The sequence below is a fragment of the Spermophilus citellus genome, assembly GCF_964194105.1.
Source record: "Spermophilus citellus genome assembly, chromosome: 5".
Classification (NCBI taxonomy): Eukaryota; Metazoa; Chordata; class Mammalia; order Rodentia; family Sciuridae; genus Spermophilus; species Spermophilus citellus.
The window spans coordinates 172,583,862-172,654,094 of record NC_138186.1 but is presented as its reverse complement, the minus strand read 5'-3'; the positions used below and the strand labels follow the sequence as shown (position 1 = coordinate 172,654,094).

The 70,233-nt window shown below is 56.6% G+C and overlaps 2 protein-coding genes across 3 annotated transcripts; one reads left to right on the top strand and one right to left on the bottom strand.

The window, feature by feature from the left end:
- Positions 1-33,037: 33,037 nt before the first annotated feature.
- GPR31 (G protein-coupled receptor 31) lies at positions 33,038-33,992 on the top strand (the record flags this gene model as incomplete). Its single annotated transcript, XM_081295072.1, is given in 3 exon segments — positions 33,038-33,395; positions 33,398-33,739; positions 33,742-33,992. Coding segments are annotated over 3 exon segments (951 nt in total).
- A 12,524-nt stretch (positions 33,993-46,516) lies between these two features.
- Positions 46,517-60,393, bottom strand: CCR6 (C-C motif chemokine receptor 6). Of its 2 annotated transcripts, XM_081296497.1 has the most exons (4): positions 60,123-60,393; positions 53,030-53,118; positions 48,780-48,896; positions 46,517-48,703 (listed from the first exon to the last, which is right to left on the bottom strand). In XM_081296497.1, exons 3-4 carry the CDS (start codon positions 48,786-48,788, stop codon positions 47,609-47,611), a joined length of 1,104 nt encoding a protein of 367 aa, XP_081152623.1. In that variant the 5' UTR covers positions 48,789-48,896; positions 53,030-53,118; positions 60,123-60,393; the 3' UTR covers positions 46,517-47,608. The 2 variants fall into 2 exon arrangements, with proteins under 2 accessions (XP_081152623.1, XP_081152624.1); XM_081296498.1 differs by lacking the exon at positions 53,030-53,118.
- Positions 60,394-70,233: the final 9,840 nt, after the last annotated feature.

Sequence of the window (70,233 nt, the reverse complement as noted above, 5' to 3'; positions counted from 1 at the left end):
GTTTAGCCTCAGGGCACACACATGAAAGTGGTGAGACGGAAAAAGGTCTGCTAGGAAAATGGCAGCCATGAGCAGGACTGGCATCTCGGCTTGTTCTCTGTTGCTGTAACAGAATACCTGAGACTGAGTAATTCACAGAGAAAAGAGGCTTGTTTGGGCTCATGGTTTTGGAGGCTGGGAAGTCCAAGAGCATGGAACTCGCACCTCCTCAACTCTCTGGTGGGGGTCCCATGCTGCTTTCCAACCACAGTAGAAAGTGGAGGGCAGAGAGAAACACAGGAAAGGAGAGGGGTGGTCCCTGCAGCAGAGCCCCTGCGCCACGGGGATGCTCTTCCCACACATGAACACCCGCTGGGCCACCCAACGCCTCCCGCAGGCCCCTCCCACGTGGGGAGGTCACAGTGCTCCTGAACAACAGAGGGCCACAGCAAAACTCAGAGGGGACAGTTAACAATGTCTCCAGACAATGACAACAGAGACCGTGCACCAAGACTTAGAGGAACAGCAGAGGAGGTCCCCAGGAAGACACCCAGGAGAAGAGTCCAGAGAGCTCTACCCCCAGGGAGCAGAAGAGCCCCCAGCCAAGGCCAGAGGAGGGGACGCCCCTCTCGCTGTCCCAGGCGGAAAGGGCTCTCCACTCTGCGGACTCTCCTCGCCTTCCTGACTGCTCCTGTGCTGCAAGGAGCTTTGCAGCTGCCACCATCCCATTTACTGATTCTTGGTTTTACTTCTTGCACTTTAGGAGTCTTGTGGAGGGAGTCGGTTCCTAAGCCAACCTGATGGGGAGCTGGGCCTGCATTTTCTTCTAGTAGGTGCAGGGTCTCTGGTCTAATTCCTAGGTCCTCAATCCACTTTGAGTGGAGTTTGGGGCAGGGTAAGAGGTAGGGGTTCAGTTTCATTCTGCTACGTATGAATTTCCGGTTTTCCCAGCACCTTGTTGAAGAGGCTGACCTCAAGTGTGGAGATGACCTTGTCCTTTCCCAGGCCAGACGTGGTCCAAAGTCTCACAACGCTGGCAGGACATGAGCCATGCTCTCATCAGCCACTTGATCCTGGGGGCACACCCAGTCCCTGGAGTGTGCTCAGGGGTTAGGTATTGAGAGCCATCATGGACTGTGTGTGGGCCAAACCGGCGCTGTAGCCGGTGCACAGGAGAATCGGGTATCTGGGAACTTCCAGCAGCAATCCAGCTGGTCAGACTGCCCAGATGCATGTGACTCCTCTTTGGCTCTGCGAGGTCCCACACAGCACTGGAGATGGGGTGCCTGCTGTAGCCACACACACCAGCCTCTCAGAGATGGGTGTACCCTGTCAAGATGCCAATCAACCGGCTGACTGCAAGACCACCCCTGAAACGGAATCCCTGCCTTTGATGCTCTCCCTTCAATAAAGAATAGGAGCCATTTTTTAACTGTTCTGTTCCAGGTTCACTAGGAAGCATCTACCAGGTGCTCCCTTAAACTACAATTCTGACTTTGTCTTTCATTTCTTCACTAATTACTTCAGACTTTATTTTCTCAGGTGGCTTATCCTTTCCCACAATATGAGGGAAGATATGAGGTGTGCAAATGTACTTCTTACTGTGCTGTTTTCAGTTTATGAAGGCTTTGGGGGATGGACCCCATCAGTGGAGGAGAATCCATAATAGCGTCTACAGTTGATTTCAATCTCTACTCACCTGGTTCCAAATGTGTATCTCATTCCTCACCTCTAGAAGGTAATTATTAAAATCAAAAGCTGCCTTCTAGATAAATAACCTACCATACACCTGTTTTAAGGGTGCTCAGTGGCCAGTAAAACTCAGGTGAGCATCACGGTGCCAGCCAGGAATGATTAGGAAAACCTGGGCTCCAGCACAGAACCTGAAAGCCTCTTCTCCAAGACTATAAAAATCATGGTGGTTATTGTATTAGGGTTCTCTAAGGAACAGAATCGGTAGGGAGTATATTTATAAAAAGGGGATTTATTATGTGACCGGAGGCTGGACAGTCCACAATGGCCGTCTGCAGTCTGGACAGCTGGGAGAACCAGAAGCTGCGCAGTCCAAGAGGCTGAGGCCTCAGAACAAGCGGAATCAACGGTGCTGCCCTCCTCTGGGACCGAAGGCTTCTGGAGAATCACGGGCAGAGCCGCTTTGGAAGAGTGAAGAGGCCAGAGTCCCATGTCCTCAGACGATGGCAGCAGCAATCAAGAACCCATTCAAGAAGAATGGAGCTGGCTTCTGCTGATGCCTCCTTGTTCTTCCAACTGCTCCTCCATCCAAGCCATCATCCTATTGGACGGTGCTGCCCCCTCTTGGGAGGGTCTCCATTTCAGGTGGCTGACCCACATGCCCATCCTTCCTAGACACAACCGTAAGCCTCTTAATCATCAGCTTCTATTAACCAATCAAACTGGCAATTCAAATTGACCACTATAGTTATAAAAACTGTCTTTCACTTTTGCAGAGAACTTACCCTGACCCTAATGATTTAAAACATATTTGCTAGAATCCTACTTTTCCTTACGTGTTGAAGGGTCAAAAATTTCAGAGTTATGATAGTTTAGCCAAATATGCATACGGAAGAAAATCAATGACAGCATTCCACATCAAGTATTCCATGTGTCATATTCCATGTGTTCCAGGTTTGAAGGCAAATTCCAAACCCTACATGGTAAGGAAGGATCTGTGCAATTAGGGGAGATGAGGTTGAGAGGATCATGGAAATGGGAAGAGGAGACGTGAGGAGAAACGTGATGGGGGTTCGGAGATGTTGAGTGACACTGAGGTCCAGGCAGGGGCCAGCCACGTTAAGAAGCAAACAAAATGAAAACAGGTCAGAGGAGACCATGAAAGCAGGTGCTAGTCTGGACTTTCCCTTCTTCAGTTAGGCCTGTCGGTCAGCTGTCACCGTGACACAATGCCTGAGAACAACATTTTAAAAGGAGGAAAGATTAGTTTGACTCCTGGTGTCAGAGGGCTCAGTCCACGGTCACTTGTTACGTTGCTTTGGGCTGAGGCAGAACATGATGGTGAAGGGCACGAGGTGAAGCTGAGCTTCTCCCCCATGGTGACCAGAAAGCAGGGGGGCAAGGGACACGCCCCAGTGACCTACGTCTTCCAAAAGGGCCCCACCTCCCGAAGTGTCTGCCACTCCCACTAGAACCCAGCTGGGGACAAAGTCTTTGACACAGGAGCCCTTGGTGATGTTCCAGGCCGTGACACTAAGCCGTGATTTTGGAAATCAGTTTCTTTTGCCTGGTGGACACTTAGCGCTGGAAGCTGGAATTCACACTCAAATCACAGAAATGGGCAGCCAGCCCTCCCTTCAACGCTCGTCAGGAGTGCCACACGTCTCAGCTGCCCTGTGGAACACCCCGACTTTCTGGCTCAGTGGCAGGGCCGTTTTGGGTGGCTTACACCAGTTTCTACTTGAATCTTTGCGATATTTACATGGTATTTAGGAAAGTACGAAGCTGTGCCAGTTTTTTAAAGGTGCGAGTTACATTTACCTTCCCCCGGCAGAATGATCACGTGTGGAAACAATGCCGGAGGTCCTGTCTCCACTGGGGACAGCATGTCCTGGCCACACTGCAGCCTGCAGGGCCGTTGAGCTGAGGCTTCCCTCTGATTCCCCAGTGCTATGCCAGTTCAACGTGGCCACTCGGCCCAGAGCCCTCCTGCTGGGAACATGGTCGTGACCCACGGCACAGCAGGAGAAGAGAGCTCAGGGGAAGCATAGGACAGATGGGATCCCCAGAGAGGCCCAGCCCACTGCCAGGAAGGGCCCAGCCTGCTCAGCAGGAAGATGGTCTCCCCCTCCCCCACGCAGCAGGGGACCTCCCAGGGACCCTCGCTCAGGGAGGGTGTTGCTGAGCACACTCTTCCATCCTGGTGCCGCAGCAGCCAGAAAACACCCCCACGGGATGCCCAAGGCGTGGTCCCCGGCCCAGTGGCCATGTCCCCTTACATGGCAAAGGGACACTGCAGCAATGGCTGAGGACTGGAAATGGGCAGAGTCCTGGATCATCCAGGTGGAGTCGGGATCTTATAAGAGGGAAGCCAGGGAAAGCGAGAAGGGACCTGGGGACAGAGTGGAGGGGACTGTCACCGGCCAAGGTACCCAGGAGGCCTCTGAGCTGGGAAGGAAGAGCCCCTGAAGGGACACAGCCCGCCCAGCCTGGAAGTCCTGCCTCAGAGGCGCAGGTGGTAAAGGCGTGTTCCCTGGGCTGTGCTGGCAGGTCACACCAGCGAGCGAGTGCGCCTCCTCAGGGCAAGTGGGACAAGAGCCAAGCCAGGCCACGTGGGGGGCTCTGCTCCCCTGCTAGACCCCCTCCTGGTCACCAAGCACTGCACCCTGGGAGACACTCCTGATGTGACACGGCCACGCAGACATCAGTGCTGAGGGCAGGTGGGGGGAAGGTACAGGCTGCCCGCCCCACGCTACCACGTCCACGGCCAGCAGGGCTCTCTTAGGAGGCCCAGTGGGCCAGGGGCTGGGTGAGAGAGCACAGCAGCACAGTCCACCTGCATCCACACGTCCTCAGAGCCGGGGTGGAGCTCTGTTGTCACAGCAGCAGGAGGGGCCACCCCCTGTCCTGCCCACCACGCTCCTGTACAAACGAGTTTCCTCTGGGAACCCCTTCCCCAACTCCAGGGTCCCTGGAGGGCAGCGGTGCCATCTCCTCAGGCCAGTGAGTCAGGGTGGGTCTCTGCCCCTCTAATTCATGTCCACCAGAACTGGCAAAGGGGACCTTATGTGGGAAAAGGGTCTTTGCAGAAGTCACCAGCCAAGACGAGACACACTGTGTTAGGGCGCGCCCTAACTCCAATGGCTGGTGTCCTACAAAGAGAGGGACGTCTGGACACAGACCCAGAGGGAAGAGAGACCTGTGAAGATGGGCGGGGGTTGGGATGGTGCAGCCACCCGCCAGGATCCCGAGTGCCCCAGGTTCACAGGAGACGGACGCAGGCTACCAGGGCTATGTGCTCCCAGACCTCAAGGCTCCTCCTGTGAGTGCTGGGGAGTGGGAAGGGTCGGAAGAGCCAGCGCAGAGGGTCTCCTGGCCATGTGTCTGCAGCTCAAGGATCAACTCGTCGTGAAGTAAGTAATAAAATGTGGCTAGTTGAAGTAAACAGCCATACACTTACAGTGATATTTAAAAAATTACACCGACAGTTTTGATACTAAAAGGTTGTTTGGCTTAAGTCCTTTCATGCCCAGGGAAGGTGCTTCCCCTCCCCCTCTGCTGCGATGTCTGTGAAGTCTAGACATAGCTCCTGTCTGCTGCAGAAGCCGGTCAGAACCCCAGAGAACCAGGCAGAAGCCACCCAGACAGGGCCACGCCAGCACTGAGCCAAGAGCAGAGACAGCGGCCACACAGAGGCCACACAGGGCACTGCTGGACTGGATGAGGCCACAGAGGGCTGTGGCAGCAGGACCCACATCCCTGGGGAGCTGCCCTGCAGGCCTGACCCACCCAGGCAGGCTGTAGGAGGACTGTCCATCAGGAAGGCTGGCAGCAGGCTCTGCAGAGGGTCCTATTTCCAACCATGGAACCACCCAGTGGCTGCAGCGGCCCATCCTTCAGCAGCCGCCCCAGGGAGAAGGGGCCCAGGGCCCTGGCTGGCCTCTGCTCTCCTCAACCCACCACACAGAGTGAAGGGTCACACGCTCAGGGAATGGAGCAGGGGCAGTGCAGTGGCTTTTCCACGCCCATCAGGGACAGCCGGCCTCTGGCTCCCCACTGCCTGTGCTCTGCAGTGGGCCTGACTCCCTCCCCTCCCGGCCTCCCTCTGTTCTCACCGATCCTCGATCCCCTTAAGGCCCCCTTCTGACCCCGCGTGCACTCAGGTGCTGTCTGCCCCTCAAGGTGAGTTTTATATGTACACCAGCCCTCAGGTTCTGTGGGTTCTGCAGCTGAGGTTGAACCAACTGCAGAGTGGAAATAATTTTAGAAATTGCATCTGTTCTGAAAAAATATAGACCTTTTCCTTTCCGTTTCCTAAGTAACATAGCGCCTGTGATGTAATTCATATTGTAAACAACCCAGAGATGATTTAAAGCACATGGAGGGTTGTGTGTAGGTCACCTGCAAACGCTGTGCCCTTTTATTGAAGGGACTTGAGCATCTGTGGTTTGTTTGGTCTTCAAGGGGGTCCTGGGCCCATCCCCTGTGGGTCTGAGTTGGTTGGGTTTTCATCACTATGGCAAACCCTGAGGCCTATCTGCTCACAGTTCACAGGCGTTGGCCTGTGGTCTGCTGGCTCCGTGCTTTTGGGCCTGTGGCCAGGCAGCCCCCGCATGTAGCAGCACTTGGCAGACCACTCGCCACCTGCTCAGGAGGTGGAAGAGGAAGAGCACACCCCAGGACCAGGCCCTCCCGGAGGCCCACTCCCAGGTTCTACCCCCCACCCAGGGCATCACCCGGCCTTCAACACAAACACGGAGAGACAACTGAGTGCTCAGAGTGTACATCCTGTGTGTGCAGAGTTCAAAGGTAGACCTGGCTTTTTGCAAACCAGTAGGAAATGTTGTTTTCATAAGCTAATTTCTAAGGGACCAGCATGGCTACCCCACATGGAGCGCACACTGACTCCAGAACTCACCCACCTGTCAAACAGCTGGAAGGCACTTTGTTCTGCAGAGCAGTGTTTTGTCTTGTTGGCTTTAATGATAATTCCTAGTATAAGCTGATTTTTTTAAAAAGTCCAGTTTTTTCAGCCAAACCTAAAGTGGGTTTCCAACCATGGGTCTGTTTGGACAGTTGTGTGACAAATGTCCTGGTCTTGGCTTGACATTTATTTGAAAAGAACAGGCCTCCGTCCAGGGAAATTGCAGTAGAATTTTTTCCCCTTGAAAACTCAAGATAGCACATTATTTTTGAGTTATTTTAAATGGCATTACCAAAGTTCTGAAGATTATAATCATGTATGCCCCAGGCATTTTAGGGTCAAAATAATTGCTGGCACCAAAACATTATATTTCATGTCCTCCTTCACATAAAAACACGTGTATGTGCTGAAAAAAATGAATAAGCATATATCTTATGATGAGATTTTCAAGAAATTATTTCTTTCTTGTTTTGGGGTGGGATTCTACATGTTAGGGTAAAAATTGGTTGAATAGCAATTGCTTTTGTGTCTTCCAGGCATCCTGCAAAACAATAGAAAAGGTGACTGGACTTTGTTCTTAAACCAGGATGAAGAGTGGAGAGTCTCAAGAGGTGGCCCACTTCCCAGGCAGCCTGGGGCCAGGATGACAGCACTGCTCCAGCCCTGAGCAGCCTCCCAGGGGCCCCCTGACTGTGGCCATGTGGCCTGACAAGGGCACAGAACTGAGGGGAACGGGGCAGGCTGAGTGTGCTGGCTCGGGGCATCGGCAAGGCTGGAGTTGGTAGCAGAGCTGGAGGGACTGGGCAGGAAGCTGCCTGGCCTGCCGTCTCTACCCGCTATCCCCAGGCCCAGTACATGGTGGAACTGCTTCCTGGTGGCAGAGGGTGCCATGGGGGCGGGGGTGCCTGAAGTGGTTTGTGAGCCCCATCTGACTAGCACAGTTCTGACCACTGTCCCTAAGCAGGGACTAGAATGTTTTTCCCTTTACAAGTTCTAGGGTACTCCTAAAGTCCTGGGGCTCTCCGGGGTCATCTGGGGCAGCTAACATGACATTAGCTTCTGTCTCTGTTTTAGCCAACACTGTCACCGGGTTTCACGCACAGCGGTGGGTCTGTGGGTGGCTCCACTTCCCATCCAGGATGACGCTCCCAGTCTCATCCTTGACCTTGACCCTCCCCGTGGCGTACTTGGTTTCCTGGCAGCCATTGCAGTACAGGGTCTTGACGGTGCCATCGGGGAACTCCCTCCTCTTGAACTGGGCCGTGTGGATTTCTTTCTGCCCGTTGCTGAACAGGATGGTTTTGTCGCCGTTCCTGGTAGAGGAGAAACACCCAGGTAAGCTGGGCGGTGGCCACAAGTGTGGTGCCCGCAGGAGAGTGGCGGCAGACAGGGACTGGACTCCTGGCTTTCTCCTCCAGGCCCTGGAGGCCAGGACACAGAGGCACAGGAAGATGCCAGGGGCTTGGGGCACTGACAGGAAGGTGGGGAGTGACGGGATGGGCCATGATGCAGGGGGCAGATCTGTAGGCAGAGAGTCTGAGACCTGGGCTGACAGCTGAGAGGGAGGTGAGAGGTGTTCACCCAGGGAGTGTGGTGAGCACCAAGAAAAGTGCCCCAGGTGATGGGAGATGTCCACTGCAGCAGACCAAGAGAGCCAACAGGAGAACAGCAGGACTCCTGCAGCCTCGTGGATGCCAGGTGGAGGACAGGGAAGAGTTAGGCCACTGGGTGGACAGGCCTCGTCTCTGCTCTGTGCATACACCAGCACCCAGAGAGCAGACCCCAGCTGCACGGCCTCGGTACCCCAACTGCTCATTTCCACGTGCTCTACACTAGACCTGGGCTGGGCAACAGGGTCTGATGGACAGTTGCACCCGGGACCGGAACTGTCCTGTGATTGCAATTCAAGCATGGCAGCTTCAGTGAATTAAATACCGTCCTGTGTCACTAACAATGGAGACATGTTCTGAGCAGTGTGTTGCTAGGAGGTTTAGACACCAACACACAAAGCTAGGGCATCCCTGGGCTCTACAGTCTCATGAGACCATTGCAGACAGCATCATTATGTGGCACGGGACTGACCCTGAGAATCCATGTTCAAACATTTATTCAAGGGATTTAATCAAGGTCACAGGCAATTTCTAGGGCCAAGGACATGATTTTTCTACTGTTGCATTTAAATAAACACTTAAATTTTGCAAAAACCCTAAACTAACATGAAGACACTGTTGAATACATAAATCAAAGATTGGGGATGCTTTGGATTCACATGGCCTGACTCAATCCTGACCTTTTCACGATGACCACTGTCCCATCTGGAAACACAATCTCCTCACGCCCACCCTTGAGCTGCGTCACTGTCCCGTCGGGAAACACAGTTTCTTTGGAGCCATCAGGGTGGAATTTTTCTGCAGAACACATTTTTTAAAAATGCATGTTACATTGAATGTGTTTAGAAACCATGTTACATGTAAATGATCTTTATACAAGGTATTGTTGAGGTTCAGAGAAAAGATACTATTTCCTAATTATAGGTGTTGATGACTAGGGTTGGCAGATATACTACAAAATGCCCAATTAAACTTGAGTTTTAGATAATTGAATAACTTTTAGCATAAGTACAATGGCTTGAGCTATCTTTTTTGATTTTATGGTGATGTGGAAGTGATCCTCCTTCAAGTACAAGCTGCGTGTGAAGTCTGAGTCTTGCTCTTTCTGCAGGCCAGCTGTGCACAGCACGACCCTCTCCCTATGCCGGGCAGAGGCAGGGGCTGCAGTTGCCAGTCAGCCTGGCCCCCAGGCTACATCTGGTGCCCCTACTTATGAAAACAGTTCAAGGACTTAAATATCATATGGGGATAATCAAGACCCTTCCCCTGACACCCCCGAGATGGGAGCGTGCTTGTCAAGCTTTCCGTTGCAGCCGGGGTGTAAACAACGGGCACACGTATGCTGGCCCTTCAGCACAGTATCTTCTTAAACCAGGACCTTCCAGGGTCACTTGGCGGCTCAAATATATTTGACAGTGACCCATTTGCCATGGTCTGGATGTTTGGGTCTCCTCAAAATCCATGTGTTGCAACCCTCCCCCTCAGTGACAGTGTAGGAGGTGGGGTCTTTGGGGAGGACTTGATCTTAAGGGAGGAGTCCTCAGGAAGGATCAAGGCCTTTAGAAGAGGGACCACAGGGTGACCTCCCCTCCACGGGAAGCATGACACCAGCCCCTGAACCTGTGGGCTGTGGTCACACACTCGCAGCCTCCAGAACCTTGAGCAATGCATTTCCTGGCTTGCTAGCCTCCTGGTTAGGGTTGCAACCACCCAAGGGCACCAAGACACATCCATGCAGGACTAGTTTCCAGACCGGCTCTGCGGACCACTCCAGCACTTTCTATGCATGTTGGAGCATCGTGCTTCAGGCACAGCGATCGCCCCAATCTCACCCCAACACAAAATTCAGATCATCCCAACTGTGCGCAGGTAAGCCTCGTTTACACACATGCACCAGGGGAAAGAAAGACCAAGGAATGTGGCAAAATGTTAGAACCAGTGACTCCCAGCATGGGACACGCAGGAGATCTCCGTGCCTTCCTGGAAACTTTCTGTAACTTTGAAATTACATTAAAGTGAACAGATAAAAAGTTAAAAAAAAAATCTAAAACAAGCCTAAAGCAAAGAAGTGGAACCATAGAGAGTTGGACCTTGTACTAGAGTGCCGGGTGCCAAAGGCCACGCCCCTCTCAGCATGCCTGTGTTTGAAATAGTGCAATCCAGAGGAAATGGTATTGTGTGACCATGTTTCCGAATACAGCATATGCACCAATTACCAATAGGAAAAAATTAAATTAACAAAATTAAAATATTATGGGAGATTACATAAAGATTAACTTCCAGTATCACCAATTGTGGCATAAATATTGTGTCCTTCTGACCCACACTCTCTGAAATGTTGAGCCCCAGAGGTTTCTCTGCCCACCCACTCAGTATTTCTACAGAACACTAGCTGGGCTCTACAGACCCAATCTGGTTTGGTTATCCATGTGTTCCTAGAGAGAAAAAAAGCAACATCAATTGTAAGGAAACTAGACCAGGAATGAGCTGGAGCCCAGTGCAGGCTATTTTTTTTTTTAACCAAATGCAAAATGCTTTTGTGGCTTAAAGTCATGCAAGCAGAACAACATGCCTTGTCTTTTTTTTTTTTTTCAATTTTTTATGAGCTCTAATCAGTTATACATGACAGTGGGAAGTTCTTCGATTCACTGTACACAAATAAAGCAGAAAACAACCCAATCAGTAAATGGGCCAAGGAGCTGAACAGACTCTTCTCAGAAGAGGATCTACAATCAATCAACAAATATATAAAAAAATGTTCAACATCTCTAGTAATAGAGAAATGCAAATCAAAACTTATCTAAGAGTTCATCTCACTCCAGTCAGAATGGCAATCATCAAGAATACAAGCACCAATAAGTGTTGGTGAGGATGTGGGGAAAGGGCACACTCATACACTGCTGGTGGGGCTGCAGACTGGTGCAACCAATATGGACAGCAGGATGGAGAGTCCTTAGAACACTTGGAATGGAACAATGCGCCTTCCTAAACAAACACATTGGTGCACGGTCACCTGGTGGCTGCTCCAGCCCCACCCTGGTGGGCTGCTGCTGAGGACCTGTCTCCACAGCCCCTTCCCTGGGGACTGGAAACTGGCTCTGAAAGCAGTTTCAGGGCCATCTGCAGAGCCTGGAAGGGTGTTTGGTGGGACTGAGTAGGCAGGATCATGCACCCACAGATCAGCACAGCGCAGGACGATTTTCAAACCAACCTTGAAGCAGGAAGTTTTGCTTTTCCTGAGCCAAGAGCCTATTCAGCCATTCCTGTTACTGCAAATCAGGAAGAAAAGTGAAGCCAGATTTAAAGTTAGGTAGTCAGTGTAGTTAGGTAAATCGGGTCTAATACCATATCCAGTGAAATCTAAAATGGAGGCCATGCTGACAATGATTCCGGAAACGCAGGACAACCCATGGAATGTTAATGAAGTCCAAAAAGGCCCTAGGCCAAAGTCCACCTCAAAGAAATGTTAATGGAACCCAGGAAACAGCCCCCAACAGATTTGGAGATAGCCCATCCCGGAGAAGTGATAAGCCCATCCCAAAAAGTGATAATGAAGTCCTTCCTGCCCAGATTACCTGTGTCCCAACCCTTCCCTACATTCCATCACCACAACTATAAAAAGGGGAGACAACCGCACTTCCACGGATTCCACCTCTTGGGTCCCCTTCTTCCTCCGGGAGAAGTCTTTTCTGCTGTCCTTTAATAAACTTCTAATTTCCACTCTGACCTTGCCTCGGTGTGCTTTTCTGGTGTTATTCTTCAACATCAGGGAAGCAAGGACTCGTCACTGGTCAATAGCGGTAACAAAAGTACACACATACAGAGTCCAGAGGGTTAGGACATTTGTCACACAGAATTCTGGCAGCTGGGCAGAGAACGTCAGAGGGAGGCTGCAGAGAGTGACCCTAGGTCACTACCAAGTTCATATGGCATTAGCTGCAAAGCATTTTCCCCCAGCGTGTTGGGCTGCAAGCTTCCTGGGCTTCCTTGTCATTACAAGTGACAAAACTCACTGAAAATGCAAACCCCAGCCGCTGTAGAGGGTGGGAAAGAAGGCAGCGCTCACAGTGAGGGTCTGGCAGGCAGGAAGCCGGCCTTGCCACCCCAGACCTGGGAGGAGAACACGGGAACAGTGCTCAGGTCAGCTTGGACGTGGGCAGTAAGAATGACCCAAAGAGAGAGAATGACTGTTAACACACAGTCCCTGGGAAGAGGCGCCCTGGGAGGTTCAGCAAGTAAGGGGCAACATGACAGTGCCTTGCGTCCCTCACCAAGAGGTGCTGACCCACAGACTATTAAAGACCCTAAGAACCTAGGAAGACCAGCCTCACATGATCCATCACTTCCCAGATAAATTTGTCAGGCCACAGAACACATGTGCTGTTGCTGTCCACAGACTCTGAGAATGGTTTGGGGAAATATGGATGTAGATTACCCATCGCTGTCACGGCCACCACCTGGGGACCAGTACACGGCCCCTTGTAGAGTCCTGTGCTGTCAGACCATCACCACCAATAACACCTTACCTGTCTGCAGCAGGTGGTGTGTCAGACACTGCTGAGCACCTGCAGAACCCCCAGGAGCCCTGGGGTGCCCTGAGTGAACCCCCATGGAGCCCTGGGGTATCTGAGTGAACCCCCAAGAGCCCTGGGGTGTCCCACGAGAACGCCCAGAGAGCCCTGGGGTGCCCTGAGTGAACCCCCATGGAGCCCTGGGGTATCTGAGTGAACCCCCAAGAACCCTGGGGTGTCCCACGAGAACGCCCAGAGAGCCCTGGGGTGCCCTGAGTGAACCCCCAGAGAGCCCTGGGGTGCCCTGAGTGAACCCCCATGGAGCCCTGGGGTATCTGAGTGAATCCCCAAGAACCCTGGGGTGTCCCACGAGAACGCCCAGAGAGCCCTGAGGTGCCCTGAGTGAACCCCCATGGAGCCCTGGGGTATCTGAGTGAACCCCCATGGAGCCCTGGGGTACCCCAAGGAAACCCACCACAGAGCCCTGGGGTGCCCCGAGTGAACTGGCTCATGGGGGCCTCAGCAATGGCCCATGGACTGGTCCTCTGACTCACTCGCTCTCCAGGATGAAATGGAGGGCGAGGCGGCGACCTTCCCTGGGTCACCCAGAGAGGCTCACGGTGGTCCTAACGGCAGAGCCGTGGGTCGGCTCTCTGAATCTATTTCCCTCGCGGTGCTGCCCTGTCGGATCAACTGTCCCCACCAAGGCTGCTACAGCAAAAAGAGCCGCGTGATCTTGTGTGCAAAGTCTGATGTTAGGTTTCTGTTTTTATTTTGCTTTACAATTATATGGCTAGACTTCTTAAAATAGAATAAGAAAACTAAGGAATGAAATCCAGACCAAAATATTTATTTTCCAGACACCGCGCCACCTGCTTGATTAAGGAGACTTCATAGGAACAGCCTAAAGGACTCCACCTCCTGGTCAGAATGTGTCTGACCCCAGCCCTCCTGGCCGCCCTGAGGACGAGCTACTCCGCCTGTGGGTTTCCCACAGTGGGGCCGAGTGCCGTGGCTTTCTGTGTTAAAAGGGGCCCAGCAGCTTCCTCTCAGGGAAATGCCCACTGAAGGGCCTGCCCCGCCTCCTGATCTAAACGCCGGCCTTTGTTTTGGGATCTGGGCACGCCCTACTGCCCCTGCTTGCTGGCATGGGCTGGCAGAGGTCAGTGTGGGGAAAGGGACTGCTGGCTGGGCCCTTCCACCGCTTGGCCACTTGGGGAGACACCTGGTCTGTCACCAGGAGGCCACTCACTGCCCATATGACTCCCTGGACACTACCTTTCAGCCCACTCAGCACTCAGCGTCAACACGGAGGCGCCACCGAGGAAGACGGTGACACCTGGGACTCTCCCGCGTGGTGACAACCACAGGCACACGAAGAGGTCAGGAAGCAACCCATCTTTATTAAGCCTCTCAGAGAGGGCAAACCCCCAGCCAGGTCCTGGAGGGTGGCGGCGAGTTGATGGTGATGTTAGCACTGAGTGTCCTCTGGGAGGGAGACTATCGGCCAGTTTGCACCCCCAGAGAGCTGAGTTCTGTGAGAGGACATCCACACCACTATTTTTAAACATAGAGATTCAAATGAGAGTGGAATTAAACTACAAGGAGGCAAAGCAATCTCACAGAGCCAGAAAACGAGCCCCCGAGGACGGGTTTCAGAGTCCAGGTGCTTCCACGGAGAGCTTGGCAGCTCCAGGCGCACCCCACCCTGCGGCCCCCTGGCGTCACAGCCCCTCGTACTCAGCCAGGTGGCAGACCCCACCTCAGTGCATCTCCTCACTGCTCACAGGAAACTGCAGTTGAAACCTGTCCACAGGTGGCCCCTGTGAAGCCACCCAGGACAGGACAGGCACACCTGTGTGCGCACACTGCAGCAGCAGCCCGGAGCCCTCGGGGAGTCCAGGGAAATGCATGCTGGGTTTTAATGAAGAAGCTTAAACTTCAGATCACCTGCCTGATGGTGGCATGAGAAGCCACCTGGGCCTCGGGGCGGGGGGGGGGGGCGGGGGCAACGCCACTCACCTGTCTGCTTGTTGGGAAACTGCACAACTTCCACACCGTGGGGGTAGGTCGTGTGTGTCGTCTGAGCTTCCGCGTAGTAATAGATCTGTAAGCACCAGAGAGACCTGCGTTGGGAGGAAGTGTGCTCTCACTGCGCCCCTGGATTTCAGCGGGAGGGTGGCCGAGGTTGCCTCCCCACAGGTGTAAGGGCCCAGCCCCAGGCACAGATTCACACAGCCACGAGTAGAAAGAGGAGCTGTCACCAAGGCCCCAGAAATGGCGACAGTGTCCCAGGTCATGGGATGGGGGTAGCTCTCACTCCTGCCCCTCAGAGCTGAAGCCTGTGGGTGACAGGAGCCACGAGCCACAGGCCCCGCGTGGTGAGCTCCCCAGCTCAGGCCGGAGCTGACGCAGCTGGAGGGGCAGATTCGCCCCTGTGTGTTGGATGTCCCCACCCTGTGCCCTGAACTGCCACAGATGGCAAGGTGGTTCCAGAGGAGGAGGCAGAGCAGAGGGAGCGGGAAGGGCCGTTACAGGAGCGGGGTGGAAGTGCCTCCGACCCCAAAGCAGGGGCCCTAAGCCTTAGAGACATGGAGCGCCAGAGGCAAACAGCAGCCAGCTCGGTCACCGGCCTTCACAGCCAGGAGGCAGGAGGAGGACATTTCCCTGCTGGCCTGAGAGTGCAGCAGCCACCTCACCTTGGTCACCTGCGGTGGCAGAGGGGGCACAGGACAGGGCGTTGCCACCCGCTGGAAAATGCAGTGCTGAGACCCCAGGGTGGCTTCGCCCCTAACTTTGGTGGCGTTCTTCTCCTGCGGATGCTGTGTCCAAATGCCAGGCAGGATCAAGGAACGCTCCTTTCTCCACAACTACTCTAAGTCTCCCCTGTCCCCTCGAAGACGTGGCTGGGGACCTGGAGCCCAGAGCTCCCTGGTGAGTGGAAGCCCAGGGGCTTCCTTCCCAGGCCGGCTCTGGGGTCCCGCTGTCTCCTGCAATCCTGTCCTCATCTTAGGGACCTTAGATTGGTCACCCTCTCTGCACATCTCCACCCCAAATCCGGCTACCTGTTACTCTAGGGCAAGGGGAACCCGGGGCTGTGGTCGGTGAGGACAGGGATGCCACCTCCCGCTGCTCCTGGCCAGGACATGACAGACCCCCTCTCAGTGCATCTCCAGGCCCACATTTCCCAGCACAAACAGGGAACATAGGCTTACAGCAGGACAATGGGGGGGGGGGCTGGCAGAAGTCAGTCCACACCCAGGGGCTGACACCACCCCAGGAAGAGCCAGAAGCCTCAACAGGGGCAGAATTCAAGCAGCACAAGCAACTTGCTTCTCATAAAAATGTGAAGCCGGGACAGTGGCCGAGAGGAACCTTCATAGCCTGAAGCCTGGTGGAATGGGAACTGGCCGTTGAGACCAGTTTGGCAACATTGGTAGCCTGTTCTCTGCCTGCAGACCCTCCCCTGGTCCCCAGGCCTGACTCTCCAGGACAGAGCGCCAGCTTCCCGGGTGGCTGGGCCTGCTCCTCCTGGCGGTCTCCCCCTGGAGACCCTGCTGCGAAGCCTCCACACCTGCAGCCCGTCCGGCTTCCCTACCCAGGCTCCGCGGACACAGCTGACCCAGGGTTTCAAGGCTCCCCAGCCCAGGCAGGGCCCAGGTCTGTGATCTCCTGCTTTCCCCCACATTCAGTCACTGCCTTCACCACTCAGAGCCATGGTGACAGGATGGCAGGGACGGAGCCCTGGAGGAGCACAAGAGCCGGCGGGGGTCTCCCCACCTCACCTCTGCCGACAGTGCGGCTGGGTGATTCTCCTGGGCTTCGGGGAGGTCCAGCAGCATCCCTGTCCCCCACCGCTAGATGCCAGCAGCATCCCTGCCACCCCCAGTAATGACAGCCAAAAGGTCCCCAGACACAGCACGTGTGGAGGGTCACCCCACTGGAGAACCGATGCAGAAATGGCAAGCTGCCCAGAAGGCACGGCTGGTCTGACAGGGCTTCTGCCCCGCAGTGGGGTGGCTGCGGCCCAGCACCTCCTCCTCAGCTGTGTGAGAGCTGGGCAAGGGGGAGGACCGCACCAGCCCTCTGGCCACCTGACCTCTAGCCTGCACTGGCCCTGCTCCTGCCTACCTGAGGGCGGTGCTGAGGTGACACTCCACTCCAGCTCACTCACCAGCGTCTGTGCCCTGTGTTTCCAGACAGTACTGTGGGGGCCGCTGAGGAACACTTTTGTTTAGTTAATCTTCAAAACCATCTAAGTTAGGTCTTAATTAGAAGCCACGTTGACAGAGCCTTAAAGACACCGCTAAATGAGCACTGGGAACGGGGTGGGTGCTGGTGAGCAGCACCCAGGGAGAAATATGAGGTCTCAGATCCCGGGGGCTCTCACTGGTCAGGTGCCCACAGCCGCGGAGCAGCGGGTCTGACTGCAGAGCCGTGGCCTGCCCTTTCCTTCTCTCGTCCCCCAACACCCAGGAATAAAGGGCACCCATGTCCAAAACGCTTGCTCATAATTGGGCTGATTTAAGTTAAGAAAGCACAAGACACACACCACTGTCTGATCTGGCTTCACCTTCTTCACGTCACCATTATAAAACCTGGTGGTGATGGTCTTCCTGTCTGCGCTGATCTCCTTCTTGGTGCCGTTGGGGAAGGTGACGATTGTGCGGCCGTCACTGAGTGTCTGTTCCACCTTCACAGAAGCACAGCAGAAATTCCAGAATTAGAATCTGCAGTCACCAACAGGTGGCCCCATCGCTTTTCCTTCCATTCAAAACCCCCACACATCCACTGCCCACTGGGCATTTCCCCAACACACGTCCCGTCTGTCGGTCCCAAACCCCCTCCCTGAATCGGGCTGAGAATAATAAATACTAGGGCTCCCTCTGCGGCCTGCTCTCATGAGGTCACGTTGCCTTGCCCTCCGCCCACATGGTGTGACACTGTACTGGGTGGGGCTCAGGGCCGTGCCAACTGTGGGATGGCCACGTAACACACCCTCCACACAAGTGAGTTTCCTTCCCATGCCATCCTGCCGACCCCCATGCTGATTCCAAAGAGGAATCAGTCAATAGGTAGTTTCCTAGACATGGTACTAGGCTACTGTCTCTAAGTGTTGAATTTCAGGCACGAGTATCTTTGTCCTCAGATGGAAACTACTACTCACTGGATGATCAGCATGAGGGAGGAGACCATCCAATAGGACCTGCAGACTTAACTCATGTGCATTTCTCATCATGCCGCTTGGTAACCCTCAATATAGCTCAGAGACATCAGCTCAACTACCTCTGAGAGGCCTCCTGAGAACCCCAGGAAACCTGCTGCAGGGCTCCACCCTGTGGGAGGCCTGAACCAGGACCCTGGGTGCCCAGGGCAGCCCGGAGGGAGTGGAGCAGGAGGGCACAGTTCAGAACTAGAAGGCCAGCTCTCTACCAGCAGGGCAACCATTGCAACGGTCAAAGGGCCAGCTGCCTCCAGGTACAGAGAAGCCTGCGTGATTCCGAGGTCTCCATGCGGTCAGCGACAGGCACGGCAGCCCCTCGGCCCACAGGGTTTCGGTCAGTACTAGAAACAGGCACAGCAGCCGTCAGAGGACTGATGGAGCTGGAGACGGCCCCTGGCCTGCTGGCCTTGTGCTCATGGCACTGCATGTGAGGATGGTGGTGCTGGCCTGTGTGGTTGCTGTGCTGGACGTTGCCTCACTGTTGTAGAAGGGTCTCCTTACACTTAGAGAAGAACCCACTGTCACACACCTGCTGTCCCCAGGTCCTGACGGCATCAGGTGCTAGATGGGGACCAGTAGGTGGGTGTGCACTGCCATGAGCATCCTGAGGATGAGGACTGGCCAAGCGGCCCTGAGAACATGTCACTGCCACCAAGTGATACGTGACTGTGTAGTTTTTTGTATTATACAAAAAATCAAATAAACAGAAGAATTGAGCACATCCAGTGTAGGATGCACAGGATACAGTGGCAGAGATCAGAAGTAGCAAGCACGGGGCAGCAGCAGGTGGTGGGGAGGCAGGGACAAGGCAGCAGTCACCCAGTGTAGGGAGGAGTGGCGTGTGCTGGGCTGGAGGGGTGGCCCTGCCTCTTGCATGCCCGCCTTTATGTTTCCTAGTGCTGAGTCACGCACACCAGCCATGTCACCCTCTTGGGACCTGAGCTACTGAGATGGGAGGACGAGGCACACCAGTGGATTCTGGTTCCTGAAGCCCCCGAGCGACCACGGTGCCAGAGAGGGGCTCTCAGTGACTCAGGCTCACAGCACCAGCCCTCCAAACATTGTGTCCACTTGCAAGACCAAAAGTCCCCGTTTCTTTAGGCCAGAAAACATTCAAGGAAGTCAGAATGAGAAAGACCCTGCTCCTAACAGGGCCAGGAGAGAGGCTCCCCCCGCGTGGTACTGGGCTGACCAAGGAGCGGTTGGGCACCACTCCCAGGCTCTCTGCGGAGCCTACAGACCGCCATGCGGCCACGCAGCTCTCTCCTCTTGCGGCCCTTCTGGGGTCAACAACAATGTCCCTGAGAATGGATCCTTCTGGAATACAGGCAGCCCCCAAGGTGAGGGTGTGGGTGCAGGAGAGAAGTCTCCTCTCAAGCACGTGTGGAGAGGACTGCCTATCAGCCTCCCCCGACTCTGCCTGGTGGCCCTGGGGTCAGCCCCAGGCCACGGGGATCAGAGCCCGGGGTGTGGTAGAGAGCCTGGTGCTGGGACACCCACCTTGCCGTCCGGGTACTGCTTCTCCTCCACTTGCTCCTCTCCTCTCGTGGTGTCCGTGGGGCGTGCTGCTTCTCCAAAAGGTGCTGGCTTTTCAGGAAGACCCTGCAGAAGGAGCAGAGCCCATGTCTCCCCAGTGGCCCAGAAAACCAGGGCACCCGCTCGGGGCTGGGACTACGCCTGCCTTCTGGACGGGTGTCCCCTGGGGCTTCTCAGCTGAGGGCCAGGACCACCATGGTGGCAGCTGCCACATCCCACAGCCGATCCTGGAAGGCAGGTCGCAGAGGCCTGGAGCCCAGCCGCCCGAACCCGGGACACTGAGGCCCAGAGGAAAGCACCGCTCCACCAGCTGGACAAAGGCCTCAGAAAGGGGATGGGGTGTGGGGTTCCGGGCCCCACTCCCGGGCTTCCTCTCCAGGCTCCTGCTTCAACCCCTCAAGCTCACAGTCTGGATTTGCTCCCTTGGAGAGACTGTTTCATTCTTTTGACATTTCTTATTAAATAAAGCAGAGTGGACCACTAGCTACAGCTCACTGGTAATTTCACTGGTAATTTACCTTTCCATTTATTTCCATGGAGAATAGTAGAAAATGATGTAATGAAACTTTGTTTGGGGGAACAACTAAGTCATAAGAACGCGGCTTGGGTTCGGACTGTGCTGCCTCCCGTGGGGTCCCCCGTTGGCAAGGCAGGGCCAGCTGGCCTAGGAGGCATTGGCACCCCGGGCTCCGGCACTCCTGGGGAAGCTGGGACAGCCTCTTGCCACCACCTCCAAGTCCGTGGGACCCAGCGGCTGACTCCAGAGCTGGACTCAACCCACCTACCTGCGGCCCCTGGATGAAAGGGCAAGGATGAGGGAAGCCGCCAGTGTGGCCTGCGATGAGGAGCCCAACTTCCGGAGTATCTGCAGTGTGCAAGGGCACTTCTGAAAGAGCAGAGAAGGTGGGTTTCAAGCCAGGAGCCAGGAGCAGCACTGACCCAACCTGACTTCACGTCCTGCTGAGCAGAGAGCGCTCTCTTCTCTCTGAGTGTCATGGTCAGGTCAGGGGAGGAGTGACACTGGTCCTGGGAGGTGTGCAGGCTAAGTGCGTTCAGAGCTCAGCCACCGGACACGACTCCTTTGCGAGTGCGGCCAGTGCAGCACTGACCAGGAGATTAACCCAAGAGAAGCAGCATCTGCCCTGAAGCTGCCCATGGCCAAGAAGGAGGTGGACACAGGAAAACTGGCCCACTGGATACATGGGAAGAGACAGGCAGTGGGGAGGAGCTCTGTGGGCTTCCAGGAGAGCAGGGGGATGGCCAGGAAGGCCCCATGGGCTGAGGCCAGCCTGCAGGTTGAGGGCAGCCTTCACAAGGGTGGAGGGGCACCACAGAAAGCACAAAGGCACAAACAGGTAAGTGGAGGTGGAAGGAGGGGACCCCCGGAGAGCCAGGAGGCCAGGCCTGCTTGGACCAGAGGACAGGAGTCTGTGCTGCCACCCTGGCCGAGGTGTGTCAGCCTTGTTCCTGGAGGAACCTGTGCAGGACCAGCAGTGGGCTGTGTGGGGGGGACGAGGAGAGGGCCAGAGGCACGAGAGGACCCTGCACAGGGTCAGATGAGCAGTGGCCAGGAGTCAGGGAGCTCCAAGTGCCCTGCATGGCCACGGTGCTTACCCTGGTCCTCTCCGGCCACCACCTTGGGGCCCTGGAACCCGACAGCAGAGGCCGGCGCTGGTAACTTCCTGCCCCTGGATTTTTGCAGAAGGTGGTGCATAACCTGGGCATGAAGACACAAAGCTGCGAGTCATTCCCCTGGTGCTGGCGGGAGCCCTGGTCCTGCACACAGCTGTCTCCAGCTGCCAGGGCTCTCCAGCCACAGCCTGACGCCCTAAGCATGGCACTGGGCACTGAGAGGGTTTTTTAAATATGGGAAGAAAATACCAGCCACAGAGCATGGTAGAGAAATTTTTTTTTTTAAACTCTATTGACTTAGTTCACCTTTCAAGCATGAAGACATGGTTGGAGAAATTCAAGTTTTTTTTTCATGAAAAACATGATTATTTTTAATAAAATCACCAGGTCTATGAATAACCCTCAGGTGGAGAACTCTCCTTCCGTCTACCTGGAGGCTCATCTACATCTGAGCTGTGAACAAGCCCCTGTAAAGCAGTGCGGGTTCCCAGGGTCCCCTTCCCCACCTGCCAGGGTGCCTCTTCCAGGGGACCAGCGGCAGTCCTGTCTTGCAGACTCCCGTGAGGAGCTCTGGGTCTGTCTTCCTGTGTTGCTGTTTTCTCTGGGTTGGTTCTTCCTAGTTTTATGCTTATTGGCTAAAAGCGAAGGTGGGTATTTTGTGTTAATAGCAATCAGATCATCTGAAAATCTGAGTCAGTTCATGGTGCTGGCTCTCGCAGAATCCAGACGATGACAACCCTGTCTTCAGGCCTGCACAGTGTACCCCCCCCACCTTACAGCTGCCCAAGTGACCCTGGAACTTGGGGCCACTGTGGTCCACAGTGTAGGGAAGGGTCGGCACCAGAGTGAAAGAAAAGGCTTAGCACTGAGTTCACCAAGGACAAGGACAGCGAGTGTCGGCCTCTGTGCTCTTCAAAGCTGCGGGCCGTGGGGAGTGTCCGGCACAGGCGTGTGCTATTCCCACTCAGTGGCCGGTTACCTCCAACACACGCTGGCACACGCGTAAGTAGCCAGCTCAGTGCTCCCGTCTTCCATTCAGTGTGGAAGCACAAGAATCCACGACAGCGGAAGCCAGGAGCCCCATGGGCCCCTCCTCGCCTCAGACACGGAGCTCGCCCACCCCGCCAAGAACACGCCAAGAACACGCCAAGAACACGCCCTGCCCTGCTTCAACAGACACTTGGGGAGGAGACTTCAGGCCCTGCTTCAAGGAGGGAGTGTCTTCTGTTGCACGCTCACCCTGGGGGGCATCGCAGGGGCACAGGGTCCTGGCCAGCCCCCACAGCCCACCATCAGGGCCTGGATGGGGACACAGAGATGTGCCCCCCGAGGGTGAGGATGGCGCTGGGATAGGGGAGCGCACATGCGGGCCACAGACGGTCCCAGGAGCTCACGTTAATGGACAGCACTGTGACCACCAAACCAGCGGCATCACCCCACGGGGACCATGTGACGGACAAGCCTAAGGACCTTGCACAGTCACCTGAAATGCTACCATGGGCTACACCACCAGAGCAAGGCCTGGGCACCGCCTCCTGCCCTGGCCCCCTCTGGGGGCTCTCCAAAGGGAGTGTGCTCTGAAGACAGTAGCGAGCAGAGCTGCTGCCGGTCACGGCCTGGCTGGGACCGCGCACGACTGTGCCAGGAGACCCCTGTGTTCATCCGGGAGGTGGGTTTCACCCTGTGGAACTGGGGGGCTAGATGAGTTTGGGTGTAGAAGCTCCACTCCCTTCACGGAGCACTAGGGCAAAGCGTCACCTTGGGAGAGGTGACTGGTGTCGATGTCAGTCTTTGCTGTAGGACAGGGGTACCGGGCACCACAGGAGTGGACGGCAGGCGTTGCTGCCGGGGAGCACTGTGGCTCTCGCAGCTGGCGAACTCTGCCCTGGTTTCTTCATCGGCTAACAGAGGCGAGATGTTTCCAAACGTGGACATGGACCCCTGAAAGGCAATTTTCACAAATGAAACCCAAGGGCAGTGTCTGACACTCAAAGACAGAACAGCTAAGGATAAACTCAGACTGTAAAGCCTCCAATAATAGTCGCAACGCCTGTCACAGTCGGTGAGGTGAGGGCCTGGGGCCGTGTCAGGAAGGGCGGACCCCATCCCCAGAGCACCAAGCCGCTCCGTGGTCCCTAACGATGGCCGCAGGGTCCTCAAGACGGCAGAACACCCCCCAGCCTGCCGTCCCCCTGGTGATGTGTACCAGACAGGAAGTGTTCGAGGAATTCCAGGGTGACAGTTCCTGCGTGTCTCCGCACAGGTTCAGGATTTGAGGTGCGGATTCTTGGCCTTCCTAACAAGGAGCTAAGTCCTCTAGGAGCAGTGGGCCATTCCCACGGCCCCTGATCCTCAGTGGGCACCTCACACGTGGGGACCACACATGGGTCTTTTTAACACCATCCCTAAAATTGTGTCTCTTTAAAATGCAGAATTCGCATTCTGGTCCTTTTTCTCAAATCGGGTGAGTCTTAGTGACTGAGCGGTGGGATTGTCATTGCTGGGCCAGCAGAACCACACAGAACGGGAAGCATGAGCTGACGGGACCTCGACCCAGGAGGACAGCCCATCCCGCAGGGCAATGAGGACCCAGTGTCCCACCCAACCTGCTGTGACCCGGGTGGGCAGTGGCACCGTTTGCTAGGAAGGGGCACAAAGCCTAGTGCAGCACCTCACGGCCTCTAGCAGCCAGAGCAGCCGACCCTGGTCACTGACTGTCAGCGGACACAGGTGTCTGCGGGCAGGCTCTCCCGGCTTTCCTGGGCTTCTTTCAGAGAAGCTCCTGGACGTTCCTGAGTCCTGGGAGCGAGGACAGAGCACGGGAGGCTGCAGAAGCCCTGGGGTGTGTGAGTGTCCTGGCCACCCTGGGAACACCCACACGCTTAAGCTATGGTGGCAGAAGTTCCCACAGTGTGTGCGGAGGTGAAGGGCTGGTGCCTTTCCTTGTCCCCTAGAGGACACCTGGAGCCTGGATGGCATCTTTGTGGCGTGGTGTCCACGTCAGTACGCACGATTTCAACCACGCAGGCTGTATGGACTGCGTGCAGGAAATAGGGCGTAGCCCTGCAGCCAAGCTGTTGGTCACAAAGCCAGGTGTGGGGACCTGACATTAGGAAATAGCAGAGTCTCTGGGGAACCGACCTGGCCCGCAAGGAGAGCGCCACTGCGGCCATCAGAGCTCACCTTGTCTGGGAAGACGGCACAGGCCCCGCAGCCCAGGGAGGGCGCCCTGCCCCGTCTGCTGCGGCCCCCAGGAGAGGCCTCGCCTGGCCCACTTGCTATGTGTGGCCGTGGGAGATGGGGCTGGGGGACAGGCAGCAAGACCCTCACCAGTGCCGGACAAGGGACACCACCTCCCGTGGGGAGGCCAGCTACTTGCTGAGCCTATGCTGAGCCAGCAAAGCCCACCTACCAGAGGGTCTGGGCCCAGGGTCGTGGGCAGGGACACTGTGGACCTCCTCTTCGCCTCCAGGAGCGGCACCCCCGAAGCCCTCAGCTCGTCTCGGAGCTCCAGGTTCTGCTTTGTCAAAGCGTCCACCTGCCTCTGGAGCTCGCTGTGGGCAGCGGAGCACCGAGCTGCGTGGCTCCTGAACGTCCCTCGGAAGGTGGACATCTGCAGCTGCAGCCGCTGCTGTGAGAAGAGAACACCACAGGGCCCTCGGGCACCGCAGCCAGCGCCCTCCACGGGACCCCAGCCGGCCCCCGTGGCCACTTCAGTCAGAGGGCCAGCGCCGTTGGCAGGGATGAGGGAAGCAGTGCAAGCCTCCCGCGTTCCTACCCAGTGTCCACCACGAATCAGTCCGCACGTCACCAGGTGTTAGGGTTTAGGTGTGAGGGGTCCCCCAAAGACGCGTGTGTGGGACACTGTAGGAAGGTTCAGAGCTGAAGTGACTGGGTTCTGAGAGCCTTGACCCCGTCAGTGCATCAGTCCCCAGGAGGGACTGACCGGGTGGTGACTGTGGGCAGCTGGGGTGTGGCTGGAGGAGGGGCCTGGGGGCATGGCTTCGGGGCCCCAGGCCTCCCTCTCTCTGTCTCCCTCTCTCCTTTCTGGTGCCATGTCCTAAGCTGCTTCCCTCCACCACACTCTCCGCCATGCTGTGCAGCCTCATCTCAAGCCCCAAGGAATGGAGCCGGCCACCTATGGACTGAGACCCCTGAAACGTGAGCCCCCAACTTTTCCTCCTGTTAAGATGGTTTTTGTCGGGTCTTTTGGTGGCAGCCGGCTACCGCACCTGGTGAAGGATTATTATTCTCTCCGGAAATGCTGCTGCGGGGAATCCTCAAGGGCAGAAGGCCGGAGCCTCCGGGAGTGTGGAAAGGCTCAGCCCAGCCTCCAGCCCCGGCCTCCCCGCTTCCTTGCCAGCTCTGGTAAACGCTGTCACCTGCTGCCACCCAGTGGCTGCGCAGGGGCTCCAGGGGCTCCTCTGCCTGTCACTTCCTAACAAGCCCCTGTTCTAGGTGGAAGATGCTGGAAGCTGGCTCTCTGGGCAGCTCTTAGAACCACCCGCTGCCTGAGCGCCTCCCACGTGTGTGAGGTGACCACGTTCTGCACTCTGTCACCCCTGCAGGTCTGTCTTGCTGCAGGTTCCTTTGCAAACAAGAGTTCATGAGGGTCAAAGAGGAAGCGACTTGCCGACCCTTTCAGTTTCCCTTTTGCAGAGATTGTCTCTGAAAGTAACTAGCAGTGTATTGCAAAGCCACTGAAAGTCAGAGGGGAGAAATTACAAATAACATTATTCTAGTTAATTTTAGAAAGTGAAAAAACAGATCGCGTTTTAATTTTAAATTAAATTAAATTCTCCTTCTACCTCTAGGAAAAATCTCCCAGCAGCACTACATTCGTGAAGAGGGGAGGCTGGGCTTTGGGCACCGGCTGTGCTGGAGATGCACCAGGGAACTTGGGTGAGTCTGTGTCAAGTCCCTCGTCCCTTTTCCCACATGGAATCTGTGACCCAGTGTTGAGCTGAGGCAGGAGAGGCCAGCAGCAGAGCAGGGCTCCCAGGGAGGCACGGAGCCATGCAGCCACTGTGGGCTGCGCTCTCTAAACCTGAGGTCCAGTCTGTCCACTCCCTTCCTTTGACTCAGTGGAGGCCACAGCCTTGTTCTGAGGACAAGTGACAGAGGCCCTGTGTGACTGGCCACGGGAACAGTGGGTGCAGCAGGTGGTGAAGGCCGAGGGGTTTGGTGGCCCTTCTGACAGGACAGCGGGGGCTGGTGGACATCGGGGAGTTGAGGGGTGATGAAGGCGTGATGCTTCGTCTGTCTAACGGAGGCGGTAAAGCCCGTGCCTTCCCCTGGGCAAGGAGGAAGCTGACATGTCCGTCGTCTCTGCCCCCCACCCCGCCTCTTGTCCCTCAAGACTGAAAGTCCCTGAGAGGAAGGAGCACATGCCTCTTCTAAGAGAAGAATATCAGTGTGCAAAGTAAGGACACCCCGGAACGCCCCACGGGAGGCAGGTCCCCACATGGCACGGCACCATCCCACGCCAGGGCCCAGCTCACCAGCATCTCCTGTGCTTTGCCGTCCTCCCTGGGGACTCTGTTGGTGGTGGCTCCCTTCTGCGAGCCCACCCTAGCTCCTGGTACATGATCTTTTGGTGGCTTGCATCTTCTGTCCACCTGGCCTCCAGATGACCCATCAGCATTCTGGTCGGGAGGCAGAAGGTCACGGGGTTGCTTGGTGCACCTCTGCCGCTCCCGTAGGCAGAGGGCCTCCGACTTCCCACGGGAAGGGACTGCACCCCCCTCCCTGCTGCGTGCTCAGTCCCCAGCCCCACACTGACCCTGTGTCTGGAGGCCACGGGACAGAAGGGCCGAGCCGTTTACAGCGGCCCATCCTCAACAAGCATGGGAAGCGCTCTGACTCATGGAGAATCAGCTCGAGCCCTGAGCGCTCTCCCCGCCAGCACTGGCTTGGCCTGGGCAGGAGGGTCTGGGGACATGAGGAATCCTCAGTTCTTTCCTAGCCCACACAGGAGGACCGACACGCTCCAGCTGGGAGTCCAAGCTGGGAGTCCCTGGGAAGACACCTGGGGCTCAAGTCTGAGCTGCAGTGAGGGGGCCAAGGGCGCGCCCTCCCAGGAGAGCAGGGGCCAGGTCCCGGGGCGCAGGGCACACAGCAAGGCGAAGCCTTCACCGCCTGCCCTGGCCTCCCTCTTAGCAGTGTGGCCTGGCCCGGTGGAGAGAGGGAGAGGCCGACTTCAGGAGGCCAGGCGCTCTCGCAGACGGCCCTGGGGACCTGGGGCTCAGGAGGGCCTGCTCCAGGCAGCTCACAGCGCGCGCTCTGCTCCCGAGCACAGGGCCGCACACCTGCAGCCGGCGAGCAGCTGGGTACCGGCTGCCAGAGGCTGCTTCCTACCAGAGGCCAGATACCCCTTCGGGCCTGGGCTGGGAGTGTGGCTTCTCTGAAGGAGTGCCCCCTGTGTCCTGGGGGGCCACGTGTGCCAGCCTCACCCCTGAGCCACCCAGCCAGGCTGAGCCACCTCACCAGTCCATGGGCACCGCCTCCCAGGACCGTATGCATCTCAGCCGTGTTCAGCAGCTGCCCCCCAGCCTGCCCAGTCCGCCATCTCCAAGTAACCAGAGACCCCCGTGCATTCTCAACTGACACCCTGTCTTAAAGGGCCATGACCTCACACAGCTGTGTGACTTTACAAGCTTACGTGATAACGAAATCTTTACAAACCTACAATTCAGAAAAGCTAGCTCCTTGTAGTGGGATATATCCAGCCCCATAGAGAATTGGAGAGAGTCGAATTTCTCCTCCAAAATGACCAAAAAACTACTTAATACAGTAAGTACACATCTATCTTTGCATATCTTAGGTATATTCCTAAAGAAATATACCTTTCCTTTTGGTGTCAAAACAAATTATTTACTAGGAGAGATGTTCACGAGGAGAAAATAATCTATGGAAGTTTAAAAGCCATGATCCCCACCCATCATTTCCCAACTGCATGTCCCTGTGATTTCTGTGTAATGAGAGGAGGAAGGACAGGTGAGGGTCCATGCCGAGTGCCAAACGCTGGCCGTGGGTTACTCTCAACAGCACTGCACATGCAATAATCTAACAGAGGAGCTGTGTGCACACATGTGTGTCCTTCCTCACAGGGCTAGAGGGCACCCGGGGCCAGAGTCTGGGACGGTGTTCCAGATGTGTCAGGGACTGAAGGTGCTACTGTGGAGCCCAGACTGGGCTTATTCTTGTTTCACTATCCCAAGTTCAAGTTTAGCCAGCCTGAGTCAGGAGAGGGCAAAGGCCAGGTGCCCTGGGTAAGGAATGCCCCCAGGCATCCAAGCAAGTGTCCTGCAGGACTTGTAGCCTCGCAAAGTTGGCAAGGCATGGAGCTTCAGAGGTGGGCCAAGAGCCCCCCACCAGACCCCATGTCACCAGCTCCGCCCTCGCTGGGGTGCCAGGGAGTGTGCTGCGGACAGCACTGCAGAGCCCAGAGGCAGCTGTCCACACTGACAACCATCACACACCTGCTGGCCCCTGGAGGTGCCCATGTGGTTCCGTCTGAGCCCACCTGTGGCCTGGGCCAGTGGAGGCCCTGTGAGTGGCCTGGGGTAGACCATGCACACCCACATCCCGAGTGGGGAAATGCTGCAGGCCCACATTTTCAGACCCAACCCCTGCTGTGGGGCTCTGCAGAGGAGACCACAGCCCAACTGCTGGGCACCTTTGGAGTCGAAGGACAATTTCAGAGTTGGCTGCTTGGAGGGGGCAGCAGAGCTGCTTTCCCAAATCAGTTCCTTTTGAGATTCCAATTTTAAAGGAGTACCTGAAGTGCTCCCCACCCTGTCAGAGAAAGGACAGTTTCTAAACACTAGGCCTTCCATGGGGGTGGGGGAGGGCTGCAGGGAGCAAGGGAATTGAATTTGGAATCCGTCTAACTCAGATAGCTGAGGACACCCGTGCACGATGGAGTTGACTCTATGGTGTGTGCTCCCGGGAGCAGTGTGGGCTGATGTGCCGAGACGCATTCCCTGACCATCTTCAGCTTCTGACACTACAGGGTACATTGATCTGTGGGGTAAAGAAAGCATCTGAGCCCTAGGGCCAGAGCCAGACTTTAAAATGTTTCCTAGTGTCTCACTGGCGTCATTCGGCACCGTGGCCAGCTCCCTGGTGGCCCTGGTCTTGGACAGGAGTGCTAGACTGCGGAGCACGGCCTGCTCTCACCGCCTGGGTCTTGTGGATTTGGGGCCGACTGTGACATAGCGAGGGACGCTTTCTTCAAACACTTCCCCTTTGCAGGACTTTCTGTGGCTTAAAGTAAGGAAAGTCCTGTGAGCAAAGGGACGAGGCGACTGAAACCCCGCTGTTCTTGCAGGAGGATCTGATGGCTCTGGAGACAGTGTCACGTGGAGGCTGAGCACAGGCTGGGATGGTGACCTGGGTCTGCATGGACTGGCCTCAGGCATTTCTTCCAGACCGGCCAGCCAGCAATTCAGCCAGCCCGGGCTCCCGGCGTGAACACTGGAGAGGCCACAGCAGACAGCCCAGCGAGGGCTCTCAGCATCCGATAGTCTCCAAATTGAGAGACGTGGCCATCTCCGGATGGAAGGTGGGATGCCGGACAGGCAGGCTGGGCTGAGCGGTGGCACCACACGAAGGCGGGTGGGGCTCCCCTCAGCCTTGCTCCAGGCTCCCTCTGTGGACCCTGCATTTCTGAACTGAGTGACACGGAGTTCCATGGTGCTGTGTATGTGTGTGTTTGAACACCACTTTGCCTTTTGACAAATGACCCAGTCACTCTATACAGCAAAGCAGCAGAGTGCTTCCCCATGGGCTGTGACAGGGCCAGCGTCCACTGAACAGCAGGTCACAGGAGAGGAGGACAAGGCCGCGCCAGCGCCAGCTGCACTTGCTACAGTGGACAGGGGCAGCCCAGCGGTTCACAGCAGATGGATCAGCAGAAACCCTGACTGCCTTCAGTCCACTCCAGGGCCTTGCTGGGGAGCTTCAAAGACCCACAGAGTGAGGTTCAAATTCCTCTGAGAAAAGGCTTGGTGGTGTGCTGAGCGCGGGCGCAGCCTCTCTCCTGGGGACCAGTGTGCAGCACCTGAGGTAGCAGAGTGCCCATCCCCAGAGACATCCCTGGGACCTGGGAACCTGTCACTTCATGTTGGGGACTTTGATGGTTGCGTCAAGGATTTTGAGATGGGATGTCATTCTGGAGTGTCAGGGTGGCCCTGTGCAGTCGCTAGGGTTGTGCAGGAGTGAAAAGGGACAGACTCACAGGGATGTGACAATGACAGCAGGTGTCAATAGGCAGAGGTGGAGGCCCTGAGCCTGTGTGGAGGCAGGAGGCCCCGTCGTGAGCCAAGGCCTCCAGAAGCTGGGAAAGGCAGCGCCCAGGTTGTCCCAGGTCCTGCCAGCTCCCGGTTTAGCCCATGAGCCACACACCAGAGCTCTGACCAAAGCGTGCGTGAGGTGGGTCTGTGCTCTGGGCCTCCAAACCCAGGGTGAAAACAGCAGAGACACTGTGAGAAGGCACGTCACTGGCCTTTTGCACACGGACCTGGCTCCTTAGCTCTGGCTGAGGGGCTGGAGCTCCTAGTGCCCGAGTCCTTCTGACTGGTGCCAGAACAGGCTCAAGGCCAGAGCCAGGAGGGACACAGCCTGCTGTCCAGAGGAGAGATAGGTCCTGAGTAGGACCCTTCCAGATAGTGAGGGAGCTGGAGCCGGGGGTCCTCATGCTCCTGCCTGAGGGGATGGGGAGTAGCACTCTCCTAAGGAGAAGGAGCCGGCAGGGGAGGGTGGAGACCAGTCTCCCTCAGACACGCCTCACCCAGAGCTGTCAACCAGATGCCCACAGGCGGAGCATTGGGAGCTGTGGGCATGAAGCTGCCCCTGGAGAAGCCGTGTGGACACAGAAGAGCCACGGGCAAGTCTGACAGGTACAGGGAGCTCTGGGTCAGGGGCAGGAGGAGCGCCCAGGCAGGTCTGCAGGGAGCTGTAGGTCAGGGGCAGGAGGAGCGCCCAGGTAGGTCTGCAGGGAGCTGTAGGTCAGGGGCAGGAGGAGCGCCCAGGTAGGTCTGCAGGGAGCTGTAGGTCAGGGGCAGGAGGAGCACCCAGGTAGGTCTGCAGGGAGCTGTAGGTCAGGGGCAGGAGGAGCACCCAGGTAGGTCTGCAGGGAGCTGTAGGTCAGGGGCAGGAGGAGCGCCCAGGTAGGTCTGCAGGGAGCTGTAGGTCAGGGGCAGGAGGAGCGCCCAGGTAGGTCTGCAGGGAGCTGTAGGTCAGGGGCAGGAGGAGCACCCAGGCAGGTCTGCAGGGAGCGGTAGGTCAGGGGCATGAGGAGCGCCCAGGCAGGTCTGCAGGGAGCGGTAGGTCAGGGGCAGGAGGAGCACCCAGGTAGGTCTGCAGGGAGCTGTAGGTCAGGGGCAGGAGGAGCACCCAGGTAGGCACTCCTTAGTGAATGGAGAGACAGGTGAGCATGCATCCTGCCAGGTGGGTGATCTGTGGGCCTGGAGTCCAGTGGAAAGGACAGCCTCAACAGGTGAGGTCAGATGTAATCAGCTGTCCAGCAAACCAAGAGCCCTAGTGACCTCCTACAGACAAGATTTTTCACAAACCCAGGAGGGAATCTAATTCACCATGCTGTCCACAGGGAAGCTGAGGAACAGCGTGGCCAAGATCCAGGCTCTGGTGGGAATCTGAGCCGAGAAGGCCTTTGTCCCACCTCTTACCAGCCGCCACGTCATGTGTACCTGCTGCCTCTCGCTGTTGATATGCATGGACTTGACATACGGTGGCATGGGACGGAGCTTAACATGCACGTGAAATCACTCATAATTATTTCTGGGGTCTTCTTACATCCTCAGCATTAGAGCTAAGAAGTGAAGACATCAACACTCCGCAAACTGAGGTTTGGTGCAAACATGAATTACCATATTAAGAGAAAAAGAGTTATTTTAAAAGTCTAAGCGTCAGAGAGAGGCTAACAACTACATGTGTCAAGCTGAAGACCAGAGGAGCTTCACAAACTGCCCAGAGTGCCACACAGACATGACTCCAAAACCCAGGCCAGAAATACCAGAAGCAGGATGAGTTAGGTCAACCCAGGGAAGGACCAGGTGACACAGAGTGGACCACGGGTGAGGACCAGGATGAGTCAGGTTGACGGTGGGTAGGAGCCAGGAATCAACCCGGAAGGCAGTGGGTAAGGATGGCAGGCATGTGTCCAACAAATATTTACTGACCCAGGCACAGTGTCTGCACTAGGGGAGCCACAGTGGACACAGAGGGTTCCCCGAGTCATGAACCTGACAGTCCAGGGGGTTTGGGGGTCTTGGCAGGCCCCAGCCCAGGCTGGTCCAGAAAAACTCCTCGGCAGGAGGAATAAAGCAGACTTTGCTTTGACAAAACAGGAGGACACGTGAGAACAGTGAGCCAGGAGTGGCCAGGACAACACTAGGTCTCTCACAGCAAGGTGGGAACCAGAGTGGACCCCGTGTTGAGAAGCAGCCCTATGCAGAACGTCACCACGAGGAAAAGCAGGAGCGCGCTTCTCCATGACACACACTCAGAGAGGGGAGCTTGCTTGGTCCTCGTTGGAGCATGTTTAGGCTCGGGGTCTTCATGACAGTGAGTGTCCCAGTTCCTTCTTCAGGGTCTGGGCACACAGCTCTGTTCTCAGGACATGGTAGCCTTGGCTTTGGTGTCCAGTGATACAAAGTGAAATACCATTTCCCACTTTCAGGGTGAAACAAAACAGCACAGCGGCTGGGCTGCCCCGCCCTGCAGAGCCTCCCTCCCGGCCCCTCCCGGGGTCCCACGCTGGCTCTGCCGGCTTCTCACTGGGGAAATGCGGAACTCGCCTGCTCTGTGGCAGGAAAAGCCTTTCTTTTCTCTTAGGGAGAGCGTGGAGCCAGCTCTCGGGGGCTTTGCTCCTGTGGCTGTCCCCCGGCACAGGGGGCCTGGGGCCATGGTGCGCCCCAGCTGCTTGGCCCCCAGCACCTCCGTGGAGACAGTGGTGGGTGTGCTGCTGGCCCTGGAGTGTGGGCTGGGCCTGCCGGGCAATGCTGTTGCCCTGTGGACCTTCTTCCGCCTCCAGGTGTGGAAGCCTTACACCATGTACCTGCTCAGCCTGGTGCTGGCAGACCTGCTGCTGACCGTCTGCCTGCCCTTCCACGCAGCCTTCTACCTGAGACACAGGGCCTGGGGCCTCAGCCTCACGTCCTGCCAGGCCCTGCTCTGCCTGCTGCTCCTCAGCCGTGGAGTGGGGGTGGCCTGCCACCGGTACCTGCGTGTGCTCCACCCACGGCTCAAGGTCAACTTCTGTACCCAAGGATGGCCTGGGGCATCTCGGGCCTCGTGTGGCTTCTGCTGGCTGCTCTCACCCACCAAAGCCTTCTGGTCTCCAAGGCTCCCCAGAACTCCATCAAGTGGCCCAGCTTCTACCCCAGCACCACAGGGCAAGAGGTGCTCTTCTTCCTCCAAATCCTCCTTCCCTTTGGCCTCATCTCATTCGGTAACGCCAGCATCATCAGGCCCCTCCAGAGAAGGATCTGCGCGTCCCACAAGCAGCCCAGGCTTCGCAGGGCCAAGGTGCTGGTCGCTGCTGTGCTGCTGCTCCTTGGGCTGTGTTTTCTGCCCAGCGTCCTGACCAGAGTCCTCATGCATATCCTCTAGGGTCACAAAGCTGCAGTGTCCTGCGGTCACGGTGCACATGGCCGAGGTGCACCCACCTGCACAGTGTGCTGAACCCAGCCGTCTACTCCAACCCGGCCTTCACCCACTCCTACCAGAAGGTGTTCAGCAGCCTCAGAGGAAGGAGGCAGGCCGCAGAGCCTCCCAGCTCCGACCTCAAGGACTCCTATCCTGACAGCAGCCGCCCCCGCCCCTGGTTATGTGCCAACCGCGGGCACCTGGGAGTTTAGAGTCCTAAGGAAGGGGACTCTCGGCTGCCGAGCACAGACTGGGTGGAAGCCTGGCACAGCTGCTGCAAGTGTTCAGATGTGCTGCCTTCACTGGGTGCTGACCTGCTCTTTTACAATATCGTGGAAAAATAAAAACGAACTGGCCAGAGCCTCCTTGGTAGTTAAGATGCGGAAGAAGTTGCCCAGCTGAGAAGTCAAGCAGCTCCCGCACCCTGCGTTGGAAGAGATGGAATTTGCTGGATCTTAGAGCAGGAGGGAGCCTGAAAGCTGGCATTCTCCAACTCCACTTCGGTGCCTTTGTGTGCAAGGGATGCTGCCTTCTCAGTGATTGCGTGGACGTGTGACAACAGATGTCAGAATGCTTAGGTGAGGTTGGGCATCTAAGTTGTCTGTTTAGCATGTAGTGTTTTGGGGCTTGTAAAATTTTACTTCTTCATAGGTGATACATTATGCCAAAGACAGGGCAGTGGGTTCCTCAGTGTATTCTAAGAAGCACTTTCCTTCAAAGTTTCTCAGAATTGCCTCTAGAACATTTTCAGTCTGAAGGTACAGATGCTTTTGGATCTATTTGGGGACCTCTGCTCTGAAGGGCACAGCACTTTACCATATCCTGGGAGAAACACTCAATGCACGAGTCGAGTTGCATTTGAAATGATCCTTTCCAGCCTGATACTGAGCTAAGCTTGGAGAAGGACACAGGACACAGGGCTATGCTGGGGCTGGACAGACCACTGGGGGGATGGTGTGGTGCCCAGCCCTGCCCCGGGGGCCTTGTGAGGCTGGATCTTTTCATCTCGCCCCTGGTAGACCCTACCCCAAAACCTGTGGCTCGAGTTCCTTTCCTTCTTACCCCTCTCTCACTCGCTGTTCATACCCAGAGGCCTGGGTAGGGCAAAGAAGGAATCACAGCCTGCCCCGAGTGGCAGAAGTCCACCGAAGCTCTGCCGTCAGCCCAGCTGGGCTGCAGCTGCTTCGTCCACTGATTTCTCCACCCAGGTCGTCCTTGCTGGGCCACATTTGAGGTCAAAACTGATGGTGTCAGCAATAGAGAATGGCAAAGCCACCTGCACCAGGCCGTTTGCCCACCAGCTGGGCCCAGGGGCACCTGCCCGCAGGGGGTGGCCATGGTCCGTCAGCAGTGCTTCGCGGCCTTCTCAGGTTTACTGTCCTCCTGAGGCAGCAGCGTGGAGGGAGCTGTGACCAGATGAGGATGACGTGCCCCTGCCGTCTCCGCTGCTAAGCAGCGCCTCCATCTGAACACATGGGCAGTTTTAAACGCCACTTTGAGAAACCCAAGGTCCAACACAGACACTCTCCCTGCTGTGACGAATCCCTCGCAAGTCCCTCCACAGGTGACTGTCAGAGGTGCTTCCCACCCCCCTCTGCTGGTGGACATTCCATCTGGGGGCCACAGGTGGAATGAAACCAGGCCACTCCTGCGGAAGGCTCTGTGGGCTGGCACCCATGCTGGGGAGTGCGGGGAGCCCCACGCGCCCTCCCCAGGCCGCACCCTCCAGACTCCAGGAGCCGAGGCTGCCCACGATGCCCACCCCCCCTTGGCATTTTCAGCCTGGCAAACCGGGTTGTATGGGAGAAGTCTCGGCTGGGCATTCCTGTCCCGGGGGCCTGTTTCCTGGGCAGAGCCATGGCTGAGCCTCTTCTCTGCTCCTGGTTGTTCCTGATACCCCCACAGCCTCAGGGACCCAGGGGCTTGAGAAACCCTGAAGCCTCAGCCAACCCCGAACATTCTGCCTCAGTTGGCCCAGCGGGGAGGGCCTGGGTCCCCTCACTGGGCCTCTTTATGTGCAGCAGGGCTGACATCTCTGGGTTAGTGGCTGAGGTGGGCCCTGGGGCCCAGTGCCGACCCATCGGAGCAGTGGCACTGGTCCATCTTCCCTGACCACTTCTCCGCTCGGACGGCAACCCTCAGGCCGTGGCTGTTGCCCGGAGGTCTCCACATGGTACCACACAAGCAGGGTGCTCGGTGGCCCGGGGGTCCAGGAGGTCAGTTGCGCCCAAGGTCTCTCCCTGCCTAGTAAACTCTTCTGGGATGGTTCCGAATGATTCTGTCTGTCTGGCCTCATTTCTCACATCTGTGAAGTGGGATTTTTGTTTAGCATCTTGTGAACATCTCTAGGACATTTCCTCAGCCCCCAGCCCCGTCCTGTGGAGGAGCCCGGCAGGTCTGCACCCAGAGGGCCAAGGAGGCCCTGGTTCTACAAATGAGAACCTCCAAATAAGGAAATGACTCAAAGGGAAAGTGCAGATGGTCAGTCAGGGATGACGGGCCTCAGGACCGTGGCTGGTTTGGGTTTCTTCCCGTGTGACTGGCTCCCCTGGTAAGGAGACGGCACCCGCCTCCCCCGTGAGCCTCGCAGGCCTCAGCCCTGTCTGCACCCTGGCAGCCGGGAGCCCGGAGCTCACTGTGAGCCCCATGTCTCTCTTCCCCACTGAGAGCACGCTCTCACTTTCCAGGTTCTGCTCATCTTCCCTTTCTTTCCAAACCCACCGGGCAGCCGTTCCTCCTCAGCCATGTCCACAGGCCCCACAGGCCCAGGACTTCTGCCAGAACGTCAGGGCCCACCTGTGAGGACCCAGCAGTCTCCTGGGTCCCAGGGGACCTGCCCCTGTGTGGAGCCTCAGGACCACACCCGGCACCCGCACACCCCCAGAGCAGCGACTCGGCCTGTCGCGCTCTGTCCCACCTGTGCCCTGTCTGCACCCAGAGGGCCCCACCAGCCCTTGAAGCTCCCAGTGAAGGAGCTTTGAATCCAGCGTTTCACTCAGAGATCAGTGCACAGTATTCACTTGATAGACCAAGGGGCGAAGGGACTGAGTGGACGCTCACCCATTCCAAGGGAGCGACCTTATTATTTAGTAGCCTGGTTTCTAAAATAACTTTGATTTATTTCGAGGCCAGGATAATGAGTGGACTCCAAATCTCCCTTTGGCTTATTTGTGGACTGTGAGGAAAGTAACGTGATGCTCAGAGTCCTCCAGAGCATGTGCCCAGCACTCATGGGCTCCTACACAATAGTCGCCTTCAAAATGCCTCTCGGACCAGGTCACACACCTGCAACCCCAGCTCCTGGGGAGGCTGAGGTAGGAGGACAGCAGTCTCAAGGCCAGCCTGGGCAGCTCAGAGACGCCCTGTCTCAGAATCAAAACCAAAAAGGGCTGGGGATGAGCCTGGGTTCAATCCCAGGTACCACAAAAACACACAAAAGGCCTCTTCTACGGGTGGGCTCAGGACAGGGCATGGCCAGCCGCACTGGGTGGCCTCCCTGTGCCCACAACTCATTCTTCTTGTGAAACTGAAAGTCTGTCCCCCTTTGACGCTGACTCACCCCACACCTGGCACCCCCACACTTTCCATTTCTGTGGCCGTGACCCCTCAGTTCAGAGGGTGGAGACGCACTGCAGGGTCCATCTGTGACCAGACTCTGTCACCAGCATCATGTCTTCACGCTCCATCGGCCACAGCAGGTGGGACATTTCCACCCCTTGAAACCAAGTCTCTCTGATGCCCCACCAGAGCCGTATCGTCCACTCACTTGTCCCTCGAGGGTCGCAGCCTGCTCGTGCCTCTGGCTCTGTGGAGGAGGCTGCTCCAAACGGTGGGCAGCGTCTCCGTGGAGCAGGCCTGGAGCTCCTTCAGGCACTTGGGAGGTGGACACGCTGGGCCACGTGGCAGGCCGGGGGGGCTGCCTGCTCCCCTCCGGGTGGGAGCGGGGGCTCCAGCTCCTGTCTTACCTCCTGGTTGGGGCGGTGATTCACAGCAGCATCCTGATGGCTGTGAAGTACAGAGACCCTTCCTTGGACACCAGATGTGCTTTGTGTCTTCAGGGACAGAGTCTGTATTTTCTCACATTCTAGTCTCCTACTGTCCTGCTAGTCCCTTTGGGCTGATGACAGCCTTCAGACACTGGGGACAGAGCGCTCGCTCCTCCAGGCCGGGGTGACAGGCTCCATGTCTGGCAGAGTTGGGAGGCTGCTCTCTGTCCCCGAGGTGGGCTGGTGGCAGGGTCTGCTCCTGGCAGAAGGGGCCGGGAGTCTCCTGGCGCCTCCTTCAGAAGGGCCCAGCTCCCGTGCCTGGAGCCCTGGAGACACAGCTCCCAGGGGCCCAGGTCTTCCTCCTGTCACACAGCAGCTGGGGGACAGCAGCCTTCCACACTGCTCCTTCTCTCTCCTGGCCCTGCTCCTCAGCCTGTTTTTACAAACTTATATCTTGATTTTCCGTATGTCCAGCTGGGAGCTGGTATCAGACACTCGGAGAAATCAGCCATGTTCTGCCCTACAGCCTTTGCCCATTTTCATGGTGCGAATCCTCCCCATCACGGCTACCAGCTGGCTCCCCAGCCCCTGGGCACCTCCCAGTGGCCTCTCCAGGACACTTCTGCTTCCCCTCCCCGGCCAGTGGCCCTCAGTGCCTGGAAACCTTGTGCATGCTGCTCCCTGCTGCTGCCACCATGCAGACAAGAACGTGGGGACAGCACTGGAGCAGCACAAAGGTTTCCTGCAGAGCCTTATGGGAGGCGTCAGAAGGAATTGTCAAGGACAGACTCAGGGCAAGCCAGAAGGGGGCAGGGGCCTGAGATCCTCTGGGAGCGCTGCTTGTTGTCCCCATGGAAAGGACTTTTGAAAAGATTCTGCCGGAAAGCTCTTCTTAAAGGCCGCCAAAGGCCAGCTCCTCCATGCCACCCAGAAGAAAGATGAGTGACGCGAAGAAGAGTAAAGTGCTGGTAAGCAGAGAAGGACCCACAGCAAGGCCCTGGATTTCTCGAGAACTGAAAGGAGGCGACGAGCCCTGGCATGAGGGGGCCAGGCGTGCTAGAGCTGAAGTCCCGGCTCCTCCAGGTACGGGGGGCCTGATGACCACAACCACTCTGTGTCCACGTCTGCGGTGATGCTCCTGTGCCCAGGTGGGTCCTGTAAAGACAGCATTTCGAACACAGGGGCCTCCCCTAGGGGAAAGGCTGGTGAGGCACCAGCTTTGGACGTGTTTAGGAAGCACGAGTTTCTGTCCCTCCGTCATCAGACTCACTGTGCCACCTCGTAAGGAGTGAGAAACTAACACGACTACAAATAAGGGGAGTTGAGATTATTTTGGGGGAATTTTCTAAATGAAAAAACTTATAAATGCAAGAAATGCTAACCCCAAACTGCAACATTATATACTTTATTCAACAAGTAACATGAGACCCTGTCGGGTTTCTGTCTTTTTTTTTTTTAAGATAGAGTGAAAGAGAGAGAGGGAGAGAGAGAATTTTAATATTTATTTTTTAGTTTTTGGCGGACACAACATCTTTGTTTGTATGTGGTGCTGAGGATCGAACCCGGGCCTCATGCATGCCAGGCGAGCGCACTACCGCTTGAGCCACATCCCCAGCCCCGGGTTTCTGTCTTAATGTCCTAGTGGAGACGGCAGCATGAATGTCGGGCTTCGTCTCCCAAGTTAATCCCACTGGACACAGCACAGGAGGGACCACGGGGAGGCTGCACCCCTCCAGCGCCTCAGGAGGGTAACAACTTCCGCCGCCCCTTGCTGTCTTGCTTCTTGGTGGCCTGAGAGCGATGGGGTGGGCGGGCAGAACTTCGAGGCTTGCCTTGGTCACTGTGTCTCCGTGTGGCTCACCTCCGGCCTCTGGCCTGGCACAGGGCCCAGGTTCTGCGAATGCTGTGACCCCGCCGTGTGTGGACCGGCTCTGCTCAGCAGCAGGACCAGCTCGGTGTGCGCTGCTCTGGATCCAGGCTGGCACGTTGCTATCAAAATGGAACTTACCAAGAGAAAGCAGGTTTCCTCTGGAGCCCAGGCAGGACCTAGAGAGCCCAGGCTGCTTTCATATCTGGATATTTATATCGCACTTTTTTTTTTACATATAATTTATTTATTTTTTTTTATTGGTTGTTCAAAACATTACAAAGCTCTTGACATATCATATTTCATACATTTGATTCAAGTGGGTTACTTTTAACACAGGAAATCCGCAGCCAGCCCTTGCCACAGCCATGCCCACGCAGCCCATGCACGAAACGTGCCAGGGTTCTGGGGTGCTTTTGCCTTTAATGCTAAAGTGCATTAAAGATCTGCCTAATGAGGTGACTGTGCTTGAAGCTCCTGAATGCTGGCAGAGAGACCCGTTGGGCCTGTCAGGAGGCGGGGTGGGGACACGTTGGACACTCTTCTGGGAGAAGGATACCTCAGGCGGCAGGCAGACCCTGGTTCCCCAAGCCACCTCAGGGGCTGGAAAGCTGCCTCCGTGGAGGAAAGCCCGACCTTCAGCCTCCCTCTCCTCACTCCGACTGAAATCCGACGTGGTCCTATGTCCTTTTGTAAAGACGGTGCCATTTTATTCTTCTGCCCCCTCCATTTAAAGTCATTACAGTGTTTATTTTATTCCAAAACTTCTCGGGTTTTGTTTGTTTGTTTGTTTGTTTCAAACACCAGAATCCCACAATTTAAAGAATTGGCTGCTTGGGAAAGTGTGGTTATTTCTTTTGCCAATACCAAGTAGGGGTGGGAGGCCATGCTAAAAATGGAAGGGCACAAGCTAGGCACAGTGGCACATGCCTGTAATCCCATGGCTGGGGAAGCTGAGGCAGGAGGACCGTGAGATCAAAGCCAGCCTCAGCAAAAGCTGGATTAAGCAACTCAGTGAGATCTGTCTCTAAATAAAATACAAAATAGGGCTGGGGATGTGGCTCAGTGGCTGAGTGCCCCTGAGTTCAATCCCAGGCACACACACACAAAAAAAAAAAAAAAAAAAAAGAAAAAGAAAAGGGAACAAAGAATAAAAATGAAGGAGGCAGAATTTCCTGGAAACCTTGGTGACTCACAATTAAACCACCTGGCAGCTGGTTCATTAGCAGACAGGCAGACATGGGGCACCTCTGTCCTTCATGAGGGGGGACACTGCACCATCCAACCTGGCTGGAGGCCCGGGCACTGATGGCAAGGGTTGGACCCTCCGCTCAGCCCACCCACTACCAATAAAGACCTGAGCGGGCTGGCCAGTGGTGGCCCCGGTGGCCCCTGTCACCATGGCAGAGGAGCCTGGTGCGGCTGGAGGCTGCCATGTTTTTGCCTTGGTGTTGAGATGTGGGTGGGGCCTGCATTTCCCCAGGTGAGGAGCAGGAAGCCCCACCTGAGACCTGAAGGTGGGATCTGTGCATCTCCTAGGGGCTCCTAGGCAACTTGTGTGCCAAGCACTGCACTCAGGCAGATGCCAGCCCAAGGCCTCTGCCCTCTCCACACTCTGTGTCTAAAACAAACCCCGGCTTCAGAGTCACCACTGACATCACCAGTCGCCAGAACAGAGGGGATTGCGGTGCCGCTCCGGTGGGACTGAATGTTTGGGGGAGGGAAGAAGACTGAAGCAAGATGGTATGTTGGGTGGGTCTCTAGGAGCTGGGCATGCAGCACTGAGAAGATGGGCCCCACCGCAGAGCCACACTTTAGGACCTGAGGTCCTGCAAATATGGAGATCAGAGGAATCCTAAGCACAGCCCGAACCAAGGAGCCAAGACAGCAGAGCAGGGTCGCACTTGGGTGGAGTGGCAGGGCCCTGAGAGCTGGCCTTCCTGAGCCTTGCAGGATAAGCAGGTGTGACAGGTGCCACAGAGCACGGAGCATCAGCAGAGCTCAGCGGTCCCCAGGCAGGGAAGACACACCTTCAGGCAGAAGGGAGGCAGAGCTTGCGGTGGGGCCTTTGGGGGAGGGACCACGGAGGCCACGCGGCCCAGGCTGGGGGAGCCTGAGGAAGCCCACACTTGGTAGGCGAGTGCTGTCCTCAGCCAGGGGGTCCTGCAGTCCAGGGACGAGGGGCTGGCTTAGGGAGGGCACACAGGGAGAGGAGAAATCCAGCATGGAGTTGGAGCAGCTGTGCAGTCAGGGGTCTTGGGGAGAGAGAGGTGGGCCCACCAGGCGGAGGCCAGGGCTCCCCACGGGCAAGGCCACCACTTGCAGGAGTTCCTGAGCTGCCTCCTTTGGTTCCAGTCCCACAGAGGACATGATGACCTTCACAAGGACAGTTGAGTGGGACGGCAGGGCAGGGCCGCATCAGGTTCCAGAGTGGACAGGAGCACCAGCCCCTGCTGGAGGAGACCAGCCAAGAGGGGCTGGAGAGGGAGAAGGCGCAGAGGGGAGAGGTGGAGTTTGTTGTGCTTTTAAGTTTAAAGCAATGATGATTTATTACAAAACAAGACCAATGCTTTTCTACATCTGGACACTGGGCACTGGGGCAAGGGTGTAACACCTGCACGGAGGAGGGAGAGATGACCAGATGGCACCTGAGCCCAAGCAAGGGGGCCTGGCCTGGGTGGCTGTCTATCAGGGACCCCAGCTGTGACAAGCACAGACACAGGGGTCCAGATGGGTCATGGAAGGTGGCAGCGGTGCTCACATGTCCTCAGTGAACGGGCAGCCCGGGTTGGCGGTCACACGTGAGGGGGGAGGGGCGGGGGAGGAGCCAGTGGAAGGGGAGGGCAGAGCTGGGTGAGCAGCTGGGTACGGAGGAGGACGCCAGGCACTGGGTGATGGCACCCTGTGCCACGCGGAGTGCAGGCGGGTTGGGAGCTGGATCACGCAGGAGCGCCAGGGCACGGCTGGGGTGGGAGTTCAGACTCAGCCAGTTGCGTTCCCAGCAGCAGGCTCCCAAGGTGGCCCTGCAGCCCCGCCTTCCACCCACAGGTAAAGCAAAGACCAGAGCCACAGCAGGGAGCTTCCCTGGGACTCAGGTGTCTTTGGCCAGGGCTGGACACGGGGAGCATTGTGCTTCCAGAAGGTGGGACAAAGTCTGCACATGCACAGGAAAAGGGTCTGTCTGGTGGGCAGCTGTCCACCACCAATATCAGAGGCTCTGGCTGATGGGGTGACCAATGAGAGAGGGAAGGGGGCTCAGAAAGCTGGAGCAATGCTGTTCCCACGTGGTGGCCTGGAGTCCCTGACTCCCAGCCACGTCACCTCTGCCATGCTCTCCGAGGGCAAAGGAAGAGGCCAAAAGCCAGGCCATGGGGGCCAGTGAACAGTGGCTCCAGGCAGGTGCCCTTGGCCCAGGCTCTTGATGTGACAGTCCTGGAGCAGAGCTTTCCTAAAGGCAGGCTGGCCCTCTGGCCTGTGCTGGAAGCCCCTGTGCTCTTCCCACGGCTCCACGGGACCCGGCAGGAAGGATGGTCACTCGCTCACCCATGTGCCACACCTAGCCCTGGGCGTCCCCACAACACAATCCTCCTGCCTCAGCAGAGGAAAACAGATTCAGATGCACCCGATTCTGGAAGTGAAGATGCTGGTATGAAATTTCCTTACATTTTTACTAAATTTTAGAATTTCATCTTCATTAACTGCTGAGTGGAGATTACATATAAATAACTTTCTCTTAATTAGTTACAAGACCTCTAAAATTATCCCATAATATATATCATAAAATATACAGCTTCTCTATTCCTAAATCTCACTTTCTATCATTTATCTTCATATGTACACATATACATATGGTGTGGCTGAAGCAAATACCTTAGAACCAAATAACAGCATTAACAGTAAGTATATCTACGTGGCAATTTCCTAGTATATGAGTATTGTCAGTTATTTAAAATTAGTAATCTTTCTAAAGAATTTAGACCATTGTTTAGAGAATGCAGTGTAAGATTCTATTAATTTTATATATCTGCTTTACTAAATAAACTTTTAAATTTCCCCATTGAAACGCACAACAAGATTGTTCTCTGAACCCTGGAGCCCGTGGGCTCAGCAAGCCCAGCGCTGGACGGCCGGAGGGCAGCTCCCACCACTAGAGGGCAGTCACGCCCCAGGCGGGGCAGATGTGGCCAGGCGCCTCCAGAGGCTGGGAACCACCCCAGCTGAGACCTCATCCGCCAGCCTGGAAAAGGGGCCAGCTCACTGTAGAGCCTGCATGTCAGGAAGGCACCCGAAATGTCATCTTCCATCCAGGAGTCCAGCCATCCGCACCCGGTGGCAGGGAACAGGCTTGTAATAAAAGTGAGCACTGGTTGGAGCTGGCAGGGAGCCTGGGAGGAGGGAGCCTGCTGAGCCACCACCCTCCAGGGCCCTTCTTCACCTCCAAGGCCAGCTTCCCCTCCCTTCGAAGTGAGCAGCAGAGTATTTTCTCAATGTCTCTCCCTCACACAGGAACCACCCACAGATGAATGGATAAAGAAAATACTACGGCAGCATACACAATGGAGGTTACTTAGCCATAGAGAGGAAGGAAGTCCTGTCATCCATTTGCAACAAATGGATAAAGAACATGAGGTTAAGCAAAGTAAGTGAGACACCGAATTAGAAGTTCCCAGCTGGGCTCGGTGGCTGGCGCATGCCTATAATCCCAGCGGCTCCAGAGGCTGAGGCAGGAGGATTGCGAGTTCAAAGCCAACCTCTGAAACTTGGTGAGGGATTTAGCGACTCAGTGAGACCCTGTTTTTAAATAAAATACAAAATAGGGCTGGGTGTACTTTAGTGGTTGAGTCCTCTGAGTTCAATCCCCAGTACCCCGCCCCCCACAAAAAGTATCCCATGTTTAAAAAAAAAAAACACAACAAAATCTGAAAGAAAAGAGGAAGTACTGGGGAAAGGGAGGGGTAGAAGACAGGTGGGCATGATCAAGAAGCAATAAGGTGTGTGTGGAAATGTCACAGTGAACCCACTGATCTGTGCAATCAACACCTGCCAACACACTTTTAAAAGGAAAAGAGACGCCCTTTCCTTAGCAATCTGCCTTCCTGCCTTGCCCTTCCCCAGACGACCTCCCACATGAGGACTCTGCCCTGCTCGGGGCCATAACAACTCTGAATCATTTACATGCAGTAAAAATCAAAAATCACACTAACAAGGAAAAGGGGAGAGTTTCTGAGACCAGCTGACACACTTCCCAGACGGTCTCCCACCTGGCTCCGATCACATGACTGACCTAAGGCCAGTAGTCTGGGGCGGAATGAGTTCCCCAACTTCCAGGTTTTGCCCTGAAAAAAATGAACAGGCCACCTGCTTCCCCTTCCTCTCTTTCTGTTGGCTGGAATGAAAATGGGACAGAGGGGCCGTGGGACGGCCTGCAGGAGCAGTAGCACTTGGCTGGTCATCTTGGATCGTCTGGGGGACTACCTGATGCCCAAGGGGTTGGAGAGACACAGGCCCTGCCTTTGGTGCTGCCATGGTCCACCTCAGAGAGCACCGGGGAGTCTGGGACGAGCAATGCACTCAGGGAGAGGCGCACGCTGGACCCTGACATGGGGATACACGGCAGCAGGCCGCGCAGGGCCCAGCAGAGCCACCCGGCAGGCGCACCCGTCTCCACGGTCCGTGGCCCCTCATTCCTCAGCCTGAGCACCGACAGTGAGCACCGAGCTTCTCCCAGAAGCAAGGAACGTGGAGCTCCTCAGAGCCACTCTCCACGTGGGTCCCGAGGAATCACAGTGTCTCAGGTGGAGACACCCTGAACCCCCCTGTGGGTACCGCAGGGTGGTGGGCAGGGGCCGGGCACCCACAGACACCCCCTCAACTGCTTTCTGCTGCCACAGCGGAGGCCACCTTCCTCGTCACCAAGAGAAGAGGGACGTCTCTGCACTGAACATGGAAGTAACCCAGGATTGGGGCAAGCCCTACTCCCCTACGGGCACCCATGGGAGAACCGGAGGGAGGAGAGGGGACACGGGAAGGAGAGGCCGGGTAGGGTCAGGGGAGGAGGCTGCCCTGGGAGTCCTGAGAAGTGCTGGGTGGCTGTGGTCTCCCAGGACCACAACTGTCCTTTGTCACCTTTCTGTAGGAGCATGCATCCGAGAAACTGAAGTGGGAAAGAATATTTGGAATATCAGGGAGGAAGAAGCCACCTAGGAAGGAAGTCTCAGGTGTTTGAAATGAGGCAAGTCGAATGGTGCGGGCTGAATCCTGGCCCCCTTTCTTACGTTGGTAGCCGAGCCCCAGGATCTCACAGAGGGACTCTGTGTGGAGACAGGGCCTTAAGAACGTGAGCTATGTGGCCTCGGGTGGGTCTCACGCAGGGACCACCTGCCTGGTCTTATGCCAGAACAGCAGGAAAACACCGCCACCTGGCAGCGCCCTTTAGGAGCAGGCATGGGGCTGACCTGCTCAGGGGTGTCGCTCGAGACTCGCCTTCATCCATCTGAAAACGGGAACCACCCGGAAGAGCACATGTCCAGCCACACTGGACAAATGAGACATCTCTGGACCCATCGTCCACCACCAGGCTTGTCTTTGCAGACTGTATCAGCACACTGTTGGTGACTTTGAAGGACATGGTGGCCCTGAATACCTCACTCTCTGGGCAGAGGGTTCCTTGGGCTGAACACAGAAGCTGAAAGAAGTCCTACTTCACTAAAGCAGCTTTATTTTGCAAAGCCAAAAAGACAACTGAAATACAGACTTTGATGAATCTTAAGGCAGTATTTTACATTTTATAGAGAGACACAGTTAAAGCTTATAAGAACCGCATACCATCTCAGACACTGGGTGTGTCAGAAGTAAACATGTCAGGATTTTTGCAGTTCATGTCAGTACTTTTCTCATATGTGTTTGTATTTTTGGAATTCAGTTGATATTTTTCCACTTATGTTTACATAGCAATATAAAAAGTAGTTCTATGTGCTCTCCACACAATGAAAGAGAGTTGTTAAAGTCCGATTCCAAGCTAACCTCAGAATCTGGGTGAAGCTACTTTAAAGAAGTCAGTCTCCGGGGCCAACACACTTCTAACTATACACTAAGTAAATCAAAGCTCTTCATCACCCAATCCTTGACCACACGCCTTCTTCAATTCTATTAGGGAAACAGAAGAAAGTTTCTTTCTGCTTAAAAAAAAAAGTGTGCTATTCATAAAGTAGTTTAGAAATATCTAGCACTTCAAGCTGCCAAAATAAAATCCACTTTTATTACCATTTATCCAATGAATATTTTTTCTGCATGCTGCAAACTAAGGTAAGGCCTGGGACCCTTACAAGGAAAGTTTATCATAGAGAACAGCATCTAGGGGAGCAAGAGTGAGCTGACGTGCTCCTGCCTGTGACACTGTGACCCAGTGACGGTCACACTGGCACCTACTCAGCCTCCGTCTTTCCCCACGGCTGTTCCAGTTTATGAACACTTGGGTCTGTCTTTCTTCCACCTTTTGACCCCTGGCATTTCCTGAGTGATTCAGAGGGAAATGGAATGTTTGCTACTGACAATTAGCAACAGAGAGCATCTGGGTAAGGAAATGTTCAGCGTCCACCTGACACGGGTTGCAGGGGCTCTGCTGGCTTCTTCAAACTCTTGGTCCTCTGTGCCACAACAGGAGGGACTGGGATCCACGGCCGCTCCAGGAGAGTCTCTGAAAACCTTCATATTTGCAGACAAGTCACTTCCACGTTTCCAAGGCTTGTTTGGTGGAACCCCAGCCTGTGAGACCCGGAGCCGCCGGCCTTCCTTATCAAGCACTTGGGGAAAGCTGCTGCAGAGTCCCCCGCCCAGGCAGAGGGGAGGGCTGGGGGCACAGGGACAGGGCCAGGAGCGCGGAGCCCGGCCCTGCCTGATTCGGGTTAGATCGCTCACCTCCGTGCTTTGGGCCGTGGATCTCTTTCTTCGCATCTCTCGGTGAGTTCGCCACGGGTCACATGGTGAAGGAGGACCCGTTGTCGTCCGCGGTCTCGCTGGTCTGCCGGGAAGCGAAGGTCTCGGAGTACATCCGGGCGCAGGAGGAGCCTGCAGCCTTCGGCCTCCTCACACACCACATGTCCTTCATGATCTTCAGGAAGTAGTTCCTGAACTTCTGGCCCACAAACGCGTACAGCACCGGGTTGAGGCAGCAGTGCAGGAAGGCCAGCACCTCCGTGACATTGTTGGCATAGCCCATGACCTTCTGGCCATGGCAAGTCCGGCCTGACCTGCCCATCTGGGCAGCGGTCACAAGGAGTACCATGTTATGGGGGACCTGGCAAGCCAGGAAGACCAGGACCACGGCGATGATGACGCGGATGGCCCTGTGCCGCTTCGAGTTCTGACCCTGCACCAAGGTCCTGGCGATGAGCAGGTAGCAGGGCACCATGAACACCAGGGGGACCAAGAAGCCGAACAGCAGCTGGAGCCCCAGCACCAGCAGCTTCCACGTGAGCGGCTCCGAGACCGCCTGGTACCTGGGCTCACAGACGTCCCTGCCCTGCATGCTGTACTTCTGATTGAAGGTGAAGGTCGAGCTGGAGATGATGAGCGACACTACCCACACAGCCAAGCAGATGATATTACTGTGCGCCAGCGTCCTGGAGCGGAGCCGGAAGGACTTGGTCGCCTGGACGATGGCGATGTACCGGTCCAGGCTGATGCAGGCCAGGAGCAGCATCCCGCAGTTAAAGTTGACCGCGTAGATGCCTTTCATCAGTTTGCACACGGCATTACTGAACATCCACGTGTCAGTAGCATGAGTGATGGCCCAGAAGGGAAGAGTGAGGACAAAGAGAATGTCTGCGATGGCCATGTTCAGGAGATAGACGTCCGTCATGGACTTGGCCTTCTTATAAAAGGCAAAGGTGAGCACCACCAGAGTATTGCCCAGCAGGCCAAAGACGCAGATCAAGGAGTAAGCAACTGGAACGAAGACCCTGGAGAACTGCCGGACCTCCTGCAGGGAGCACAGCAAGGCTCCGGGGTCCTCCAGCAGCTCAGGGTACTCGTCGGTTGGGTAGTAACTGTCGGTGGAGTTCATCAGCTCCTGCCAAGTGAACAGAGACAGCCGTAGCACCAGTTCCAAAATCATGCCCCCTGCCCAAAATAAAACGGACTCTCACCTCTCCCATTGTGGTGGCCTTCTTGATTAAGACAGAAGACACAGGCCTGGTGTAGGAAGGGAAGTGGACGCTCAGCAGAGCCGGCTACCAGCAGGGCAACAGGAGGGCAGAGGTGAACTAGGGAGGCAAAAGGCACGGCAGGTACAGTGGGGTTCTGGAGCCAGCGGTCCAAGGGCAGCCCTCCCTCCCCTGGAACCCGGCCCGGCACGCTGTTGTACCTAACAGTGCCCACTCGGAGCCGGTCCCCAGGCTCCGCAGGGGGCCTCACAGCAAGTGCTGAATGCCTTCCGGGTGTGTGCAAGCAGCGTCAGGCAATACGTGAGGGAGTGGGGCTCACCACACATGGTTGGCCAGGGACTGTCATTTTCTGATCCTGATCTTAGGGCATTACCAAGAGTGATATCAGAAAAACCAGTTTGTGATCTACACAAAAATTTTCATGCAAAATTCAATATAATTTCATAGAAGGAGATTCTACTGAGCACAATCTCTAAAACTTGTGATTTATGGTTCCAGACTTCACTGTAGCTCAGTGACCATCACCCACGTGGGCCTTCAAGCGCTTCAGGAAGAATCTCTCGAGCTGTGAACGCCAGGTCGACCCGGAAGCACACTGGGAAGACACGGGCTGGGGAGACAGTGGGCAGGGACCCTCCCCCAGCAGACCTCTCAGCAGACGCCCCGCTTGACAAACGCTGTCTGCTGGGCTGACATGTCATCGTCAGACATTCAAGTGCAGGAAGGAAGAGGTGAGGTGGTGGAAGAGAAGGCTCTGGTCTGGTCCCTGGAGAACGGGCAGGCAAGAGCCCAACTCCATCTCGCATGCTCTTCTCTTTCCTGATGCATCAGCTGCCACTCACCACCCAGTAAGATCCATCACCCAACTGCCTCTCGCGTTGCCTGCTTTCCTTCCCCGCCTCTTTCTCCTGCGCCTGCCTGTGGTCCCCCCCTGCACCATGCCTTGCATGCGGTCGCTGGGATACCTAACCCTGGGGGATGGCAGGATGCCTGAGTGAGGTTCTGGGCTCAGTTCTAGACCTCAGTTCTCATGTGTGTTGGTGATACCTGGAGTCCTGCCTCAGGCCTGCGTCTGCTGCCCCTCAATCCTGCCCGATGGGGAGAGGGAGGCGTGGGGTCACTGCGAGTACGGAGCTCTGAGTACATGGAGCCCACAGGAGAAGCAGGGCATCCAGCCCCCCTGTTGCACAGGCATCTGAGGAGGGATTCCTGTCGGTGAGATTATCTGATTAAATGGCAGCCAGAGCACCACTGCAGTCTGCAGCTTCCACCCACAGTGGAGTACAGAGACCAACGCACCACGCTGCCACGCAACCAGAAAAACCCACAAAATGTCATCCGAGCCCTCAGCTATGAGCCAATAGGCATCACAAGGTTGTGGCCCCTGGAAGGGGGAGAGCTAGTGACATGGAAAATGACGTGAGCCCCACCAGTCCCACAGCAGAGTGGGAAGAGCCCCGAAGACAATGGCAGCCTTGCTAAGCGGAGAGGAAGGAGCTGCATGCAGAACACTCAGGCTGCGGCTGAGGCATTTCTGCAGGAGGAAGCTACTCCACAGGCACTGGACAAAGAGCTGCCAGAAGGGAGTGGGCAGACTTCATCCCCAGGAGGGACAGCTCCCCCCACCACTGGCCTGAGTGGCCACCCTCCTAACTCCGCGGGCACCGCACTGCACTCTCCAAAGGGTGCGCCCGTGGGGTGTGGAGCTAACGTAGTTCTGCCCTGAAGGTGCCCTGGGCAGGACAAAGCTTGTTCAGAGCTCCAAAGGACCCTCCAATCCAAAGAATAGCCACATTCTAGAACAAGCCCAAGATGATGTAGAAAAATTCAATGAAAACCAACCCTCAATAATGGAAATTCACATATCAGGCAACCAAACAGAAATTTCCAAACACATAAAGAAACAGGAAAACATGGCCCGTAATCTATGGGAGGAAACAGAAGAATGGCAGAGATGATAGAATCAGCAGAAAAAAAAATCTGAGCAGCCTAGGTGTAGTGTGCAAAGGAAAGTCCCTTAAAAAAGTACTAGCTGATGTCCACTTAGAAAAGGAAGGCCACCCAAGAAGACCTTCAGCTGGACAGCAGGCGTGTCAGCTGAGGGTCAGTCACAGTTGGCTCTGACCTGGGAGCAGAGCAGGTGGGACCCAGGGGTAAGTCTCCTTGAGAGAGAGGTGACTGAGAATGGCCAGTGGGAGGGCTGAGGGCCAGCTTCCACTGCCTGCCTCTGCCCCACCCAGGACAATGAGAGCCGGGGAGAGTACTTATCAGAATATGCTAAAATTTCAGCTTAAAAACAACCGTCAGTACGTGGGTTTAATTACAGGAACTAATGAAGTATTCTCTAAACACTGGGAAACATTTTGTTACAAGTTAACAGCTCTTTAAATCCAATCAGAGGGTTTTAAGGTTGGACTTCCTTTCATAAGTAGTGATGGCCCTCGGCCAAGGAGAAAAATGAAAGAAGTACTGCGCATGGGTGTGTGTACATGCGTATGTGTGCATGTTTATGACTGTGTGTGCAGGTGTATATGTGTGTATGTATGACCTCATGCATGGAAATGTATGAGTATGTATGTGTACAGATGTGTATGTATATGAAAAATATTCATGTATGTGAATACATGTGTGCATGCATGTGTGTATGTGTATACATGCACTGTGTATGCATGGGTGTCTATGTATGCAAGTGGGTTACCTAAATGTGTGTATGCATGTGTGTTCATGTTTGTATACGTGTTTGCAGGTATGTGTGCATGGATATATGCACAGCTGTTTTAATGTGTATACAGGTGTATAGGTATGTATGTGCAAACATGTGCATGCATGCATGGGTAGTTGTGTGTTCATGCATGTGTGTGCTTGTGTATGTGTAGGTGTGTGTGCACGGGTGTTTGTGTGTACAAGTGAATGTGTGCATGTGTGCATGCATGTATAGGTGCATGTATATATGGATGCACGTGTGTGTACTGTAAATTAGGGTCTAGCCCTATGCTGAATATTCAGATCACCACTTAACATCTATTACCTCTTTAACCTCATAAAAACTCCAGGGTGAACTGTACCCATGTTGCAGATGGGAAGCCTGCAATTCCTCTGAGACTGCCACAGTGGTGCTTTGCACCCCTTCCTCTTATCCCTGTCTGATTCACTGTCTCCACCAACTCTTAGTGAAGTGATAGAAGTAAAAATAATTTACTTACTTTAAAACTCCTTACTGATGTCAGAATTTTTTAACTACATGTTCCATAAATGAATGTTCTGGATTCACTTGGGTCACTTGTGAGCTCGTTGTTACACTTTTATAAACATCAGTGGGGCCGAAAGTCTGGGCCAGCTTCCTTCTGCTTTTGAATGGGGGTGGTTAAGAAAAAGCCAGAAGGTTTTTTCCAGTGATTTGTTTACCATTCAAGAATAGTTTTAACTTCAACTTTACGTTTTGCACTTTCTTCCTGGTGCTGGTCCCCACAATTTCTATTTCCTGTCCTCCTTGGGCTTTGGAGGTGGCCCTGAAGCCTTCACTGTCTTTATGCACTCTTCCCTGGTCAGAGGTGTTGACTCCATCACCACCATGATTGTGGCATCTGAGCTCTGCCTGCATCACACGGATGCTCCTGGAGACTCCAGTCCACCAGGTCCCTGGAAGAACTACCCTGTGAGCTCCTGCCAACCCAGCCTCGATCACCAAGGCTCCCACCCACTGTCTGGCATGGCCTGAGTCCCTCACTGCTCCCAAGACATCTTAGCTGAATGTCAGTGTCTCAACATCTTTTCTGTGTGCTTAGTTTAAAAAGTAATAGCATTTCTAGGAGTGAGGTTGTATCTGAATGTTGGAGCCCTTGCTTAGTGTGTGCAAGGCCCTGGGTGTAGTCCCCAGCACTGCAAACCAAGAAAAAGAAAAGAAAAAATGGCATATCTATGCAGATGAAGCCCTGTAGAGACCTCCCGCATGAAGAAGCAGTGCCCAAATCATCGCCCAAGCTCCAGTATGAGGCAGTCACAGTAGAATCAGCCACTGTACCCTTGGAAGAAGAGCAGGCTTCTGTAAAACACGCTCCTCTCTGAACACCATGGGACAGTGCCTTCAGGAAAGTGAAGTATCTCTGTAGGTGTAAGCTGTCACACCACACCCAGGAGGGAAATCACTGCTCTCCAAGGGGCCTGCTGTGGCTAGAGAGTCCAAGAAGCTGGGAAGGTTTTGAAGGATAGTAGGGGGATCTGGGCGTGCTCACCTCAGAAAGCGCTGAGATCCAGAGTGGGTGGCCTGGCTGCACTCCCTCAGGGACGGTCCAGGCCCAGCGCCCCCCGTGTGAGGACCATCCTGCCAACAGATGCAGTTTCCAATGCTCATTAAGAAAAGCACAGTGAGATACTAGAATCGCCGAGAGAAAACAGCTGAATGACCACTTCCTATTGAACAGCAACGCCTTCTGCCCAGATGCGAATGGTTAACCATGTACATCCCGAGGGTTTCAAGAGAATCACAGAACAGTCACATGACTTCTTAGAATCTAAGACAAACCATCAGTGTGGTGGGAGAGAGGGGGAGGCTGACTCTGGCCTATGGAAGAAGAGAGTCACTTGTGGTGATGAGCTTGCACTTGGTCTCCTGGGGACGAGGACACCTTGGCAGCTGCCTAGGAGGATGTGGAAATGTGTCGAGTGGCCAGGAGGCAGTGGGCTGGCTCTGGAGCCTACATGTGTCCTGCTCCACCCCAAGAGCCATCAACCACAGAAAGAACGCTGATGTCTTCCAGGCCACAGTTTCCCCTCTGTGGATCGAAGGCCAGTGTGGCCTCAGCGTGTGGAGGACAGGAGGTCAGAGCAGGTGAAGCCTGGGGCGGAGCTGGAGGAGAGCCATGCACACTGGCTGACTGCACCCTGGTTGGGGTGAACACAGGAGTCCCTAAGGCCGGCGAGGTAGGAGGTTGTCAGGTACCATCTTTAGAAATATCAGGGAAGCAGCGGATGGTGACCCACCCAGGAACTTGTTCTTAGTGGCAAACAGTTAAGAACATAGAGAAGGGACAGCAGAGTGGCACGTGGCTCACCCTGTGTGGCTGCAGCCTGTCTCGGGGAGTGCTGGAACTCCGCAGCCGACATCGGGGGGCAGAGCTGAGGGCTCGCCCTCGCTGCTCCAGCCAGCCAGCCTCGGCCACCACCAGGCTCCTGCCCTGCACCCTGACCCGTCCCTGAGGCTGAAGGCCACTGCAGCCATGGGTCAGCCCCCCACCGCTTCTCTTGGGGATCGCCTCACTGCAGGGGTTCCCCTGTCCAGCCGGCTCTGGTCTTTCCCTAGCTTCTTGCCAAAGACCACTGTCCCCTCCGCCCGCTGTTTGCCTGACACAGGAAAAGCCCTGCTGTGTTTGAGGGGGTTGTGTGCCGTGGCCAAGGGTCCTTCTGCAGTTGCCCTGTCCATCCACTTGAGTAAAGTCCCTCCTTCCCAAGTCCTGCTTCATTCTCTCTCTTCTGCGGGAGGACACTCACCTGCCCAGACCCTGGCCGCTGGTGAAGGGAGGCCTGGAACCTGCCCTTGGGACTCAGCCCTCCCCCTCCTCCTGTGGGCCCTGAGGCCTCAGCTTCTCGCTGGGGGTGAAGCCGTGGAAAAGACGGTCACCAAGAAGCCTGTGCACCTCGCAGCGGAAGAAGCAGGCCACATGGGCGCTCAGGGACGTGGGCGGCCCCAGGCCGTCTTTCCTACCCTGCCTCCTACCTTCCCCGGGAAGGGCCTGGGTCAGCCTGAAGGTGGGAAAGCAAGGCCCAGGAGTCGCCTGTCTGAGGATGGAAAGAGATCAAAGTAGGGACATCACTGAGGACCAAGACAGGACATTAGGCAGAAACCAGCCTGTTGAGGGAAGCAGGGGGGTGCCACGGGGAGGGGCTGCCGCAGCCGGGCCACCCAGAGACGGGGACGATGGGAAGGCCCCTCACCTCCTCCCACTGTGGTGGGGGGGGGCCCAGAGGACCTGGACTCTGCCAACCCTGCCTCCCAGCGCCACCTTCCTGGCCTCTGTGGGGCTCGGTGTGCTCTTTGCCGGCCCCCAGAAAGCACAGCTGCCCCTTGTTTCCCCCTGGGACTTGCCCACGTGGAAGGTCCTCTTGGATCCCGCTTAGCCCCCCTCACCTGTGAGGGGCTGAGCATGTGCACAGGCTCTGCGAGGACATGGAAAGCAAGAAACGCAGTCCACGGTTAGACACTGCACACAGACAGCCCTCAGTCTGAAAACCTGGCTGTCACCTGAGCAGCCCACTCAGACAGAGGACGGGATGGCTGGGGGATTCATGACAGCCATGGGGACAGCTCTAAGAGGCGTGTCGAGGCACTCTGGGGCCATGCCGGGCCTGGGCAGGGCTGAGCGGGTCGACTCCTGGGCTGCACCCGGGCAGCCCCATCCCGGGAAGGCCCTGGACAGCTGGGTGAACGCAGTCCTGGGCCATACAGAGAAGGTGAACGGTTCCCCTGGGGTAAGGAGAAGCTGCTCCTCAGGAGTCTGCTGGATGTGGGAATAAATCGATTGGAAATCTCCAGCAGCAAGTGTGTGAAGAAACAGCTCTTCTGTCAGTGGGCGCGCTCACTGTGTGTATCCTTAAGGGATGCCAAGGGCTTAGTGGATCTTCAACTTTGTGACAACTTCAAGAGATGGCTGATACCTGAGGAGTGTGTGACTGTCAGAGTGGACACCCAACCGTCCAGGGCCTGGCCCCTCACTGCCTGATGGCCCTGACCCACCACCTGCCACCCGCTGTTCGGACCAGGACGCGGCAGTTCAGTGTCTCTGAGCCAGAATGCAATCCTGGCAGCCTCCCGGCCCGTTGAACTGCATCGACGGGGCCATCCGCCCTCCGCAGGTCAGGCACGGCAGGCAACCTGGCTGAGAGTCCTTGCCAAGTTCCCAGCCACAGCCCGTGTGCGGCTGCCAGTGAGGGGAGGCACCCACAGCCCGGAGGAGCCTCAGAACCTCCCAGCCACCCTCTGGGATGCAGGAGGGACCCCAACTGAGAGCCCTGTCAACCCCCAACCAGCGAATCCTGCCACTGAGACCACAGTCGACTGCTGTTGGCAGCCTCCGGGCTGAGGGGGTCGGCCAACCCCAGCCCTCACCAGGCACTCAGCGCTTCTGAAGCAATGAAAAGGAGCTGGGAGGAAATCAAGGCAAAGCCAGACTGCTTTCTTTGTGTAAAACAGGTGCACACCCTCCCCAGGGGAGCCGGAGCCGGAGCCGGGGCCGGGGCTAGAGCCGGGCAGCAATAGGTGGGGAGTCAGTGGGAAGCAGCAGGCTGGGTGGGACCTGCCTCTTTCCTCCAGGTGGAAATCAGGGAAGACTGTTGGATAAGCCATGCCAGCGGATTCCCAGGAAGGAAGAAACCCGTTTTATAGAGTCACAGCCGGCTGACTCTCAGATTTGGAATCCATGGCCACTGAAATCTGCAGATCCTGTGTTCCCCGCACGGGGGCAGATCTGCGGGTGCTGACACCCTTCCTTGTCCTGCGCCCTTGGCGGCCAGGGGAACGGCTCCCACTGCGCCTGTTGCAAATGGAGTTGACACAAGATCACTGAGAACAGCACACATGACACATGCTTGAAATACGTCACCTCTTCTGCCCTCGCAGTCACTTACTCAGTAGGGAAGTCGAGGCCTGAACCCTCAGGGACACACACACTGACACACAGACACACACATTACACAGAGACACACACATGACACACACACACACTGACACACATCCACAGACACAGGCATACACAGACACACACACATTACACAGTAACACAGACACACACAGACATTACACACAGACACACACACAGACACACACATTACACAGAGACACACACATGACACACACCGACACACACACAAATAGACACACACATTACACAGACACAGGACACACAGACAGACATACCGACACACACACAGAGACATACATTGACACACACACACACTGACACACACACTGACACACACACATTACACACATAAGACACACACACATTACACACTAACACAGACACACACAAACACACACGCAGACACACACAGACACACACACATAGACACACACATTACACAGAGACACACACATGACACACACCGACACACACACACACAGAGACATACACTGACACACGCACATAGACACACACATTACACAGACACAGGACACACAGAGAGACATACCGACACACACACACAGAGACATACACTGACACACACACACTGACACACACACATTACACACATACAGACACACACACATTACACACTAACACAGACACACACAAACACACACACAGACACACACAGACACACACACACAGACACACACATTACACAGAGACACACACATGACACACACAGACACACACTGACACACACACATAGACACACACATGACACAGACACAGGACACACAGAGAGACATACCGACACACACACACAGAGACATACACTGACACACACACACGCAGACACACACACATTACACACATACAGACACACACATTACACACTAACACATACACACACATCACACACAGACACAAACACACACGCAGACACACACATTACACACAGACAAACACACACACACGGACACACACTGACACACACACATAGACACACACATTACACAGACACAGGACACACAGAGAGACATACCGACACACACACAGAGACATACACTGACACACACACACGCAGACACACACACATCACACACAGACACACACACACACACAGACACACACGTGTGTGAGTGCGGGCTTGCATGAGCAGTGAGGCCATGTGCCATGGACCTTCTGGGTTGTGTCTCACCCATGAGGTGCAGCTCTGAGGCAGCCTGGTGACAGGGGAAGGGCTGGAGCTGAGCTGGGAAGGTGACACAGTCCTGCCAGGGGCGGGGTCAGGAGGCAGACGGGACCAGGAGCACGGGCAAGGCGGGTGGCAGGGAGGAACCCAAGGCCAGCCGAGGGCAGGGGGAGGGCGGGCCGAGGAGCAGTGACTCTGCCACAGGCCCCTGGGGGTGGGCGCCGGCGGGAGGCCGGGCAGTGTGGTGGGAAGACAGCTGCTGGAGTGGGAGACGGCCCCGGCAGGGCAGAGGACAGCCTGGCGCTCAGCTGTCCCTACTGGAAACTTCGACAGGGGACACATGGGCTGGGGCTGGATGGTGCAGGGAACCTGGCCCCCCAGCCGGGGAGGACGCACCTCCTCTCCTGACCTTCCTGACAGCCATGGGGAGGGCCAGGAGCCTGGCAGATTCTCTTACCTCGTGTGCCTGAGAGGGTCAGTTGGTCTGGGAAAGACAGAACTGGCGGAGAGAAACTGCGGGCTACTGTGGAGGGGTTTCTGCAGAGGGCTTCGGGGGGTGCAGCAGGAAGGTGCTGCCGACTCGGCCGCCCGCTGCAGCATCTGACCCTCCTCTTTGTTCTGTGTGTTGCTGGGGATCGAGCCCAGGGCCCTGTGCATGCTGGGCAAGCACTTGACCACGGCCAGGGGCGGGGCTGGGAACGAGGTCCACACGTCCATGGTGGGTCCCGCTGGTCCCAGCTCCCATCTTACCACGAGCCTGATTGAACCAGGGCTTAGGTTCTCTATATGACTCAAAGAGCAGGTCAGGGAGCTTCTGAAACTCGAGTTGGCCACGTGAAAACAGTAGCCCCTTTGAAAAATTTTCTTTTAGGTCCTCGATTTAAACTTCTGACTCTGACCACAACATCCCACACAGAGCCTGGTTCTCACAAACTACAAATAAACGCAGACACTGACGAGCCTGCCCAGAGTTCCACCTGGAGCCAGGTGCTGGAAAGGCAGGGGGCGTTTCAGGGGTCGGACAGGAAGGTGCACCTCTACTTCTGTGTCCCTGGGCTCGCCACACGATCGGCGCTGAGGCCTGCGGGTCCAAAGTGTGGTTTCCAGAAAAGGACAGGACCACTGACACCCTGGCTGGGGGTGGCCTGTGTCTCCTAGGAGCGGCTCCTGGCCTGGGGCTCCCAACCCTGACACCCTGGCTGGGGGTGGCCTGTGTCTCCTGGGAGTGGCTCCTGGCCTGGGGCTCCCAACCCTGACACCCTGGCTGGGGGTGGCCTGGCCTGGGGCTCCCAACCCTGACACCCTGGCTGGGGGTGGCCTGTGTCTCCTGGGAGTGGCTCCTGGCCTGGGGCTCCCAACCTTGACACCCTGGCTGGGGGTGGCCTGGCCTGGGGCTCCCAATCCTGACACGCTGGCTGGGGGTGGCCTGTGTCTCCTGGGAGCTGCCCCTGGCCTGGTGCTCCCCACCACTGACACCCTGGCTGGGGGTGGCCTTGTGTCTCCTGGGAGCTGCCCCTGGCCTGGTGCTCAGAACCACAACTTCAGGGTCTGTTCCAAGAACAGGGAACATGCTCTTCTGCTTCAAGCCAGAGACCGGAAAGGGCAGGGGAGATGCTGAACTGCTGGGCGGGCCTCTGCTGAGAGGAGCGCTGTGGGAGGGGAGCAGTGGACGGAGGAGCTCTGGGCAGCTCTAGAGCCACCCCCAGAGGCCCTGGTTTCCTTCAGGTTTACCTTAAAAAGTCACATCGCCTGACTGCCAGGGCCCCGCTGACTGTCCAGAGCAGGGCTGGTTCACGCAGCGGGGGTGACAGAAGCCTCTTCATCTGTTCTGCCAAATCGAGACAGAGACAGCGAGGGGCGCACACGGCCGCGCATTCTCTGACTGCCCGGTGGGCTCAGAGCAGAGACTGAGGCAGAGCCCCTCTGAGCCAGCGCTCAGCAGTGGATATGGGCAGGGCTGCGGAAATCATTTCAGCCTCTCTTACAGATTCAGAAGACTAAAACCAACCAAAAGAGCAAAGGAAGCGACATATTGCCCGTTCATTTAGTCATACACACAGACAGAGATGTTGAGATTTACCAAATGTCAGCCTCCTGTCGGAAAGAAGCCGAGGGCCACCGTCCTTGGGTTGGGCCGTGCCCAGGTGGGGCTGGTGTGGGACAAACCCACAGGCGAGATGCACCCGAAGCCCCTCTGAGAGGCCTGCGGGATTGTGCCTGGCTCAGCCACCCACCGTCAGGGCCTTCCACTCCGCCCTGCCTGCTGGGAAAGGCTGAGTTACAGAGATGCTGCAGAAAGGAAAAGGGTGACGTGGGCCAGGTGACAACAGAGCCACAGCAGGCCCCACCCTACTCACAGCACTGCTGATGTGGCTCAGGATGGAAAGTGGCCTGGCTCACCCCGTGCCGGTGGGGACTGAAGCCTCAGCACAGCAGCCCACCTGACGGTGCCCCTGTGGACTGGGGTCCCTCTGCCCACGGGAAGGATGTAGGGACGAGCCTCTCACTCACCTCTGCCGGGGGTCAAGGCCTGGGTGGGGGCCGAGGCCACAGGGCTCACCCCTCCAGGCTGGACCACCCTGGGCAGGAAGGATCCAGAACACCTCCGCAAGTGCCCTGGTCACTCACGAAGCTGCACCTCCCCAGGCCACAGAGTCTCAGCGTTGGGGCAGCAAGGCAGTGAGGGAGCAGGGGCTGAGGCCCCCCATGACAGGGAGCCCCATCAGAGAAGGGCTGGGAGGAAATGCAGCCACCGCCCCAGAGGCCGCCCACACAGACCCAGATTCCCCGGCCGAGGGCTGGGGGTGGCCGCGCAGCCACTGGGCTGCTGGCTGCTAGAGTTCGCGGCGCGCCCAGCCACATTCAGGACTGCCAGGCTGGCCCCTGCCCTGGTCCAGGCTGGCCTTGTGTCCCCACCCTCTCGGCCCTGCTCACTGACCCAGACTTCATCCCTGGCTTGTTGTGTCAGCCTCTCCTTCCTCCTGCTCTCTTCCTGTGATCCTTTGTCTCTTTCCCACCGACCTACTCGACTTCCTGTCCCCAAACGAAACGTTGAAAAGCCATAAGTGTGCTGCAGACACTCAGTCCACCCCGTATGAGATCCCCTTCAGACTCGGGAACCCACGGCGCCGTGCGCTGAGCCCGAGGGAGGCCCTGCCCACCTGAGGGGACCAGCAAGGCCCGATGGACCTCCTGCACCCAGGGAAGCCTGTTCAGTGGACCGTCCAGGAATCGGCTGCCCAGAGCATTTTGAACCTTTTAAAATGTGAGCCCCGCTGGGTAAAAATCGTGCTGAAACTATGGCTCCTGGTCATTGGCAGCCACAACCACAGGGTCCAGCCCTGCCTGGCCCTTCTCGGGGCCTGCAGGGACACAGGCCCTTCTGGTCTGCAGCCAAGCACCAGAGTTCACGTGGGAGCCTGCAGCTCCGGGCACTGTCTGCTTCTGCGCTTGGCAGCCCTGGTGTGTGTGCTGGGCGTCCTGCGGTGGCGGGGCTTTCCACCTCAGCCCCCGATGGCAGGGCCCCCACGCTGCAGCTCCCACAGCACCTGACACAGCAAAAGACATTCCCACTCCCAACTCTGCTCTGAAAGCTCCCAGCTGGGAAACCAGACAGCACCACTTATCAGAACTGCGCCTAAAATAAGAGGCGGTGTCTCTGGCGGCCACTGAGGGTCTCCCCTGGGAGAGACCCACGGCTGGGCGGGGGCGGGGTGTCTGTTTTAGCTGCGGTCTTTCTCAGCTCATTTCCTCTTTCTTGGTGGGTCTCAGAGGAGGATATCAGGAGGTAGCAGATCTCTAGGTAAGAAAGGGCTCCAAACACGCCGTGGTGGAAGACAGGTGCGAGGTGGCAGCCAATGACCCCATGGCCACGTTCGTGGACGACAGTGTGTTCAAAGGCACACGCGCAGTAGCCCCAGAGATAACCATCTGTTTGTCACTTTCACTTGGGAGATGAAGTTATCAAAATAACTGCTTCCCATGGATTACAGCACCGTGATTTCTCCTGAACAGACCCAGAGTGGTCCAGGGACCCAGTTCTCAGAGACCTGTCCCCACAGTGCCGGCTCCTGGCTGGCCGATCTTCCCCTACTTGCTCCCCATGTGGCAGGACACAGTGACTCTTCCCTCCCAGGGAAAGAGGAGGCCCAGACCCTCAGGGCTGCCCGCTCTTCCCACCTCCCTCGCCTGGTCAGGCCTCCTCTGTGTCTCAGTACCTTAGGTCCACCCAGCGCCTTGTCCTGCTGCCCGGCCGAGACCCTGGCATTCAGACGGGGCTTGGCCATCTGCATTCCTTCTGTTAGTTACGGTTCGTACAGATGGTGGCTCCTGGAGGGACTGTGGCTTACCGGGCTCCTGGCAGAGTCCCTACCTTGCCAAGTGCTGGCCACCTCAGGTCAGGTCACAGGGTGTTAAAGATCGCAGGTGGTGCCTGCGGGGCATGGAATGACCCAGACTCTGGCATCCACGCTGCTGCGTGTGGAGGTGTGACCTGGTCTCCTAGCTCTGTGACATGGCACCAAATGAGGCTGGGAGTTGGGGGGGGGGTGTCTCTGGAAAAGTGCCTCAGGCACAACAGACTCTGCCAAGGTGAGCATCTCTCCTCTCTCCCTCTCTCTCCTTGGCACGTCCAGAGCAACCAAACTAAGTGCTCATTAAGGTCGGAATGGATAATATGCCCTTTTTCAATACTCTTTTACCTTCAAAGCACAGAATTTGTGGAGATGAGAGAGCTACCTGAATCCTAAGACAAAACAAAACTTACCAGTAAAGAAGGAGATTTTTGATCCACCAGCCAGCAGCCAGTTCTCCTCTGTGATTTCAGACTTCTTAAACCTTGAGAGTCCTCTCACTGGCGTGGTGACCCTGGCCCTTGGCAAGAGCAGGGCTGGGTGGGGGCTGCTGAAGTCCCTTGGTGTGTGCGGCTCAGGGCGCAGCCACCTTCAGGAGCTGCCGCGGTTGGCTCTTCCCCTGGGGCTGGTGTAGTGAGCGCCGGGCCAGGCCTCCCCCCCAGTCCACGCACACAAGGTGCAGGCAGGAAGGCGAGCTTATGTAACTAGGTCACTCGACGATTTCAATTTTAGATGCAAATTTTTTTTTTGTTTCAGAATTATTAGTCTGTGGAATATTTCTTGATTCTTCCTGGAAATTACCAATTAAGTAAAATGATTGAAACAGTCTCTGAAAACCTCTACATCATATCTCATGAGATGTACCATCAACTACCTACATTCCTATTCCTCAGAGAACCCCCCCCCAAAGCCTAAGTCTTCATCAAGGCATGTGGAGGGGAGCCCTAGACTGGCCCTCGGTAGGACAGGCCAGACGCTGGCTCTCACTTCTTGGCTGTGATCCTAACCAGTGCTGCCAAGGCTGGTTCATGTCCATGTCATACAACACAGAAAGCTCTTTCCACACTCATTATGATTTCATTCATTCTTGGCAATTTTGGCAAAATAGATATCACCCTCATTTTGCATCTGGAAAGAAACTAGCACATAAAGATGCTGATGATTTTCTCCACGGAATAGAAACAAGGAGTAGTGGACCCAGAAAATAGACCTAGGTCTCTAAGTCCTCTCTACCTGTACCCCTTTTTTTTATTTCTTCAGCAAACAATTATTGAGCACCTACTCCATGCCGCACACTGTTCCAGGCACAACAGATACGTGGGATTTACGTGCTCGTCATGGGGACAGACCATAAACCCACTACTTAAAAAGGCACGTAGTATGGTGGACTGTGTCAGTGCCACAGAGAAGTGTCCAGCAGGAAGTGAGTAGGGATCACTGAAGCTGGCACAGTTGGATTCAGAGGAACGGGAAGGCTTCTCTGAGCGTGCTGCATTACAGCTCGGAGAGGGGCGGAGGGTGACCCAGGGGCTCATCTGGGGCAGGACGCTCCAGGACAGAGGAGCAGTAAGACAGTGTCCCCACACAGCACACCCCAGGGGAAGCGAGGAGCTCAGCGAGGCCAGAGCCAGGCAGGCGCGGCCGAGTGGAAGCCAAGGCCCGGCGGGCCAGTGAGATGGCTTCGCCTCTCCTGGGGAGGCACAGCTGTGGGAAGGTGTTGTGACATCCCCTGACGCACATCTGGGGTGATCTGCGGGCAGTGTTGACAGTGGGCCAAAGGGAATCGTGGGGAGGGCCCGGCCACCAGCCGGGTGCGGCGATGGGTGTGTTCAGAGATCAGGTCATCAGGCCTCACTGGACACCGGCTTTGAGGAAAAGCAAGCACACAGAGGGCTGCAGGCTCGGCCTGAGCCACCAAGGTGCCCCCCGCAGGCACAGGGTCCTCAGGGAGGGAGCGCTGCCCTCGGGAAGTGAGAGGCGCTGGATGTCCCAGGCAGAGGTCCAGGCGCGGCTGCTGATCTGAACGTGGAGTTCAGAGCAGAGTCCAAGCCAGCGGTGTCACCAGGTTGCACATGGAGGGTCACCAAGGAGTGGCGTAGGTGGACAAGGGGCAAACAGCCCCCCTGTTGTGTTGATGTCGCCTGTGTACCAGTGACAGGGGCCTGAGAACTGACCCCTGGGAGCACTGTGGTCCTGACACACCTTTGTGGCATGGTGAGGGGACAGATGCGACCAGAAAAGAGACCAGGAGGGAGGGAACACTATGGGCACTTCAGGGAGTCCGCGTGGGGGAAGCAGAGGGGTGACCACTGTGCGGACACCAGGGAGCAGAGGAGCGCTGCGTGCAGCAGAGTAAGGAGGGCCCAGAGGGAGAGGGTCCCGTTGGGAGGAGGAGGGGCTCCTGCCCACCCAGAGCAGCCACGAGACAGGAGATTCCCCTGCAGGGCGCGGGGTGCACCCAGGATGGCGCCCATCGGCTGGCTCCTGACTGATCCTCAGAGGATGGGAGGCAAGGCATCGGCTGCAAGTGAAGGTGGACAGAGGGGTGACGCGTTTCAAGGAGGGAAGAAGAGGAAAGAAGCAGACACCCGGGAGAGGGGACGCAGGAGCTGGCAGTCACACGTCCCCGGGCAGCGGGGATTTTAGGGGAGGCGTCTCTGCGGTCCTCCTGTCTGCTCCAGGACGCGGCAGCCAGGGAGCACAGGAGCATGACCGTCACCGCACGGGTCACCAGCCCCACTGTGTCTGGACGGTGGTGCTCCAGGAGCACGCTGTGGCGGGATGTGGCTGTCCTCCTTGATGTCAATCCAAGCCTCTGCTTCTTTGACAACAGGCAGAGGTCTCCCAAGTCCAGAGTCATTTCTCATTTCATTCACCTCGTCCACGCTGCTCCTCAGGACACTGACTGTTGTTCTTGGCTGTGGCCTCTAAGCACAGTACGTCCTCTTTTTCTCAATCTTAACTGAGTGCCTTCTCATGCTCTGGTACGCGGTGAGCCCAAGCTGAGAGGTGGCTTCCCTGGGGCTTTAGCATCGCCAGGCTCCTACGGTGCCCACGGTCTTAAAGTGCCTGCAAGTTGCCCACTCATGGTCTCGCCTTCCGCAGGGCCGTCTCCACCTCAGCCGACCCCCGGCTTCGCGGGAGGTCCTGTGGAGGAGGGAAACTGTCTCAGGGAGAAGCCACTGCACACCACGAGGCTGGTCTGACATCGCCCAGGGCCATGTGGGCAAACCTAAGCCCCAGTCACGCAGCAGTCGTGCCTGGGGGCGGGCTCTGGGATGATGAGCAGGTGTGGTCATGGCCCAGCTAACGCAAACTCCGCCACCGTGGCCCACAAGGCCCTCCCCCAGATGTGGACTAGATGCCAGGACCAGGCTGTGGACTTCCCAGCTGCTGGAACTGGAGCAGATGGACTTCTGCTTGTGGACGGAGGCCCGGTCACAGTCCTGTGCAAGTCTACTATCTCCTCCTCCAGCACAGAAGTGGGGTGCAGTTGACCTAGGAGAGGGGACGCCTTTCACATGCTGGTCTGGCTCCTGCCCCCTCCTGGGGCCTCTCCTGATTCCCAAGTCATGTGTTTCGGTTTTTAATTGACCTTTATTCTTCCGCAGGCACAGAGGCGACCCCACATCGGGGAAACGTCCCACAGGCCCGGAAAACGGGGGTGAGTTGGCACGATCCCGCCACCCGGCTGAAAGAGGTGTCCTTGCACGTCTCTACTTGTGCTGGGGCCAGCGGACCTTTGTGAAGAAGAAAGAACCAGAGGACGTGGGCTCCTGCACACGCGGCTGGGGGATGGCGCCGGGTGCCTCAGGCACACCTGTCACTGGCCTGGCACTTTCTGGGTCCCCAGTGCCGGAGCCACCAGCCCACACACCTGGCCCAGGGCTCAGGGCCAAAGCAGCCACCTCTCAGTTCTCACAGGTCTCGGTCACTGGGGCCGTCCTGCTGATCTGGGCGAGGCTGCCTGATGCCAGCGCTTGCTCCCTGGTCCGCTGGGACCACTGGCCTGGGAGGGCCCTGGCAGGGAGGCCCAGTCTGGGGACAGCACACTGCCACTTCTCCCTACTCCTTCCACGCAGGGACTCGGGAGACGCTGTGTGAATGTGGCACTGAGACTTCCTGCAGTCCTGCGGTCATCCCTTCGATCAGTTCTCACCAAGTGGGGCCTGTGCTGCTGGCCTGTGCTGCCCTCTGGCACCCACTGTGGGCTCGGGGTGGACAGAGTCGCTCAGCCAAGCTCTAATGGCCAGCATGGCAAGGCTCAGTCTTTCCTCCCGTCCCCTCCACAGGTGACCTCTCACACTGAACAGCCGAGCACAGTCTTTGGGTGCGGTTCCTAAACGTCCCTCACACCAGGCGTCACACAGGCGTCACACAGGCGTCACACAGGAGCCGCAGAGCACATCTTACTGTCACTTTGCCTGTTCTGTCCCTCAGTGCTCCAGAGCAGCACAAGGCCAAATAAAATTCAAAGTCAACAAACAAGAAAAATAAAAAGCAGATGCAGGCCCCAAATATCTCTGAGAAAAGCGCAACTGATGATAAAAATAAAATAAATGATCCCCGCGCGCTTAGCCGCCGCCGCGGGTCCCTCGTCCAGAATTGGCCATGCAGAAGTTCCTGCCGGTCCACCCACTCCTCTCTCCTGGTCTGTCCCCTGCCTGTCCACCTCCGAGCTGGCAGGGGAGGAGGAGCCCTGAGGTGGCCAGTGGCACTGGGCAGTCTGGAGCAGGTCCTGTAAGGACTCACTGATCTGCCGAGGCCAGAAGACTCCCGCAGGATGGCCCTGACACCCTCCACTGCCTGACCAGTGGTCCTTGAACCACCATCATCAAATCCTCACGGCGACAGCCTGGTCTACACCCGCGGGGTGTGTTCAGCCAAGAGTCTCCATCAAACCAGGTCTGTCTCTCCCTGGGGACCAGGCTTGGCACCTCGAGGACTGTCAGGAGCCGAGTGCTCCTGGTCTGGCTGGTCTTGTGTCTCCTGATGACGTCACCCAGGATCTGCAGCTCTGGCAGGGATCTCTCGGAGGTGGCACTGGACTCTGCTTTGGTGCCACCTGTCCCGGGGCTTGCGTGAAGCTTGATCACAGGAAGGTGACGGTGTATGCGCTGTGGCCCCTCGACCCCCTTCTCCACCATGTATCAGGGAGTATTTCTTGGAGGCTTTGATCTGTACCGCCCTCATCAGGGCTGCTCCAGGTAAGACACACCTGGAGGGTCCCTGGACTGCCCCTCCGCCCCCGCCTCCAGCGCTGGGCTGGCTCGGAGCGCCAGGCTCCTCCTCTGGCCGCTGAGGCTCTGCAGATCTCCCGGAGGCGGCAGCAGCTTCTCTACACCACTGTGTGCTTTGACCTAGCAGGCGCTCAGGACCCAGCCCTGGGAGCCTTCAGGCTGGTCACGGAGTCCCTGTGATGTCCCCTGAAGTCCCCATGGTCTCTGAGCCTTTGCTCCCTGCCTGCACCTCCCTACGTCTGACCCTTTCTGTGTAGGAGCCAGTGTCTGGGCTCCAGCTGTCCCGTGCCCCAGGTGTCTGCCTCCGTGTCCCCTCAGCGAGGAATGCGCTCATGTCCAGGTGTGTGCACACCCAGCGCACACGCACATCTGCATCTGGCTCACACCCGAGTGGTCTGCACACACCAAGGCCAGGCCTGCCAGCCCTCTCCCCCCAGCCCAGCCAGGTGGCTTCAGCCCGCGCTCTCTCCCCCACTGCTGACACCCTTCTCTGACCAGTCCTCGGGGATGCCCCTCTGCTCAATCCTCCCCCAGACCCAATCTCCCATCACCACTGCCCCATCCTGAGCAGGCGCCTCTCACCTGGCTTTGGTCTGACACCTGTGACCCAGAATCACCCTCCCCAGCCACATGGGCTCTGACACCCTGGATCACCTGCCCGCAGTCACTGCTCTCCCAGGCACTTGAGTGTTTATTTTAATGTAAATGGCTGTAGGCACAGCATCTGTCCACGGTTGCCCAGGATGTGCACTGCCCAACTCCAAGAAGCACCATTCAAATCAGAATTGTGTGACCTGCCAGATGTGGCCACAATCTCCACTGCTTTCTTCACATATTCGCTGACATATTAGCACTTAGGGGAAGCAGTGTAAAGTTGCAAACTCAGGGACTGTGCTTTCCTTTAACTACTGATCAACTTACACATTTCCTGCAAATACCTTTCACTTGCTCACTTGGCCGATGCTTATCAAGCGTCCGCTCTGTGCTCCAGTGTGAGCCTTTTATGGAATTCGTTAGGCCCCTTCCAAGTCTGGCTCCTGTCTGCCCTTCTCCAGCAGTGGGAGGCCTCGGGGCTGTGGCCTTTGGTGCTGGGGACTTTTTCTCGAGGTACACATGTGACTTTCACCCTGACTTGATACTCTGTCACCACCAGCAGGAGCTGTGTGTAGCCTGGAGAAAGCATGCTGTTCCTGTCCAAAAATGCTTCTGTGTCTCCTCCTCCCTGGTCTCGCTCACCTCCTGGGGGACACGGTTGCACCAGACAAGCCCCGAGTGCGCCGGGGATCAAGCGGGCTCTGGACGCCCACTGCCCCCGACCCGTGCTCTGCTCCCCCTCCAACAGCCTGACCCCCTCCCTCCCCTGAGACCCGCAGCAGCTCTGAGCCCTCCCTCCAACTCTCGGGGTCTGAACTGTGTGGGCCCCATCCCCGAGCAACCCAGGGGGACGGCAGCCTTCCCCCGTGATGCCCTGAGAGAGCCACCAGACACGCACGTTCGCACACTGACCCAGCTGAGGCTGCACCTTTGGTGGGAAGGTGGAGACGCTGTGCTGGGCCCAGGGGTAGGGCAAGCAGCCCAGGTGGTCAGCCCTGGCCCTGAGGACACTGAGAGGGCTACGCCAGGCCCTGGGACCTGCAGCCGTGGCTGAGCGCACTGTCCCCGAGCCAACCAGCGTTCCTCCTTCTGTGCCCTGCACTGGGACACCTCCCTGCCAGCTGCCCGTGCCTCTAGGCTGTGACAAGGCCCTGTCTGGAGAGGCTTGGGCACGAGGGTCCCAGCAAGGTCAAGGTTGTCTGTATCTTCTCTTTGCCCCACTTTGGATGAAGAGCTCACGGGCACCTTGTCCTGCTAACCATCTCACTGCCAGCCAGCACCTGCTCACCTGACTGTCCATCCTACTGACCAGGACAACAGTGCCATCTTCTTGACCACGAGGATAGGCCACACCCAGGGACAGAGGATGCCTGAGCAGTCCGATCTGGGCTACTTGAGGGTCTGTGGAGCAGGGCATCCCCCAGCTGGGGAAGCACAAAGCAGGACTTGCAGGAGAAAGATCAAGTTCGGCTGGTTTAGGACTCTGTCACTTTAAATTCCCCACCATCAGCAGTGTTGAGAGGTGCAAAGAGGCAGGCTAAGTGACTTGACCCCACACGGGGTCCCCGGGTCCCCAAGCGAGCGACACTCACTGGGAGGCCCAGCACCAGGTGCTGACGGACGGACAGACGTTGGCTTCCGCACGTGGGCAGGAGGGGTCAGGACCTTCTGTGGGCTGGAGAAGGCCCGCGTGGTCAGAGGGTCAGGGCAAGGAAAGCAGGGCACGAGGGGCAGCCCGGAGGTGGCCTGAGATCCACTCTCGGAGACGAGGCAGCAACGAAGGCATGGGACCGGGCCTTCCCAAGCAGGCACGTGGGGCTGGGGACGGTGGGCACTTCCACAGGAAGAAAGCCCTCCTAGGTGCTGGACATGGTGAAGTGCTGGACTGCTTTGTCCCTGTCACCTGACCCACGGGGCAGGGGGCGAAGGTCTGGGGTGGGAGGCCTGGGGCAGAGCGGTTCTGTCCTCCTGCTACTGGGCTGGGTGGGGACAATATCGCAGACCCCTTTTCTAAGTCCACGCACACAACAGCCTGCCAGGTGCCACAAGAGGGAGGAGTCGCCGTGGGACACAGAGAAGGCAGGAGCCAAGGCCGGGGACAGGCGGGCAGCCCCTGCCTGCACACTGCAGAGGTGTCCCAGAGGTGTCCGTCTGTCAGAGGTGAGAGGTGGGTGGAGCTGGGGTCAGGTGTGGCCAGGGGCTGTCTGGATGTCGTAGTCATGGAGGAGGGAGAGCAAAACCTGTGTGCAGAGACGATCCCAACAAGATGTGACTCCAGGGGCCAGGACGCGCAAGGTCTCGGCTGGTGTTACGCTCAGGTCTGGGCAGGCCCGCCGGCCACCAGGGCCGGAGCACCCGTGACCTGCATGGGGCAGCCCTGACCCCTGGAACTGGAAGGAGGAGCGAAGAGAAAAGCCACACAAGCAGCTCACCCCA